Raw genomic sequence first — 60,948 nt, 5'->3', positions numbered from 1 at the left:
GTTTAATTTATGGCTAGTAGGCTAGACTCGTGAAAATCAGGTCTTAAAAACTTTGTTGAGAGTGTCTATAATAAATGGTCATAACTTTTTACTCCGAACTTGGAATGATGCAAAATTATTGACATTCAAAAGAAGATTTATAGACCTTTGATTTGATATTAATGAGCCGCCTAATCTTTGTATTCTGAGAGATATGATCATTTTAAGTTGACGATGGTAGGAACTCATGTGAAAGCCTAGCCAGTAGAGAAGTTATGAACTCGACTTAGTGTTAGAGATCTCTTATAACTCTAAACCACATCTGATACACTTCTTACACTAGATAATGGACCTTAACACACATGTACATGTAGGACATTATCCGATCCAAACTTATATACTTATGGCGAATGCTTTGAATACTTAGAATAGAATTTGCAAGAGGTTACAAATAATACAAATTTTTTTTATAAATTCATATCGCTATTAATTAATAATTCATAAACAAACACCGAATAAATGTAACAGAAATGGATCAAAAATATCTTAATGTATAGGAATTAATTCAAAATATCCTCTTTCCACCTATCTAATTAGATATGTCCCTCATCTCACCTAGTTGATTAAAAATTATTCCTAAGTTAATTAGTCAAGTTGATGAGTGTTTTCAATACTGTCAATAATTTAAAGATGAAATAAATAATTTATGTCAAATTTAGAATAATTTCAATACTTTACTATTTTTTTAATGAATCATGTCAAACAAACCCTTACCTTAAATAAACCAACAAACAATACAATATACCTTCACATAATTAATAATGATAAACTAAAGTATTGTATAGTACCATACATTACAAAATGATACAATATAATATCACCAAACAACATTTCAACTAAAGTTGCAGCATTATAACTGGTTTTTTTTAAAAAAACTTTTCATGACTACTCATTTGGGGGCCTAGATGTTATTGTAGGTTTTATTTTTGTCATTTATAAACATCAAGAGTGTTTTATATTAACTTGAGTTTTTCTTTTTTCTCCATAAGGTACAACACGCAAGGACATGCTCGAGTACTAGTAGTTAGAACTCAACAATTGTTCCCCAATTCATTCCATATTCGCCATCTTCAGTGCTTACCAAACGCATTTTAGAAGAACCCTTTTCTCTCTCGATTTTTCTATTGTTCTCTGAATCTCTGGGAGGGTTACTTCTTTTCTGAGATCTCGTCTCGCAGATCTCCATCATGGCGGCTGCTACTGCACCGATCATTATGAAAGAGACCCTTACAGTATGCTCTTTCTTTCTTACACTTCGAATGAAATATTTGTGTTCATACTATTCCATTGAAATTGCTATTATTACTAGAGTTTTACCCTACTAAACATGTATGAAATGTAGATTAGATCTGTAATATGTGATTAATTGCTGGATCCGATACCTTATTTATTTTATTATGTGGAATTTTCCAAATTTAATTTGGTTACTGGGTTGAATTTTGATATTATATGACTTGGTGTTGCAGTTGCCAAGTGCAGGGGTTAACCAGCAGTTCATCAACTTCACAAATGTAACAATGGAATCAGAAAAGTATATCTGTGTTCGGGAGACATCACCACAAAATAGTGTGGTCATTATTGATATGAATATGCCAATGCAGCCTTTGCGCCGCCCTATTACTGCTGACTCTGCTATTATGAATCCCAATTCCAGAATTTTGGCTCTAAAAGGTATAGCTTTACTAAGGAATTTTTAGGTTACTCACTGAATGTTCTATCATTCGCTCAAGTTTGCAATTGTGATACCTGAAGTGCTGGTACTATCTATGTACTAACTGACTCGGTATTTTGTTGGGTTTTTAATGCTTAAAAGTGGACAAGTCAATTTTGAAGGGGAGCCTTAGAGCAATGCCAATTATCTTTGTGTGAACTATCGGTCACGGGCTTGAGCCTGGAAGCTGGCATTAATGCTTGCATTAGGTTAGGTTGTCTAAATTACAGACCTTAGGGGTGCGGCTCTTCCCGGACCCTGGTAACGTGGGATATTTTGTGCCTGGAGTGCTTTTTTACTATTACATGATTCACTATTGCATATGTGAAAGAAATTTGAAGCTTGAGTAAAATAGTCTAACACACATATATGAAGCTTTGGTCATCAAAGGTAATAAACGGAAGAGACATTAAGGACCCGTTTGGTAGGAAGTATTAATCAAAATAATCCATGGATTAAAATATAGTCCAAACAAAAACATTGTTTGGTTACTTTATTTAACCTAATCCATGGATTACTAATACCTCATACATGGTCTTATTTTATCCCTAGGAAAGGGAGGGATAGCTAATACAAGGTTTAGCAATCCTTGGATAAGACCCCTAATGACTAAATTATCCCCAAATCTTTTTTCCTATTTTTTTTTTTGTAATTCATGTTCTTTTTTTTATTTATATGAGAATATTTATAATTGTTCATTTAATTCTCCAAATTTATTCCATGTAATTTGATGATTTCACAAACTAATATTTTTTTCTCCATGTTTGAGTTGTTATATTGGGTTGATTTTTTGTTTTTAAATGTAGTTCATCAATTGACCACGTAAACTATTTTTTTTAATTTTTAGAATAAGCTAAGCGTATTTGAACAATTTAAGTAGCCTTAAATTCATGTTAAGTTCAAGGTAAATTTGACCAACAAAAAATTAGAAATATACCATGTGAAATATCACACCTCAAAATTAATAATATTTTTATATATTTTTTTTAATATTTAACATGACTAGTTAAATGAAACATAATCTCACAATAACTAAATGGTATAATAGGAAATAAACTTTTTCTAAAGTTTTAAACCAAACATAAGACTAGGTAGGAAATAATGAATTAAACACTTGCTAAAAAATAATCCCTGCATTACTAAACCCCGCATTACTAATCCATGCATTACTAATCCATGCATTAGTAATCCCTGCATTATGCATCTTTGTACCAAACGACTCCTAAGGGAGGTAAGTTTGGACATTGTGGTGTAATTTCTGCTAGTGGTTTCCTTCTTGAGGAAGACTCCAGCGGATATTACTTTATTTTTTATGAGAGTGAGGAAGCTTTATCTTCAGAAATGACTTTTACTCTCAACTCAAAGTGCCAGTGTTGATATGTTAGGTCTATGAGTACTGCATTTGAATTGAGATATTGTCAATGTAATAGTGGTCAGTGCACTTATTAACTTAAGTAGAACCGAGAGATTGTGAATTGAATCTTCATCCAATTATGTGATTTTTATGCTCTTAAAGAATCTGTGAGCCATGTTTATCTCAAAAAATCTGTGACCATGTGATAAATCAGCTGTTACTAGAAGATTCTCTCTGACATACATATTGTACCTAATTGTTCCCTAGATGTTGGCTTACAAATTAGGACCAGCCGACTATAGTTTGGACAAATCACTGTTACCTTGTTTCCTCCATGGCCTAAAGGGTTTAGTGGATTTCTTTTGTTCATTGTTGATATTTTCTTCAAAGAATTTGTTAATTCAATAACGAATTATCGAATTATTGGCGATCTTGTTTCCTGTCATCCATATAAATTCTCTAAGTGGGGAAGAGGAAAATACGACCGCTCTTCCGCTTTGGATTTAGTTGTAATACGTTTTCTGATGAAGCAAAATTCTCTTCTTTCTCCTCTTGAAGCTCAAGTACCAGGAACTACTCAAGATCACTTACAAATTTTCAATATTGAGGCAAAGCAGAAAATAAAGTCATATCAGATGCCTGAGCAGGTAATAAGTAGCCTTATGGATTCTTTCTTTTAATTAGTTTGTTGCATTCTTTGCAGCTTTTGATAGTGTTGATGTAACTTTAAGTGTATGTTATATATAGGTTGTTTTCTGGAAGTGGATTACCCCGCAGATTTTAGGTATCGTCACACAGACGTCAGTCTATCATTGGCCAATTGAAGGTAAGACAGTTCCCCTTTTTTCTTTCTCGTGTTTGAGTGGATAAAGGCACTTTTTTGGTGTTATTACTTTTTCTGGCCATTCTTTTTTATGTGATGATTGGTTGTCTGTCCTTAAGATGATTTTTTGTCTGTATTCAGGTGATACTGAGCCTATAAAGATGTTTGATAGAACAGCCAATCTAGCCAATAATCAAATAATCAATTATCGTTGTGATCCTTCAGAGAAATGGTTGGTTTTGATTGGTATTGCCCCAGGTTCGCCAGAGGTGTGTAATGCTTTTAATATATGCTGTTATTGATAGTTTTAATGTTTTATTGTGATAGCAGATTTTGTTTTTGTCATTAAATCCCTTCCCTTAGTATAATCAGCTAGGGAAAGCCAGGAAAGGTCATATGAGGTTTTGATGCTGTATTACATATTCTCAAATATTTTGTTATGCAATTTTTTCTGTTACCCTATCTACCCTCATTTGTTTTTGTTTTTAGCATGCTGATTGTTGGTGTTTCTCAATTGTTGTATTGTGGTATTGTACGAAAAGGAGTATTGCATGTAGTGACTTGGTCATAGTCCTGTGTGCTGTAGTGTTGCCTGAATATTGGATACTTTCATCTGCAGCAAGCTGGGCCAAAAATGGTCATTTGTTGTATGTACTAGATGATGTTTGACGAAGGGCTGAAACTTTAGGTTATTAGCAAGGTTAGTTCTACATCAGGGGGGAGAGGGGGAAGAGGAATGGAGGGGAAATCTAAAGCTCAAAAGACTGGCTGTTTAAACATTTTTCAGTGAAATGTGTTCTAGGTGGATACATTACTGTTTTTTGATGATTTCACCCAAATTTGAACGTGTAAAGAAATTCTTTTGTCATTTGATTTTACCATTTCTATTCTTGTCAGTAGAGGCCCCAACTGGTCAAAGGAAATATGCAATTATATTCAGTGGATCAGCAACGAAGTCAATCTCTAGAGGCACACGCTGCATCATTTGCATCATTCAGAGTGAGAAAAGCTCCTCTATACATTTTGTTTTTGCTAGCTTTGCTTCGATGTTTACCTGTTGTAACTGTTGTATGCTTTAATCAGGTACCTGGAAGTGATAGAGATTCCATACTCATTTCTTTTGCCACAAAATCCTTGAATGCTGGACAGGTTATATCAAAATTGCATGTCATTGAGCTGGGAGCTCAGCCAGGTTAATACGCTGCGTCCTATTTTCCTTTCACCGTTTTTTATCATTGAAGGTTTTTTACTGACATTGTGGTGAGGATTGCCTGATATAACTATGTCCTATTCCTAACATGGTACATTTTTGCAGGGAAACCTTCGTTTACAAAAAAACAGGCGGACCTTTTCTTCCCTCCAGATTTTGCTGATGATTTCCCAGTTTCCATGCAGGTATCGCTTGCCTTTCCTGGTCTGTCACTTTGTCTTATGTTTGTATATTGTGAATTCCGTTCCTTCTGACACAACTATTCTGTTTCTTTTGCAGATATCTCATAAGTATAGTTTAATTTATGTCATCACAAAGCTTGGGCTTCTTTTCGTCTACGACCTGGAAACAGCTACTGCGGTATACAGAAATAGGATTAGCCCAGACCCTATTTTCCTGACAGCTGAAGCTTCGTCAATTGGTGGTTTCTATGCCATCAACAGGCGAGGCCAAGTGTTGCTAGCCACAGTAAATGAAACAACTATTATACCTTTTGTCAGTGGACAAGTAAGTTTATTTTCGTTGCATCCTGCAACCATGTATTTCGATAATTTTCGTTTCCTGAAGTGTAAATATTGGATGAACCTGTCAAATTCTTACACATGTTGCAGTTGAATAATCTGGAGCTTGCTGTTAATCTTGCCAAAAGAGGAAATCTTCCCGGTGCCGAGACTTTGGTAAGTTGATGTATTATTTTCAGTTTGTCATTGTTTTGAAATGATTTCTCTGTGGGAGAGAATTCTGCCCTTTTCTTTAGTTTACAATATCTCTTTCCTGTGGAACCTTCTAACTCTGGTAACTAGTTCACTGCTTGGTTTTTGCTCTTGAAAATCTTCCTTTTCTAAATTGAATAGTGCTGAAATAGACTGTTTGTTATTGAGATCATCTGCTAGAGCTAGATTCTACATGGCTAGTCCTTCTTACTTTATTATTTGTCAAAAGAAAAATCCCTCTTTACTTTATCGTCAATGTTTAGCAGTGATCTTATCAGAAGCTGTTGACTCTGATGGAATCGACATCTGGAAATTTTGTTGCTCTCTACTCTTTACAACGATCTTACATCTATTAATTTTGTCACAGGTTGTCCAGCGCTTCCAAGAATTGTTTGCCCAAACAAAGTACAAAGAGGCAGCTGAGCTTGCTGCAGAATCACCTCAGGGCATTCTCCGTACGTCTGATACTGTTGCCAAATTTCAGGTATTGATTTTGTTACCAAGACAAATTTTCCCTCACAACATTTATTGCTCACCAAGACCGAGTTTGAACAATAAACTTCTCTGACTTATTTTACATAAGGGTTATGCAAACTGTATTTATGTGTCTCTTTGTCTTATTTGCAGAGCGTTCCTGTTCAAGCAGGGCAAACACCTCCTCTTTTGCAGTACTTTGGGACACTTTTGACAAAAGGGAAGCTCAATGCTTTTGAGTCTTTGGAACTGTCACGCCTCGTTGTCAACCAAAATAAGAAGAACCTTTTGGAGAACTGGTTAGCTGAGGATAAGCTGGAGTGCAGTGAGGAACTTGGCGATCTTGTGAAGGTTAAATTTAGAATTCAACATTATTATTTTTTCTTCTGTTCACCACTCAATTGATTTCTCTCTTTCACATGGCCTAAGGTGCTGACAGAAGCTGTAAACCATTTGTTGTAGACTGTTGATAATGATCTCGCCTTGAAGATATACATCAAAGCAAGAGCAACTCCAAAAGTTGTTGCTGCTTTCGCTGAGCGCAGGGAATTTGACAAGATTCTGATTTATTCCAAGCAGGTTAGTGATGCATTTTTGCTGGTCATCATGTAAATTTCTTTTTGAACTGAGCTGTCATGTATGTTTTACTCAGTTCAAGTGTTTCTATGATAACTCTAATTGAGGTTGGTAATTATAAATGTTTTTTTATTGATATAGGTTGGCTATACACCTGACTATCTGTTCCTCCTGCAAACAATTCTTCGATCTGATCCTCAGGTATGTGGGAAATGGTTTTAGCAAAAGTTACAAGTATTGAATCTTCAACAGTTTTGGCTTTCACATGCCGTATGATTTGGAGAGAACAATTGCTTTGATTATTTTCCTCTGACATCTCTTTGAAATGTTGCTCTTATGTTGGTAATATTACTTCTTTCTTGAAGCAAAAATCAACACAACTTCTCCCATGGGGTTTAGTTGCTGGACTGATGTGAAGTATTGTCTCTGTATATGCAGGGAGCTGTTAACTTTGCACTCATGATGTCCCAAATGGAGGGCGGTTGTCCAGTTGATTATAATACAATCACTGACCTTTTTCTACAGGTTAGTTGGCTTCTTAATGATGTCAAAATGCTTGTTTACCATTATACTGACACTGTTCACTCCAATATTTTCCTGTTAAGGGCTTTAAACTTGGCGCTTTAGAAGGCTTATTTACCATGTCTACTGGGTGCAACATATAGCTGATGAAATTCTCTCTTTTCTTTTTTTTCGTCAGAGGAACATGATCCGTGAGGCAACAGCATTTTTGTTGGATGTTCTGAAGCCTAACCTTCCAGAACATGGTTTCTTGCAGACTAAGGTTTCTTTTCTCCTGTAGAAAGCCATTTTTTCTGTCTATGCATTTTGTTTTTAGATTGTAATGCCTCCATTATACAGGTGTTGGAAATCAATCTTGTGACTTTCCCCAATGTAGCAGATGCTATATTAGCAAACGGAATGTTCAGTCACTATGATCGACCTCGAATTGCTCAACTTTGTGAAAAGGCTGGTCTATACATCCGGGCTCTGCAGGTTGAATGGTTTTCATCACTTGAATATATTTTCATCTGATTGCAAATTAGTTAAATGGCACATATTTCTGCAGCACTATACTGAACTCCCTGATATCAAGCGTGTCATTGTGAACACACATGCAATTGAGCCTCAGGTTATTATGCTCTATGGATTGCATTGATTTTTTTTTTTGAGTGAGCGGACTTGTATTTTAACTATATTGTTTTTCTCAGGCTCTGGTTGAGTTCTTTGGGACTGTTTCACGTGAATGGGCTCTTGAGTGCATGAAGGACCTGCTAGTGATCAACATCAAAGGCAACCTTCAAATAATTGTCCAGGTACTCATTTTGGTTTTTATATTTTTAACAGAAGTATGTTGCTGGAACTGATAGCCTGTTTAGCCGAGCTCCTGAAAAGATTTGAGGTGTGTGGACAGAAAGGTAAAAAGAGCTTTTGAGAAGCAGTTATTTTGTTTTTGGGAAGAAGCTACAAAATTCTAGTTAGTTGCGTGGACTCTTCACTTTTGATGCAGCACCTAGGTCGGATTCTCCAAAAATACACTACTTTTGGTGAATCCTCACGCACTCGTTGACATTTTTAAAGAGTCCGAGCAACATAGATTTAATTCTCCTTCCAATAAATAGAAGCAGAGGCAGAAAGTAGTTTTTTTCTTACTAAAAAATTATATTATTAAATTGCCTTGTTAATTAACTTATCTCTCTCAAATATAAATACAATCCGCTTCTCCTTTCCCTTTTTTGATTTTACTAAATTTGTATTAATTTTTTTAATATATATTTTTATTCTATGTTTTGTATTCTAATTAAATAAAAAAGCTTGACTAAAAGTCTTACATGATAAATATTTAATTTATTTCTCTATGTATATAATACTAACTGTGAATGAACCTTGATTTAAAAAAAATGAACCTTGATAATACTCTTATCGTTATTTGATACCCAAAAGTACTTTTTGGAATGATTGGCCAAACCCAATCTTCTTATTAAATACTGAAAAAACCTCTCAAATAAATTGGCCAAACACACAAACTGCCACACTTGTACAAGTACTTCTATGAAAAGCTATTTTGACAAAAGTTCTGCTCAAAATAAGTTGTATTTTAGAAGCATGGCCAAATAAAAATAAATAAATAAATTAAAGATTCTTGAATCATGTGAAACGTCATCTTTTTTTGTAATGTTCAATTATTGTGTGACATACCAATTACAACATACTGATTATGTTGTGATATTGCAGGTAGCGAAAGAGTATTGTGAGCAGTTGGGTGTTGATGCCTGCATAAAGCTTTTTGAGCAATTCAAGTCCTATGATGGGTTGTACTTCTTCTTGGGATCATATTTGAGTTCCAGGTATGTACACATGGAGATGATATCTTGATATTTGGCTAGCTTTATCAACCACCCTTTCAAAAAATTTTGGCTGGCTTGGTGAATTGTCATTTTTTATTTCCTGCAGTGAGGATCCTGAAATTCACTTCAAGTATGTTGAGGCTGCTGCCAAGACTGGACAAATCAAGGAAGTTGAGCGCGTGACAAGAGAATCAAACTTTTATGACCCTGAAAAGACAAAGAACTTCTTGATGGAAGCCAAACTTCCTGATGCTCGGCCTCTAATTAATGTTTGTGACCGTTTTGGTTTTGTTCCTGATCTCACACACTACCTCTATACCAATAACATGCTACGGTATATTGAAGGTTATGTCCAAAAGGTTGGTACAGTTTCACTGTACTTCTATTAAGTTTCTTGTAATTTTGTGACTTGCGAACTTTTATCTGCCATTGTATAGGTCAACCCAGCAAATGCTCCTTTAGTTGTGGGACAGCTATTGGATGATGAGTGTCCTGAGGATTTTATTAAAGGCTTGATCCTTTCTGTTCGTTCTCTGCTACCTGTTGAGCCCCTTGTGGATGAATGTGAAAAGAGGTTTTTTTTTTTATATATAAATATATCTGGTACAATTGTTTATAGTTGGTCCTTAGAAACTTTCATGTTAAGCTTTAACTTCTTTGTTGTCAGGAACCGCCTCCGACTGCTCACTCAGTTCTTGGAGCATCTTGTGAGTGAAGGAAGCCAAGATGTGCATGTACACAATGCTCTGGGTAAGATCATCATAGATAGCAACAATAACCCAGAGCACTTCCTGACAACCAACCCATACTATGATTCACGTGTTGTGGGTAAATATTGTGAGAAGCGCGATCCTACCCTTGCTGTTGTTGCATATAGGAGAGGCCAATGTGATGATGAACTTATTAATGTAACCAACAAGAACTCTTTGTTCAAACTACAATCCAGGTTTGTTATTCATTTAGTAGTTTCTCTATAACTGCTGATTTTGTCAGATGTCTAGAGGTGAACAGCCAAATTTCCTGATGTCTCTAGGTATGTCGTTGAGAGGATGGATGGTGATCTCTGGGAGAAAGTTCTTAACCCTGAAAATGAGTTCAGAAGGCAGCTTATCGATCAAGTTGTCTCCACTGCTCTGCCTGAGAGCAAAAGCCCAGAACAAGTTTCTGCTACTGTTAAAGCTTTCATGACTGCTGATCTTCCGCATGAACTGATTGAACTTCTTGAAAAGATTGTCCTCCAGAATTCTGCATTCAGTGGGAACTTTAATCTGCAAAACTTGCTTATCTTGACAGCCATTAAAGCTGATCCAGCTAGAGTTATGGATTATATCAACAGGCTTGATAATTTTGATGGACCTGCTGTAGGGGAGGTAGCTGTAGAAGCCCAACTTTATGAAGAAGCTTTTGCTATCTTCAAGAAGTTCAATTTAAATGTCCAGGGTGTCAATGTTCTTCTAGATAATATTCATGATATAAACCGCGCTGTCGAGTTTGCCTTCCGAGTTGAAGAAGATGCTGTTTGGAGCCAAGTCGCTAAAGCTCAACTCAGGGAAGGATTAGTCAGTGATGCTATTGAGTCATTTATCCGTGCAGATGATACAACCCAATTTTTGGATGTCATTCGTGCTGCAGAGGATGCTGATGTTTACCATGACTTGGTGAAGTATCTGCTGATGGTAAGGCAAAAGACAAAGGAGCCCAAGGTTGACAGTGAACTAATCTATGCATATGCTAAAATAGATCGATTGAGTGACATTGAAGAGTTTATTCTCATGCCAAATGTTGCCAATCTACCAAATGTTGGTGACCGGTTGTATGATGAAACCCTGTATGAGGCTGCAAAGATCATATTTGCTTTTACTTCTAACTGGGCCAAATTGGCTATCACACTTGTAAAGCTAAATCAATTTCAAGGTGCTGTTGATGCAGCACGTAAAGCAAATAGTTCAAAAACATGGAAAGAAGTCTGCTTTGCTTGTGTCGATGCTGAAGAGTTCCGCTTAGCTCAAATTTGTGGGCTCAACATTATAGTACAGGTACCTTAGCATTGCTTTTCATAAGTTACTACGGGGAATCCTTGTTTATATTTCTGTGTCAACATGCTTATCTTAATTGCATTGAAAAGATCTGGAATACTGATGATTGGTTGTATCTATTTTACTTTGTCAGGTGGATGATCTGGAGGAAGTGAGTGAATATTACCAAAACAGAGGATGTTTCAACGAATTGATCTCTCTTATGGAGAGTGGGCTGGGTTTGGAGCGCGCCCATATGGGTATCTTCACAGAACTTGGTGTCCTTTATGCCAGATACCGTCATGAGAAGCTCATGGAACACATAAAATTATTTTCCACACGTCTCAACATTCCCAAGCTTATTCGTGCCTGTGATGAGCAGCAACACTGGAAAGAATTAACTTATTTGTATATCCAATATGATGAATTTGATAATGCTGCCACTACCGTCATGAATCATTCTCCAGATGCTTGGGATCATATGCAGTTCAAAGACATTGCTGTCAAAGTTGCTAATGTGGAGCTTTATTACAAGGCCGTCCACTTCTATTTGCAAGAACATCCTGATCTCATCAATGATCTTCTGAATGTTCTTGCACTTAGAGTGGACCACACCCGTGTAGTCGACATAATGAGAAAGGTCTCACTTTTCATAGAAGCCCTACTTACAAGGATTGTTTGGATTAATATTATTGATGTTAAATCCCTCCTTTTCTCCTTTTTCTTCTTCTTTTTGTAACAGGCGGGTCATCTTCGCCTAGTGAAGCCTTACATGATTGCTGTTCAAAGTAACAACGTTTCTTCTGTAAATGAGGCCCTTAATGAGATATATGTTGAAGAAGAAGATTATGATAGATTACGTGAATCAGTAGATTTGCATGATAACTTCGACCAGATTGGTCTTGCGCAGAAGGTAAAGGATAGTTAACCAAATTGTGTTCCCTTGTATCTATCAGAGAATCTTTTGATCAAGTAATAATTTTCATATAAGTGTATCCATCAGATATCTGATAACAATTCTACTTTTTTTTTGTTTGGGTGAACAGATAGAGAAGCACGAGCTTCTTGAGATGAGGCGTGTTGCTGCTTATATCTATAAAAGGGCTGGTCGGTGGAAACAATCCATTGCTCTGTCGAAGAAAGATAACCTTTACAAAGATGCAATGGAGACTGCCTCACAATCTGGGGATCGTGAGCTTGCTGAAGAGTTGCTTGTTTACTTCATTGAACAGGTAACAGTGGTATTTCAAAACTCCCCCCCCCCCCCCCCCCCCGCGACTAACAAACCAACCTAAAGAGAAGGGTAAGTGAGTAAAGTACTAGAGAGAATGTACCGAGTTAATAGTATTGCTAGCGAAGAAGATATTGGGTTGGGGTGTTCAGTCATTAACGAGCTCTTCAAAATGAAAAGACTTAGTACATGAACAAACCAGATGGTAGGGATATGGTAGTAAATATAAATGTGGGAGTGCCAGATACAATGTATTTATTGCTTGGGAAAGACTCAGGAGAAGTGGGTCAGATTAACTTGGAAGTTGATATTTCTGGTCTGGTAAAGTCTACATATAACTTGGAGTGCATTTATATTGCATTGGTTTATACTTGTCTAGCTTGTAATTGATATCTGAAACTGTTAGTTACAGTTATTTTTAAAAATTTGAATATTATATGAAATTGATTGATGGATACAAGGCTTTGAATTCTTGCTATGTACTGTTGCAGGGAAAGAAAGAATGCTTCGCGTCATGCCTATTTGTTTGTTATGATTTGATTCGCCCGGATGTTGCCCTTGAGCTAGCATGGATGAACAATATGATCGACTTCGCATTCCCATACCTGTTACAGGTACACTGACTCTCTGTCCTAACCCTGTGTCTATATTCGCTTGCTTATCTTCTTTGAAGGAAAAAAATCTTTTGCATTCGTCTCCTTGTGGATATCTAGCCCTTTTAAGTTTTAATAGGGCTTGTCTGATGGACGTGCATGCTAGTGCAGCCTTGCCATGGCTGCGAGGATGTCTGATTCGCTCTGGAAAAACCTGTTTGTACTTATCAGAAAAATAAGAATGGTTTTGTGTTCCCCTTGGGTGTGTTTAACATGATATTCGTATTGAATCTCTTCTGGAGCCTATTTTTCATTATTTTCCGTTTATAGTTGTTCACTATGATTGTGGGTAATATAAAAAATATAAAGATGCATTGCATGTCAGATCATCTATCATTTGCAGTAATCGCTTTGCTGTCTCTTTAAGTTTTCTGATTTGCTGCTGCTTATTGATATCTAGTGTAATCTGCAACTTATTTCTGATTCCTCTCTCTCTCTTGTAGTTTATTCGTGAATATACCGGCAAGGTTGATGAGCTGATAAAAGATAAAATAGAGGCTCAAAGTGAAGCAAAAGCCAAAGAGAATGAAGAGAAGGACGTTATGAAGCAGCAGGTATTCTGTAATCTACATTGCAAGTAATTTCGTAGTTTACTGCCAATAGCTTGAAACATAATCAACATTGCAAAAGTTTTTGGTAAGGTTTTGATAAGTGCGACATGAAATGCATGCATTTATGTGGTAAATTGGCGATTCCTGTAATGTTTAATTGTGTAAATAAGCCATTTCTAAACCTCTTCACTTTTGGTTGTAGAATATGTATGCACAGTTGCTGCCTCTGGCTTTGCCTGCTCCACCAATGCCGGGTATGGGAGGAGGTTTTGGTCCATCCCAGCCACCTCCAATGGGCGGAATGGGAATGCCTCCGATGCCTCCATTTGGTATGCCACCCATGGGTCCCTACTAATTTAATGTTACTTCAGATAGTGGTGTAAGCAAGAGAGAAGCACACAAATGGGTCCTCTTTTTTGTTAAGAGTTGGGGCTTTTTTGCAATTGATTGCTGACGGAGGCTAAGATAAAATGACCATTCTGTTGTGTCATAGGGTGCTGACATCTCCTTTGTAATATTCATTTAGAAGAGGCAATTTTTTGCAGCTAGGCAGCACATTGAGAATGTTACAATTATCTAAAACCATGTAGAGATGCATTATTATATAGTATTTTGTGCTACTTTCTAGGTTGTCAAGGATTAATTGTCCTAAGTTCTGTAAGTATCGTCATCTTGTGGATAAAATCTAATTTTAATGCTTTATTTTGGAGATCTTTTTATCTCAAAAAAGGATCAAAATTGAGAAATAAATCAATTATCCATTATATTTCGGGATAAAAAACACCTCCGCCGTTATCGTAGGAGACCACGAATACCCTCAAGAGTTAACATTCTAATTTTTCAGTGACGTGGCATGGGATTAATCCCTTCCACCTAAGCATTGCCAATTAAGATTCACTACAAAAGAACTTGACCGACAAGCTAGTAAAACTTATTTTTCAACAAAGAAAAATATTATAATTAATTTTTGATTGCAATCTAATTTTCTAAAATAAATAATTTGCAATATCAATATAAAAACACCCAATATTATTTCAAAAAATCATGAAAATTACTTCTCGATTCACATCTCCTACTATATAATGCATCGTTGTACATTTTATACATTTCCATATAACATAAAAATAAAACATACAAATATCATTTTTGTTTTTTTAAAAACAATGAAGAAAAAAATACAAAATTAGAATTTTATGTTAAAAATTTTTAGTGACGATTTTTTGGGCTTTTGTGGCGACTATGTCGCTGCTAAAGGTCTAGTTCTTTTGTAGTGAATCCTAGTTGACAATGCTTAGGTGGAAGGATTAGTCTCACGTGGGATGCCAAGTCAATAAAAATATGAAGTAATAACTCTTGAGGGTATATGTGGTCTCTTAGAATAACATCAGGGATATTTTTTATCCCAAAATGTAACGAATAATATAAGTGATCTATTTCACATAATTCAGGAACAATTATGACCCTTTTCCGTTTTATCTATCAACAGCTGCATATATGTCCATTGATGAGTCGTTGTTATTTTGTTCTTTTTCTTGTATTTTTTCATTATTTCATGTCTTGCTGAATAATTTTCCATTTTCTCTCATACTTAAGGAGTTACAAATGTTTTTGCTTCTTATTAGTTTTAGTTTCGAGTACACGTTGTAATTTGGAGTTCGGAATTAAAAGGATAAAAAAATCTATTAAAATTCCAAAAGGGCATATCAAAAAAAAAATTTAACCAAAAGGGCAAATCGCTCCGTTAAGAGCGATTTACTTCCAACATAAAATCGCTGCCCCAGCAGCTATTAGGTCAATTTTTTTCCTGCAATAGCTATTTATTAAAAACATTTAAAAGAAATAAAAATTGTTCAAAAATCACTTGATGGGCAGCGATTTCATTAAACTCCAAAATCAATAGAAAAATATTAAAGAGATTAAGGTGAAACCAAGCATGTACAATCACTATTAACCATTTAAGCAAATGACAGTACAAAATATTTCAAGGCAACAATATATTCAAAAATGCAAAAATGGAATGAAATCGCTACCTTCGAAGCGATTTAAAGAAAAATATTTTTTAAAAAAGAAAATCGCTGCTATAACAGCGATTTCAGTTCTAGAAAGTATTTTTCTTTTTTGAAAAATGCTGCAGGGGCAGCAATAATTTTTTTTTAAAAATAACGACGTCAATTTTGTTAAAGGAAATTGCTCTGTCAGGAGCGATTTTGCTCTTTTAATTAAAAAAAATTGGTGTGCTATTTTGAAATTTTTGACAATTTTTTTTGCCCTTTTGACTTGGGACTGTACAGAATTTTGGTTCCTGCAAAGCAATCAACCCATAAAGTGTGTACTTCTATTTCAATTTCATGCAATGTGTAGTTTCTATAAGAATAACCAAAATAATGCAAATTGCATGTCTGATGCTATTTAAGGAGGTCACAATACAGAGTACGTTAAATGTAAATTGTATTCCGCAAACACGCTATTGGAAATATGCAATTTGTTATCACAATTGAAGAGTGTGTGAATATCAGAATATTCTTGACAAGAGATCACAGAAAAACAAAACACCATTGGAATTTTTGAGCCACATTTTGATCACGCCTACACATTCATTCTTCTGGATTACACAATGGAAATAACGATTTTAAAGTATCTTAGTAGGATTAAATGTCATATTATTATTTTGTTTCGCTTTGCTCATTATTGATTTATCTATTGATTTGTAATACGGTTCTTTAACATTCTTTATACAATATAGTTCAATCAGCTATGATGCTTACTGATCCTAGTTGTCCACGTGGATTCCGCCATTTTAGGTTTAGGTTGTTTGATTCAAAGTTATTATCCGTTCGGACTCCCAACCCAACTTCTTCTATGTCTTATTTCTGCCCAACACATTTTTTTTCACATATTTATATTCTCGATTTTGTGTGTCTAACAGATTATCCACTTTATTTATTTTATTTTCTTTATCTTACTTATATATTTAAAAGGATATTGCAAATCACAACAATTAATAACTTATAATATTTAAAAGATAATAAAAAAAATTAATTGTGTCTTGAAAGTTTTTGGTATCACATAAATTGAGATCGAGGAAGTAACACATATTATATCTTTGTAAAATTATATATATTTGAAAGTTTGTAATGATATATAATACCAAATATTTATTTGTAAAAAAGAATATAAATATATAAAATTTATTAATGTGGTAGTTTCGAATATTCTGATATGAATCATAATTAACTCATTTGATTAGATTATAGTACAAATTGGAGAATTTTTTTTTTTTTTTATACTTTGATAAATTATGAAACTTTCAAAAATTTATAGTACAATTTAAGAAAAGGTCCAAATAAAATTTCTAAAACTTAAACTTTGTGTATTTTCTCTTTTCTTTTGGGGTATATATAAGAGATGAAAAATGAGAAAAAGGGTAATATTGGTGACAAGTAGATCCCTTGAGAAAATATAGTTGCTTGAGGATAATTACAGCTCTCTATCAGCACCATTCATTTGGCAAATCCAGCGGTGCAGTGAAATTTTCTCTTCTCTCCATCATCTCACTCTCTGCAAAAGCAAGATTTCATGGTTGGGCCTTAACTCTTTTGAGCAACCACACACCGTTCCTCTATGGCGACTTCTTTGAATTCTGTTCTGGGCTTTCCGTCAACCGTATGTCACCTCCTCCTCTTTATTTCCTTGTAAATTCATTGCTTCAATGGAACATAAATTGCTTTGCTCATATACTTACTGTTTAAATTAAGCTGGTGATTTGATAGTACAGAGGGAGTAGAAGCAACAATTTTATTAGATTAGATTAAATTCTCGAATGCTGCTTTTTGGCTAAATTCCATAATCTTATTCGATTTCCTACCGTCTTGTACTACTTGCTTGGTTGAATCCTGTTAGCGGAGGGTGCTATTTCCAGTTACTGTAACAAAAGAGAGTGGTATAGGAACTTTTGGAAAGCATAAAAGATATAAGAGTGAAGATAAAAGGATGTTGGAGAAGCCCTAAGTGATTCTCTTTACCCAAAAAATTAGGAATACGAGAAGGGGAAAAATAAAGTTATAAGCTAATTATACAATTGAGAGAATAGAGAGGTAAGGACTTAACGTCAGTTTAAATTGATTAAAGACAATTATCAATAAGTTTTGACATGAGATAGTGTAATTAAAGAGAGATGGAGAGGTTATTTTGATCAATTGCTTAACTCAAATCACGAGGACAACTTTAAAGATGGATACATCTGTTTAAGAGAGCCTTGCTACTCTCTTAGAGTTTAGATTTGCAGATCAGCAAACTTGTGGTCCATATGGTATTCTTATACAGGTAAGGGAATGATTTGAAAAAAAAAAGTATGTCCTATTCATAAACAGTAGAGGACAAAAAGTCACATTCATGAATAGTAAGAGTAAATAGTAAAGGTCAAGTTACTGTGCAAATAGTAGGAGTCAAGTTACTGTGTAAATAGTAAAGGTCAATCGTCTTTTAGTAAGGACGAAAGGTCATTAGGAACTTGTATATAAGTGGAATTTGTCTTTGTAAATAAATCATCAATCACTAACCATCCACACATCTCTATTTTCTTACAATTCTGCAATATAGTCGATCCCCCCTAAAATTGGTATCAGAGCATAAGTTTAACCTGTGTGATGGCTCAGCTATGCATGTGAACTCTCCGATGCGAAAGTCACGGTGTTACATCCTTGCATATGTTTCCCCCGGAGTAAAAAGTACCCTTGGCTACGGCCAGGTAATATAGCTGAGGGGCCAAGATGATGGCGAAAATTGGTATCAGAGCATTGTTATATTAGTAGTTGAAAGATGCCAAATAAGTGGAAATGAAGTACCTGGTTTCGATACATGAGAGCAGATGATCTGCTTAAATTCCTATTAGCTGTCTGGTATTAACTTAATGAGACATAGGACGAATCATTGGGGAAAAGTGAAAGAAATAGGCTTATGGGCATTAATAAAGGTCATAGAAAAATAGTTTGGATTTAAGCCTTTTAAATCCACAGCGAATGCTATATTTTTGTTCAGAAATGAAGAAAGTTCACAATAAAAGAATGAATCATCTCCTTGTGATTTAAAAAAAAGAAGAATTATTTCCTTGTGATATTCATTGAGGTACAACATATGATAAAATGTCAAGAAAAGTTCTTTCGTGGGTGCTTAAGATAAGTGAATTCCCATCATATACATAAGTTTTATAAGGAATATATCAGTGGAGCCATCACACATGTAAGAACAAGGGGAGGAGATATATAGGAGTTCTCCATATCTTTGGTTTTACACCAGGAACTGCTCTAGTCTATACCTTTTCTTTATCCTAGTTATGTATTATCAGGCCCGTTATATACAATATGGTGTCATAGTGTATGCTATTTGTAGTCAATGTTGTGTTGATGACACTAGTGGAGAAAAACTTGGACTGTGGAGAAGCAACGCAGAGAGCAAGAATTTTAATATAAGTAAGATAAATAATAAGCAATACAAGTTTAGCCAACGTCTTAAGAATGAGGTTCAGGTGATATTAGTTTAGATTGCGATGCCTAAATGCAAATATTTCTGATATATACACTCAAGTCTTTGAGGAGATCAATATGATAGATTAAGATATACACTCACAAATAAAATATGCTGGTTAAGTAGAGGATTTGAATAAGAGTTGTGTGCCAAAGTAAAAGGCTAGTTTCATATAATGGTGGAACCAACAATATTGTATCAGAGAGAATGTTGGACCCCTAAGGCCCAATATATCAACTAGTTAGGTATCATAGAAAACACAGATGCTAGGAGATGTGAGATCAAACAAGACTGAAAATGATTAAATCCGATAGTTTGGATTGGCCAAGCATGTTGTAAGATTTGATTGTATTGTTCATGCAGCACAGTCATTCTTTGTGATAATCAACATGATCATGCTGTCTAGAGCCTCTGCTGTAACTCTGAGTCCTTTAATTCACACCCATGGTATGAAAACTTTGAAGAGTAAGTAATCTGCAATGTGCAGATTCTCAGATGAAGTTTAGAAGAAGAAGAAAACTCATCTTTGTATTATACAACTTGTTAAATCTTTTCTACATGTAACTAACATGTTTAGTTAGTATTTATACAAGAAAGAGAAGAATATTTTGTAACTACTTTAACTACCTATTTGCTAACTACTCCTCTAATTTCTACTAATTACATAATGAACCTCAACTTACTAAGTAATACCATCTTTAATACTCCCCCTCAAGTTTGTTGGAGTGAACAGATTCAATACTCCAAACTTGGATAATAAATATTCATGTTGAAACTTGTTAAGACCTTTAGTTAGTATATCAGCCTCTTGCTCTTTGGTATGTAGATATTCAGTCTGAATTAGACCATTCTGAATTTTCTCTCTTATGAAATGACAATCCAATTCTATATGCTTAGCTCTCTCATGTAATACTGGATTGACAGCAATTTGTATAGCTGACTTGCTATCACTATAAATGATGGCTGGGGTTACTACATCAGCTCCTAGGAAGCTGAAAACCTTGAGGTAGATTCATATAAACTTCATCAAATAAGTCCCCTTGAAGGAAGGCATTTGACACATCCATCTGATGAACATGCCAGTTTTCAACAGCAGCCAAAGCTAACACACTTCTGACTGTAACCATCTTAACAACAGGAGAAAAAGTTTCTTTATGATCTAGTCCCTCTCTTTGGTTAAAGCCCTTTGCAACTAGTCAAGCTTTGAATCTTTCAACCTCCCCTGAAGCTTGATATTTTATTTTAAAAATCTACTTACAACCAATGGCCTTTTTGTGTGGAGGTAAAGGTACTACTTTCCAAGTTTGATGAGTTTCCAAGGCTGAGATTTCAGCCTGCATGGCTTCAACCCATCTGGGATCTTTACATGCTTCTTCAAAAGTACTAGGTTCAACCTCATGACCAAAAGAGGAAAGAAATGCCTGATAGGACTTAGACAGATAATCATAGCCAAGATATTTGTCAATAGAATATAGAGGTCTGCTAGGAGTGAGATGAGCAGAAGCAACATAATCTTGCATCCATAGAGGAGCTTTGGTACTCCTTTGTGATCTTCTAACCTCAGAAATTTGAGCATTAGACACTTCTGTAGACTGTTCAGTGGACTCAACCACACCAGATGGGGACCCAGCCTGTGATGCTTCTAATGGAACATTAACAGAAGGAAACAAGTGTCATTCAGTGGTAGAAGAAACTGCAAATGGAAATGTGGTTTCCCTAAATTCCACATCTCTGCTAATGAAGAACTGTTTTTCCTTAATGTTGTAGAGCAGATAACCCTTAGTAGTAGTACTATATCCCATATGAACAGCAACAATACTTCTTGGTTGAAACTTATCATGTATATACATATTCTTTGCAAAACATAGGCAACCTAAAACTCTCAAATGTTGTAGAGTAGGTTTAGTTTTATGGAACACTTCATGAGGAGATTTACCATGTAACACTGGAGTAGGTAACACATTTATTATGTAAGCAGCTGCAAGTATGCAATGACCCCAAAAACCTGATAGGAATATGTCCTTGAAATTTGATTGCTCTAGCCACTTCAAGAATATGTTTGTGTTTTCTCTCTGCAACACCATTTTGCTGAGGTGTATGTATGCAAGTTCTTTGATGAATAATACCTAAGCTTGTAAATAGTTTGTGACACTCAACATTTACAAACTCAGATCCATTGTCAGTTCTAACCATTTTAACTACAGCATTAAATTGTGTTTTAGCTAGGATGAAGAAGTTTTTCAGAACAACACAAACATCACTCTTCATTCTTATTAGAAACAACCATAGTAATCTGGTACAATCATCAACTATAGTAACAAAGAATTTATGTCCATCATAGGTAGGGGTGTTAAAAGGACCCCAGACATCAATATGCAACAACTGGAAGGAAGAAGTAGAAACAGTAGTACTATTTGGAAATGGTAATCTATGTTGTTTTGCCAAGGGGCAAATGATACAATGTAGATCTTTAGAACATTTACTAGGTGAAATATCTAATAGATGAGCCAGAACATTGGAAGAAGTATGTCCTAGCCTTTGATGCCACAATAAAGCTTGTGTATCTGTGAAGTGAATGTCTTCATGAGCTAAATGTGATGAACATTTTTCATTTGTGTTGAGAGGAGATAAGGAGTTATTAGGCAGTATATAAAGACCATCATGTTCTCTACCAATCACCTTCACCTGCCCATTGGAGAGGTCCTGGTGAGTAACAAAATTAGGAAAGAAGCACACAACACATTTAAGATCTTTAGTAATTTGTGAAACTGATAGTAAATTGAATTTAAATTCAGGAATAAGAAGAACATTCCTTAGAGTGTTTTGAGAAGTTATATTGCAGGAACCAGCCATTCTTGATTGATGTTACAATAAGAGCAGCTTCATTACCTGCTGATTCACCTGCTGAGGAGCACTTAGCTTGGACTACATTAGCATTGTAGTGTGATGTAGATGCTCCTTCTGAGTTTTCTTGCTGCATATTAGTTTGTCCAAGCATGTGTAGAATCTGATTATATTGTTCATGCAACATAGTCATGCCTTTTTGATATTCAACATGTTCAATGTTTATTGATCCTCTTCCATAACCCTGACTTCTTGAATTTTCACCTATATCACCATCACTTACTGCATTGTGAGCAGTAATATTTTGCCTCCTGTCATTGTTAAACCTTCCTCTTCCATGATACTCATTACTCGATCTTCCTCTCCCCTGATATGTATTGTTAGGATTCTTCTTCTTTCTTTCAAATCCTGGGGGAAAACCATGAAGCTGATAGCAAACAGCCTGTGTATGACCTGTTCTTTTACAGTAATCACAGAAAGCATTTGGATAATAGCTAGAATTGTTGTAGGGTCTTGATCTAGGCACCATAGCATTAGTATTGTTTCCAGAAGTGAACATGGCATTTAGTTCAGAACAATTAGCACTACTAGAGACTTGTGACATGGTTCTCTGGCTTTCTCTTTCAATTAAGATTGAATATGTTTTGTTCAATGAAGGTAGAGGTATCATCATCAATATATGTCCTCTAGCTTGGTCATATGAGTCATTCAACCCCATAAGAAACTGAAGTAACTTCTGATTGTGTACAAATTTCACAAATTCTCTTGAATTTACACACTCACAACTTGGAACAGGAGTTAGACTATCATATTCTACCCATAGTTCACGTAATCTAGAGAAATATGTTGAAATTGAACTAGTACCTTGACTCACAGTGGCAATTTCTTTGTGTAGTTGGAAGATACGAGATCCATCAACTTTATCATATCGTTCAGCCAGATCTTTCCATACAGATGCAACATTTGTAGAGTAAACAATACCTCCAAGTAACTCTTTTGAAACACAATTCATGATCCAAGATAATACAATCGCATTGCATCTTTCCCACAGGTTTACCAGATTTGGACCATATGCTTCCTTTTTACGTGAACCATCAATAAATCCCAACTTATTTCGACCTATAATTGCAATCTTTAATGCTCGACTCCATAGTGAGTAGTTATCAGCTCCAGTCAATTGAATTGAACTGAGCAATACACCAGAATTGTCAATGGTGTTCAAGAACAGAGGATGATTATGGCTTAGTTTTTCCGGCAGCTCGTTATCAACTGTTGCCATGGATTCGTCTGTTGCTTATGTAGATGATACGCAGTGATTTGAACAATCGTTTACTGCCTCAAAGGCTCTGATACCATGAAAACTTTGAAGAGTGAGTAATCTGCAATGTGCAGATTCTCAGATGAAGTTTAGAAGAAGAAGAAAACTCATCTTTGTATTATACAACTTGTTAAATCTTTTCTACATGTAACTAACATGTTTAGTTAGTATTTATACAAGAAAGAGAAGAATATTTTGTAACTACTTTAACTACCTATTTGCTAACTACTCCTCTAATTTCTACTAATTACATAATGAACCTCAACTTACTAAGTAATACCATCTTTAATATGGTATAATTAGAATGATCAGATTCACTAAACACAAGTGAGCAGCTGGATATGATCTTCTGTCATTGTTAGGTCGTCCTCTTTCCTGGTAGGTGTTAGAAAGACCTTTCTTCTTCCTTTTATACCGTGGTGGATTACCATGGAGTTGGTAACAAATAGCCTGAGTGTGGCCTGTTCTTTTGCAGTAGTCACAGAATGCATTTGGATCATAGCTTGAACTAGAATGAGATCTTGATTTAAGCATTGATGTTGGTCCAGCACTGAACAAGGCATTTAACTCAGAGGAATTAGAACTACTAGATGTTTGAGAAATGGTACATTGACTTTCTCTTTCAATTAACAATGAGTAGGCTTATTCAGTGTAGGTAAGGGTACCGCCATGAGAATTTGACCCCTAGCTTGCTCATATGAGTCATTAAGTCACATGAGAAACTGAAGTAATTTCTGATTGTGCATGAACACTACAAACTCTCTCGAATCCACACATTCACAGCTAGGAACAGGTGCTGTATTCTACCCACAATTCAAGCAGTTTCTGAGATTGAACTAGTACCTTGAGTGATTGTAGCAATTTCTTTGTGCAATTGAAAGATACGCGATCCATCAATCTTGTCATACCGCTCACACAGATCCTTCCATACAGCAGCTGCATTGTTGGAGTAGACGATGCCTCCAAGTAATTCCTTCGAAACACAATTCATAACCCATGAAAGGACTATGACATTGCAGCGTTCCCATAGATTAGTCAAATTAGGACCATAGGATTCCTTTTTGCAGGTACCATCGATGAATCCAAGTTTATTTCGACCTAGAATAGCAATTTTCATATCTCTACTCCATACCGAAAATTATCAGCTCTAGTCAGTTGAATAGAACTGGGTAGAACACCAGAATTGTCGATTTGAATGCAAAAACAGAGGATGATTGTGACTCAGCTTCTCTGGCAACTCATTGTCAACAGTCGCCATGGTTCAGCTTAGATACTCGAAGCACTACAGTAGTCACTGTGGCTCTGATACCATGTTAGCTACCTTGAAGAAGATAAGTTGGTGAGCAATTCCTACCAAACTGGAATGTTCTAGATGCAGAGAAAGAGCTCAGAGAATTAACAAATTATGAACTGTATTCTCATTAACCTTTTTAGAAGTTCTGTACATGTATATATACAATAAGTAAGTATACAGCTGTAACTAACGTAACTAACTTCTTGATAACTAATCCTTTAACTTCTAATATTTACACAGTGGTCCCGTACTCCCTATGTAATGCCTTCTTCAATAGAGATTGTATGACAGCTAGGGGGATGTGTGAGAGTAGTTTAATTTGTCCTATCCTAAGACAAAAGTTACTGAAATAAATATGGATTATTCATATAGCGACCTCAAATAGTTTGTGATTAAGGGTTGTCATTTTTATCTAGATGGGGAGTTATGCTCACAGTTCTTGTTTTATGAATTTGGTGTTATTTGTCTTCCGTGATTTATTTGTTTCTTCTCAATGAAAGCTACAGGCAAACTACTGGAATCTATCTGGGAGTGCCTCTCTGCAGAAGGTTGCACACTTCCCATCTACCTTTCAGATGCGGGGGTTAAGAAGATGTGTACCAGTTACTAGACATAATTTCTATCTTTTAGTTGCTAAAAGTGATCGTCTTGAAACGGAAGTTAGTGATAAGGACTCTGAAAATGCTGAAAGGTCATACTCCGAAGCTATTACACCAACTGTGAATACGTCATCCTTTGAATCTTCTAAAACAGAGGGGGAAGTGCAACCCATTGGTCAAACTGATTCGGCCGTGCAAGAAGCCGAAGCTTCAAATGGGTCTGGAACTTCTGCAAACTTGGAAGAGGAAGCATCTTCCTCCAGTCCAAAACCAACGTTGAAGAGATCTCCATTGACAGCAAGAGAGAAACTTAGGGCAGCCAGGGTTCTCAGCCGGTACAATGAATCAAAGACCTCTAAACCTCAGATGGGAAGCAAACTAATTGAGGCCCTACGAGAAAGTGAGAAGGGGAAAATGAGATCCGGACTTCCAGAGGCACCTACAAATCTGTTTGATGATAGCAAAAGAGGGATGCCAAAACCAGGATGGACTTTTGAGTTTCCAGGAGGAATTGATGTCTTCCTTGTTGTATTTTCATTTGTATTCATCAGCACAGTTATGTTTGCTACAACATACATTGTGTGGAAGGTTGGTGCTATCCATTTCAACGAGTAGTGAGGTAGATGGTTATGTATATCCAGTATCCTTGGGTTTTCAGGACATGGTACTGGTCTAGCCATCCACTAGTACCCGAGATGAACAATATGCTTTCTTTATCATGGCTAAGAAATTATACTTTTTGCGCCAGTTTAAGGTTCTTCTGAATCCGAAGATACCAGGTGGCCGGTAGGTTGGATGGCTTTGTATAGTTGAATACAACAATGTAGCTCTTTAACACTATATTGTGGAACTGTCTAATTGCCTTATATTTTTGTTTAAATAGGAATTTCTTGTGCTTGTACTGTGTTGCAACGAGTGCACGTTCATGATAACTTTAATGTTTTACATAATGATTCTCAATTTCCTTGCATTGTGCATCCAATTTGTGTTTGAGACGCCACTATTGTAGGTGTTGTACTTCAGTAAGTATGTCTATAGATTTTTATATATCTTAAGCCACAATATCCGTCTCACCGACAAGAACACATCAATAGGACCAAGATAACAGAAAAAATGGAAACATGACAACACAATAGCAAATTGTAGCAGCACTTGACATACCTACCAAAAATTTAGAGGAAAAATGTAGCAAGGAAGACCACACCTGAAAAGATAAATATAAGGTTGCAGGTTAGGGGAAATGGTAGATTGCTTGTCTGATCAAATCATTTATAACCTCTTTATGGTTGAAGTTATACAACAGGCAGAGTTATTGTGACCCTATCTATACCATGTATTTATGGTTGATTGTCAGTTAACCTCTTTTGTCATCTTCTGCAAGGACAATTTTATTCACACTGAGTATAGAAAAATATCTAAATTCTTAATTTTGTCTAATACCCTAAATCCATCAAGCAAATGTTGATTTACCATTTAGAGAGATCAAAAACAATTTTAAATAAATTTGGTGCAAATTATATTTAAATTATTGATTGTCTTAAAAATATTTTTTTATTTGACTAACTAAACTTAATTACATTTCTAATTTTACAATATGAGTGAAACACACCCCTAGATTCTTGTAAAGTTTATGAGTGTTTTTAACGCTTTTCTTGATCTTTTATTAAAAGTTCCATGCTCCTACGAGAGATTGTAATAATTGGTTATGTCATCTGACAAATTAAGAGTATATATAAGTTTACTTAATCAATTAGATAATACTTTAGAAAAACAAAAATTATAATTTACTATTTTCAATACTTTTCTCACTACAATTAATTTAGTTAGTTAGTGATCTAGTGGTTGAAAAATCTCTGCCAATTTCCATGAGCAAAACAAAAAAAAAAGGCCCATCTCAAGTGTGAATCTCGCTTTTGCCTATCCAATTTGTCTGACAATTAATCTTTGACATTGTGGTTTATACTTATCCATTAATGTCAAATTAATCATGACAGTTTGTTTGAACCGTATAAATAATGTCAAATTAATCATGATATTTCAATTCATACTGTTATTAAAAAATCATTAATCTAATTCTCGTGGCAGATCTTAAACCCATATGCAACCCAATTCATCAAAAATCATTACGTCCAACTCAAACTTCATTAAAAATAAAACAAATAATGAAGAGTAAAAATAATAATTTTAAATATTAGATTACAGAATCAAATCCAAATCAGCAGTAGGTGAGTCAGCAAATGGCCATGTTCTGTGTCTACCTTATATATATAGTGGCCTAGAAGTGTAAATGGGTTGGACATTTAAGATCCTACTATATCTATCAAAGATTAAAAAAAATTGTCTTGTTGAATTGACATTGTCAATTTTGTCATAATTGATAAAATCCAAATAAGATTTTCAGATGCCCAATTATAAAGATAAATTAGACCAATCAGCATCACTCATTGAACATCACGCGTAAGTACAATAGTGACAGCCAATTACTTGTAATGTTATTTAATAGTATTTAGATAGATTGATGAATAGAAAAAAAAAAGATGGAGAATTCTTTTAGTTCAGAATATTGTGATGTGAATGATTTTTTAGTTCAAAATTACTTACCTCAATGCTCTCACGAGGGAAGAGAAAGTGCTTCTAGGAGTCACAGTGAAGCTGAAAAAAGACGCAGAGACAGAATTAATGCACAGCTTTCTACTCTCAGAAAACTCATTCCTACTTGGGAAAAGGTAAACAACTCGTGTGTTTACTTATTTAACTCTATACAAATTTGAACACTAGTATTTATGTGAAACAGATGGATAAAGCAGCTCTACTAGGAAGTGTAGTTGATCATGTTAAAGATCTGAAAGACAAAACAGCAGAAATCAGCAACGTTTTAAACACTCCAACTGATACCGATGAAGTAAGCATTGAGCATTTAAATGAAGAAGAAGATAACAAAGGATGCCTTATTAAGGCCTCTTTTTGTTGCGATGATCGACCTGAATTATTCTCAGAGTTGCAACGGGGAATTAAGAATCTGCAGTTAAGAATGATGGAGGCTGATATAACTAGTTTGGGTGGCAGAATTAAATGTGTTTTTATGCTCTCTCCAAATGACAATTATGTTTGCATCAATTCTCTCGAAAAATCACTAAAAGCTGTCCTCTCTAGAATTGCTATATCTCCTTCCACATCAAATTACAGAATTAAAAGCAAGAGGCAGAGGTTCTTCTTGCCTCCTCAATTTTCTTAATTCAAATTTTGTTTTCACATGTCATTTGATTTTTCCATTTCATATATAGACATGAAGTCTCCACAATTTGTAAAAATTACCTCAACTTATACACATTTTTTCTCAAAGCTAAACAAATTTTTATGACCTAATAATTTTAACCATTTCTTTTTCTTAAATTTATTTGCATGACCAAACACGTGAGAGGGGAAGGGAGTGACAACGAACAGCCCCAAGTGTTTATTATTGTAGAACTAGAAATGAATTACATTATTGCAGTTTTGCTTCTTCATCAAAAAAAGTTCGATCTTTCACGTTTCTCTTTTTCCTTTACAAGTTAAGAGTTCACTTTTTCCAAAACACCACTTTCCAAGATCCAAATTAGCACAAATACTAGCTTATCCTATCATTACGAAGGATTTGTTTGGTAAAATCTTGATTTGAAATTATAACATGAAATCATTTTGAAAATTTTAAGTAGTATCTTTTGTTTATAAACATAATTTTTCATAAAACTATTAAAATTATCTTTATTCTTTATACAATCTTACCAAATAAGTAAAAATGAAAAACAAAAGGAGAATACATTATCACAAACAAAGATCAGATGGAGGCCGTTAACTTCAGAAAAAATCATGTATATATATATATTTTGAGATACAAACATAAATTAGGATATAATTAAAAGTGGAGCATTATGCTGATGGAGATCCACCTAAAAGACCTGAGTTCGATCCACCCGCAAGACCTGATGAATCACTGGTGGGCCAAACTACAAAGAAACAGAGTCACCTTCATTTGTTGAGAGAAATTAAAAGACATCATCTACTTTCAATTGAAAGATTCCATTTTTCAATTATTAAATCTTCTTCAAGGATCAATTTTATAATTTGATTGTGCAATATACGTGAATTGTTAAAGACTTAAAACATTAAGAAAAACTCATTGAAATTGTTTAGAGGTGATTTGCATTGGTCTGGATTGAAAAAAAAAATCTTGTATAAATAGTTTATGAATGTATATATATCTATGATATATAGTTATACATCATAAAACAATTCTACACTATTTATACAATATCCATAATTTATTAATCTAGGACTTTTACAAAAAAACAATTGTTTTTTCTAGTCAAAATTAGATATCTTTTTCTCCATCATACATAAATTTCGATGAGAAACACTTTCTAGATTGATTAGAGTGAATTTTACAAGTCACTTAAATCGTTTGCTATATTTTATTTGGAGTTGCGCGCATTATTGACGAAAATTTTAGGAAAGGATAGTTAGGAGTCGTTTGATTAGGAACAAGTTATTTCAAGATTAATTATTTTGAGTTTAGCTATGTTGAAATAACTTATTCCATCATGTATATGTGATAAATTATCTCATTACTATGATATGAATTGTGGATAAGTTATCCTAAGCATGACAATTAAATAATACACCAAAACTTTATGCTTGGACTATTTATTTTTGTCCCTCGCACCAAACAATCCCTTAGGAATAACAACACACACAAAATGATACTCCCTCCGTTTAAAAAAGAATAATCTCTTTTCCATTTTAGTTTGTTTTTAAAAGAATGACATCTTTTTTTTTGTAACATTTTAATCAACTTTCCATGTGACATGTTTAGTACCATAAGTTTAAATGACAGTTTTATACATTTTACATAACTTTAATTTAGGACCATAAGATTAAAAGTCTTTTTCATTTTCTTAAACTTTGTGTCAAGTCAAACCAAATCATTATTTTTTAAACGGATGGAGTATATCCAATTTTTGAAAAGATAAAACATATTGCCCTGTCCTAATTTATATAACTCACTTTTTTTGTTAGTTAGTACCATATTTCTATATTAAATAACATTTAATTTTAAAATTCTCATTTTATTCTTAATGAAATGATTCATAACCATACAAATATATATATATATATATATATATATATATATATATATAAAATTTATTTTAGGGAAAATATGCAAATATACACCCAACCTATTATAAAAGGTATACTATGCCCATATCATACTTTTGAGACATAATTGTCCTTGCTGTCAAAAAATTAGAACATATATGTCCATCACTCTAACAAAAGACTAAATAGGAACACGTGATGCAATCTAATCAGTGGATTCGATAGTTAATAAGTGTTGTGTGAATAAGATTATGAGTTTGTTAGTCTAAAAAAGATAGATGCTTCAATGTTTCAAAATTATGACCGAGGATATATGCATAACATTTACAATAGTTTAGAGATATATTTTTCTTTATTTTAAATCATGAATTTTAAAAGTCTACATTTCTTTTTTAAACTCTGTATCAAATCAAACTGATATGTGTAAAACGAGACGAAGAGAGTAGAAAAGGCAAAAGAAATTTGTGGCATAGAACTATGATATCTACACATTGACATAGATGTCAAACAAGTGAGTGGAATCGGTGTTCAGCACAGAAGTTGTGAGCCACATTCGGAGTGAAAACAATGGTGACAAACCGGCAAAATTTTCAGTTCATCCCCATCTTGAAAAATACCTACACATATACAGCACTCTGCTTCACTAATGCTAGTTCCATATAAGGTAACCGGCAATTTACTGATACAACTAGGGTCGAGACCTCGATGACACTGCGGCTCGTGAGAGGGATCAGGGCGTTGACAATAGCATATGCAACGAGCGTAAACGATAAGAATTGTAAGTAACAGAATTATGACGATGAAGAAAAAAGTATAGCCATGGATTTCATAATTTCCGTCTTCGAACTCAGCATAGTGCCATTGAAATGGTTGGGAGGCCGGCCATTAGTGAATTAAAATATGTATAATATCGTGTAAATAAATAAATATTTTGAGTCTTGTGAAGACAGGAGCATGGAATATAATCTCATTCCACGAATATGAGAGAGCTAAAAACATGGACTTCGGTTTGCCTAATTTTTTTGCCTTTTTTTATACCATCTTATTTTACTACACACAAGCTACAAGAAGCACACGCCTCTGTGTTGCTTCTAGATGAGAATATTTATTTTACGGAAAAAGGATTTTGAAGAAGTATTGAAAATTGTATGAAATTACTCTTCATACGTTAGACTCTAAAATATTTTTGTCATCTATTTTTGAAATCAAAATTGACCACTTATTTAATAAGTGATGCTCAACTATTAATTATAATTTAATTAATTAATATAAGTTATAAATTCACTTATTGCTCATCCATTACTAATTAAACTCAACCCAATTAATAAATCTGCCCCAATTTCACCTATTAACAAAATCATGAACCCTGTGTTCCGCCGAACCCCTATGTGATATGGCCATGGATCACCAAAATTAAAAACACAATGTGCTTTGTTTACTATTTTTCTTTGCTAATGTTAATATTGTAGAAGCTGCAGACTCTTATACATTATTTGTGAGCCTCTATTAGTTTCGACTATAAATTGTTTGATTTGCAAAAGCATGCGAAGAAAACCAATCCATGATGTACAATTTTATAGTTGTATTATCAAGATGAAAGGGGGTGAAACGTGTGCATATGAAGTGCCAAAGAATCGTTTGTTTATATCATCTATATGATATTTTGTAAGCTTGAATTATTTTCGTTCTCTATTGTAATATGATCTCACATAAAGAGAAGAGTAAATTTCACATATAGCATTACATATAGTATTATTATCAAGTTATGATATTATAGTTTCAATTTTATTTTGTAGCATTTAATATCTCACTCTATAGCATTTTATTAGTAATTATATTGTTAATTATAATTTATTGAAAAGAATTGTTATTAAAAATTAAGTAGATAAAGTGATAATGAGTAATTAATTTTAATGATTAAGAATTCTGACAACATTTATTAAGTTGCTTTTGACAGTGTATTTATTGAATGTTGCATGCCTGATAATTTAAAGAGTTTACCTTTTTATTGAGTTAAATTAAAGCTAGATAAATTATTAGCATTAAAATTATTCTTCATTCCAAAATTTCTCTACTATTTTGAAATTTCTTTCAACATATAATTCATTTCTTTCCCCAAGAATTCAAGATTATTTTCATAGCTGCATATTTCAGTTCTGATGGATAACTTTGTGTCAATTTTAATTAAACATGGTGGAAAGTGAAATTCTTCGGGTTAGTTTTTAGTTATGATTTGTTTCTTTTAATTATGAATTGTTGGTTTTATTTAGATTTGTCGTTTTTTACATTTAAAACATTGTTAAATTTTTTTGTTAACTGTATTATCAGTTTGTAATTTTTTTTATTTTAAAGAAACAATATGTTATGTACAGCGTACAAAAAATCTGAAGTTTATTTTTTTAGTGAATGAAATGTGTATGAAACATTCATTTGTGTATGAATTTTTTTCAATAGTACAAAATTTTATTTCTATTTAAATTATAATATATGCTATTGTATGAATTTTGTTTTTAAAATGTATTGTGTATCTTTAATTGGAGTATTGTATAAGTTAGTGAATGATATAATTAAATGTGTATGAATTATATGAATTGATTAGTGTATAGGTAATTGAATCATATAGTAAATGTGTATGAAGTGTGTATGAATTATATAGCAATTATACACGTTATTTTACTAAAATATTATTTTAATATTGTGAAACAGGAAAATACGTAGATTTTCAGATGGAGGGTATCATATATGATGCGTCTACTCTCTATATTGGTGTAGTTAATGCAATAATAACTCTTATGCTCTTTTCATCTTTTATTTTTGAAATTTAAATTTACAAAATTTCTTTCTTATTATATATATTTGGTTCCACAATTGACATGACTTCTTTCGCCCTTAAACCTCAACTTTTCAATATTAATTTTTAATTGTACATTAAAAATATTCAATATATGTCGAATTGAAGTCTATTGATTTAAGATTTTTGCTGACAACAGAATTAAAAAAATATATAAAATTTGTTGGCATACAAGGTGAGATTGAAATACAAAGTGATCACAAAAAAACTAAAACTTGTTAGCACACATTTACAATTAGTACAAAATAAAAAAAAATACAAAACTTGTTGGCATACAAACTGAGCACAAAAAATCTAAAAATTGTTGGCATACGTACTTATAATTAATACAAAAATAAAAAAGAAAAACAACACTTGTTGGCATACAAAATAGCACAAACAATACGAAACTTGTTGGCATATAGTTAGAATATATATATATATATATATATATATATAAATGTATGAAGCCTAATTTAGAATAACATACAAAATTCTGTAAAACTATTCACCTAATACAAAATTAAATATATGCATAATTTGAAATGAATCCCACCTACAAAATAAATACAAGTTATACCTAAAAAAACTCAAATTTCAATAAGATACACATGAATTTTGTAATGAATATAAAATGCAACAAAAAATAAAAACAGTAAAGATTACAATTTGATAGTTTAGATACAAAATGCAACATGTCATAAAGTTGTTTTTCGTCACCCTGATCTTCAATAATTTTTTAAATATTGACATTTGAAAATAACACTTTTGCACCTACACATCTTCCAGATCAAATTCAATACTTTTGAATGAATTATCCTAATATTGACACTTCAAAAATGACACCTCTTCACCTTATACTCCTTCCAGATCCAGATCCAACGTACAAAACATATAAAATATTTTTGTATTTTAGTACTTCGACAAAGGTTGAAAATCTTTTAAATGATTTCTAAGATTTCTTAGAAAAATGAAGGATTTTGATTTTTAAGAAAAAGACAAAGTTTAAGTTACTTGAAGATATGGAATATTGAAAGAAATCTTTAAAGACAAAAAGAGAAATGATAGAATTTGGGTAAAAATATTTAGAGAGTGAAAAGTGATAATAGAGTTTATTATTTTTAATCAGAAAAGTGGGCCTAATTTGAGAAATAAAAGAAAGATAAATGAATTGTATTAGGATACACTTTATTTTTTTAAAATATTGTCATTCTGACATTTTGAATAAGTATTTAAAGTGTTGTTATTTTGATTAAATATATTTACTATTATGACTTAATTGCTAATTTTTCTTTTTTTATGGGTTTAGGAAATTGGCAGAAAAATTATAATTAAACAAATGACTAATGAATGTGAATTGTAGCCAGATGGAGTTAGGCCAAATTGAGTTAATTAATAAATTCGATTAATTATTAAATAAGATAAATTAATATTAATTGATTAACGAACGTCTTATTCTTGATGAAATAAAATAATTAACTTAATTATAAGCTAATAACTAGAGAATACATGTCAACTTAAAGTAAACTAATGTACTAAAATACTCAACTAAAAAAAAAAAATCTTTTTGAGACGATTTTTAAATATTCATAAAATATTCTAATTGTATATACATAGACATATATATTATCAACAAATTATGAAAATGTGACAAATATTTTTTAAATAGTTTCCAAACTATATTCATTTTATTTTTTTGAAATTTTTATAAAATTAATTATTTTAAATCGTTTGAAATTCAAAAAGTTCGATGATTAAGTTATATTCTAGAGGGTCAAAATTGGGTGTCAACAGTCGCTTAAATCAACAGCACGATCCTATCCTACGCTAGCAGCATAGTTATGAATTTGAATTATTTAAACTCTTACCCAACTTGGTGCTCAATACTACTATCAATGCATGCATACTTTCTCAATAACTACAAAGATGTCCCACTTTGGGGGGTGGGGGTGGGTGAGGAACTAAAAATCTGATACGTACGAGTCTATGCTCCATAATGCTTCTTTATAGCTGAACTTTACTTTGAAAAAATCTGACTATGCTTTTCTGAAAAGATCTGGAAAAATTGATATACAAAGAATATACATTATATTTGGGCCGTAAACAATAGTATAGAAGTCGTACATTTATACCACGAGTCTGGTCTGAGAAGTGGTTTCCTAGGTTGTTTTGTAACTCTATGAACTTTTCCATGGATCAAATTACGGAATGTACCCTCAAAGTATGTGTCATAGTAATCACCCATTGTACTTGTACAAGAATTTTCATACCAGTACCTGGTGAAACGATCATAACTCTTTACTTCAGACACAAATTTAAAAACGAACGGTGGCATTGCAATTAAGACTTCACGTCCTTTAATTTTGAAATCATAAAGAGGATGGCAAAGCTAAACATTGGATAGCGCTATTGAACGAGGCATACATTACAAGTGGTGGATTGGATAGGAGGTTACGTTCTCTATGGAAATTAATGTTGCAAGCTAGAGATTGTTTTGACCAAGAATCTAGTGGGGCTTTGACCAATAAATCTGGTAGGAATCAAGAAAAGGACACTCTAATATTTGATATGATTTGGTAGAATGTATTAGTAAAAGTTATGCATGCATTAGTTTTATGTATTAACAGTATCTTGTTTGATGCATTTTTTATGCTAGATATTATATATTAATATTTGTATTAATTATACACTCTATTGTGTATTAGAGAGTGTATTATTAATATCATTGATTTCTAAGTAGGGAAAAGGCTCAAATATGCCATCAAACTTTTAGAAAAGGCTCATTAATACCATCAGTTAAAAATTTGACTTATTTATACCATTATCGTTAAAGAAAAAGCTCATTCATGCCGTTATTTTTTAACAATAATTTTACAAAATTATTTTTGACACGTAGCCAATTATAATTCGACCATGTCATCAATATCTCGTGGTGGAAGATGAAACTTGGTATTGAGCTGAGAGCTATGCAGGTGGAATTAGAGTACTGTTTACAGTATAATTTAATCTCTTTACTATTGGAACAGACTCCCTGATTATCAAGAGGATATATATATATATATATATATATATATATATATATATATATATATATTTGATGGAATTTGGGAACATTTCTTTGGACATGGGATAGATTAAAGCCATGACATGCATTTGTAAGCTGAAGAAGTATCTGGTAGATAGATTTTATGACAGACTAATTGGTATACACACTCAAAAGATGGAACTCAACCTCAACAATAGCAATAGATGGTCTTTTCCTTTTTGATATTTCCTAATTGTTTGCTACACAGTTAAAACTGTTATTCCTTTTTATTCAATAAAAAATAAGTTAGCTTTCTTCCTGTAACGACCCGCTAGGTCGTTTTGAGAATTAGAACTAGTTTGACTCCTTTTGAAAATTTAAAGGGGTATTTTTAAACTATTCGAAACTAAAAATACTTAATTGATAAAATTTTTAATGAAGAATTAATATAGTTAATAGTAGTGGGTCTTATCCATAATTCATTTAACACCTTTTTACTTGACCCACTAATTGATTTAGGTTAGTGGGATTAGTTTATTTATTTTACTTAATTAACTTTAGAGAGGCAGAAAATAAAAGGGTTAGAAAACTACCTAGGCAGTGTGAAGACAGAACGAGAGGGAACCAGCGAAATCTTCAGGTAAGAACGATTGAAAATTTTCTTGACCTTTATGTGGATCATAATGATATATATGCTCACCGTATTAGTATTATTTCAATGGGTTATAAAGATTTGAAATAGAATAGTACTGAATAGTTTTGTTTGTTTGTTTTTCTTGTGGTTGGAATTAATTGTTCTCTTGTTATTATTGAAATCATAATGGTCGTAGTTAGTGTAGTTTAGGTTGAAAGATGATCCATTATTGATCTATTTACTATTCGAAAATTCTCATTTTATCGAGTTGATAGAAAAATTTGTTGGAAAATAGTAGCAGGGAACGATGATTCAATATTTTTGGAAGGATTAAATATGTTGGGAAATTGAAATATAGTCAGTAGGATAAAAAAAAATTGTTTTGCTTTCTTTGTGATTTGGAACCTGTAGTTCCTAGTGGTAATTAATAAGAATCTGGGTATAAATTTTGACTTAGGGGGTCACATTTAGGCATGGAAAATTTATGCTATTGATTTCATTTTTTAGAAACTATTTTACATAATTTTGGATAAATTTTGGAATATTTCTCATAGTTATCACATTATGTTATAAGTTTTGAAATAGTAAACTAAGTAATTAATTATAGGTATATTATATTACGTGAACAACATTAATATTATGTATTTAGAGGATTTAAGATTTAACTTTAGATTGAGATCAAGAAATTGGTTATATATATATATATACATATTTGGGTGAGTTTTGAGTATAGGAAAAACACAAAATAAGATTTTGTACATAAATGGGATTCTATGTATTTTCTGTTTGTTTATTTCTATTATTATTGTTATTTTTCTTTTGGTCATGGTTAAGGCTACAGGTTCTGTTAGTAGTGGGTTAAATTTTTTTGAAATTTCTTATAGTCATTACTTATTGTTGTAGTGTTAATATAGCTAATCAATTTGGTTATTTATTTGTATTATATAAATATTATGGTAAATTGAGATTTAATCCTAGGCTTAAAATTTAGGAATATGAGACTTGGTGTAAACTAGAGGACACTAAATTTATGAATTTAATTAGTTATTATGGATGTTAGTTTTTGGTATCATTAGGTTGAATGGGTTTTGGGGTTCGGAATAGAGGTATAACTCTATGGATGTCTATAGATTTATTGCTTACGAATATTGCATAATTAGTAGATTGGGAACGTTTGGAAACTTTGCAAAAAGGGAAGGAAAAATCGTGAGGATTGGTGGCACGTATTCGGCGTTCAAGGTATGTTAAGACTTGTTAGACTTGTTGAAGGACGTTTTCCTAATTAAAGATTAAAAATAAAAATAGACAAAGGGGTAAGGGGAAAATATGGTGGTTTCGTATCAATGGTGTGACGGGCATTGGTACGAGTACCAGTGTTATAAAACGGAAATTTTCTATTATAGAATGTGGATTGAAATTTGAGAATGCCAAAGCATATGAGCATTAGCTGATATATTATTGACTTGAATTCCTTGTGTGATTGTGCTTTATTTATTTCACCCGTATAGTTGAGATAATTGAGGTGGTTATGTATTATATTCATATTGATTGATTGAGATGCATCATCATCCCCTCTATTGAAACAATATTGTGCACATGCATAGAGATGAGACTGAGTATAAGTTGGGCACGTGGAGATCGTCCGTGCTGGGGATGGTGGGATGTTAAGATTGTAATTTGGGCACGTGGAGACTGTCCGTGCGAAAATTATTTGATATTATGATAGTGCATTGAGATCGTCCGCACAGACACGTGGAGATCGTCCGTGTCGGTATATGGACCTCGCGAGTCCCCCATGGGTCATGAACTCTCGATGTATTTCCGAGGAGTATCATGTATATACGGTTGAGTAAGTACTGGGTATTCTGAGCCATATCATTACAGGGCATCATATTGCATTGCATTTCATCCCATCATTCATTTTTGATGACTATATGTTTTGTTTGGTGTTTTGGAAAATATTAAATGTTGATTTCCTTTATTGACGAAACTTAAATAGTGAGTGTAATATATATATATATATATATATATATATATATATATATATATATATACTTGTATAATTTAAGAATTTATTTTCTTATATAAACTCCCGTCACTACTATTTCGTGGTCGGTCAATGAGACATACTGAGTACACGTGGTTTCGTACTCATACTACACTTGTTGCACTCTTTGTGGTGCAGATTCGATTCCAAGTAGGAGCACATCTCGAGGAACAGTTTGAGTCCGAGTTTGGAGTGTCTTGGAGTTGTGGTGAGCTGCTCGGCTGTTCCGTGACCCACACCTCCCTCTATCTTTTACGTATTCTGTTATTCAATATTCAGACAAGATATCCCTTAAGTTAGATTTGTCATTTCAGTTTCAGACTTGCATCGTATTCTAGAAGTTCTTGTACTTACGACACCAATTCTTGGGTGATATTTTTTTTAGTTTTCCGCATTTGTACTTATAAGGAAATCAGTGTTGGAGAATTGACAATTTATTGTTGTTTTTCACTTATTAGTTAGTTAAGTTTGTTAAGATATGTTCGTTGGCTTACCTATTAGTGGAAAACGTAGGTGCCATCACGACTCGTGAATTTTAGGTCGTGACACTTCCAGGTTCCACCACTTCATGTTAAATAAGATAAAATTATCTATTTAAATTTTATATTTCTTATTTTTTTATGGAAGGGAAAATAAACTGTCTTTAACTATTTACTAAAACCTAGATATTAATGTAATATTTTAATGTTTAAAAATATATTTAAATTCAAAGTATGAAGTCTGCAATATATTTAAATTCAATTTATGTAATACATTTGAATTTACTTAAGAAATTTTCACATACATGAAAATTATAAAAAGAAGCAAAGCAATGATATTGGCAATCTAGAATATTTAGAAAAAAAAACATAAAAAGTAAACTTGTTTAGAGAGTAATATACAGATATTCAAATGTGATTCAGGCATCTACTAGAATTGTTGATTGTACCGAACAAAACATAACAAGAAATTGAAATGTTAAAATAAAAGCAAAATTCATAAACTGGAAATGGATATATAAATATTTCATCAGTAAAAGTTTTCTCAACCCATTCACCAAATCAAATACTACCCCTGCCCTAAGCTACCTACTAAAATTGAAAGCTCTATTCTATTTAGCAACAACTATGGAAGAAGTTCGACAACTAACTAATTTAGAGAAGGCGCAAAAGCGATAATTAAAGCTTATTAATAAGCGAACAAAGATATAAAAATGCATCACATAATTAAATCTAAACCTGATGAAAAGCAAGGTTGCTTTTGATGTTCCGATCAGTAGAAAATCATTTTGACCAGAAATAGCAGATTTGAGAAAACAAACCCTAAATACTAGTTATTTGTTGTTGCATGCTAAATCTGTTGATTCAAAAATCGAACAAGAATGGATCATTTCCATAATCCCAAATATCAGCAGGGTGGTAATTATCGCTGTCATCCACAATAGAAGGCCACAAATCCGGAGAAGCCACTGCCGCTACTGGATCGGAAACAACCGGTGCGGTGGCATCCACTGACGTGTACACGTTACTCTCATACGAACAATTATGTTGATGTTGATTCTGATATTGTTCTTCTGTAGGATTAGGGTTTGGATTAGGGTTTGAATCAGACCATAACATCATTCCAGTGTCGAGATAATATCCATTATCACCAAAAGCTTGTTTCTGGTGAGGATTTTGTGACATGCCGTCAACATATTGCACGGCAGGGTAAAATCCGTAATTATTAGCAGGAGGCAATACGTTTGGAGGTAGTAGTGTTGTTGAAGAAGAAGAAGAGAAAGAGAAATCAAATGATGCAGAAGGAGGTCTAGGAAGTAAAGGACGAAGAGTTTGTGTTGTAGATGATGATGAAGTGGAGCCACGTTTAGAAGAATTTGATGATGAGCTAGTAGCGTTTGCACCTGAAGGTTGAAGATTCAGCTGAGCTTTTGAACCGTAGAGTATAATAGCTGCACGGTCATAAGCTCGAGCAGCATCTTCAGCAGTAGCAAAAGTACCGAGCCAACGTCGTGTCCGTTTACGGGGCTCACGGATCTCAGCTACCCACTTGCCCCAGCTGCGTTGTCTAACACCTCGATACCTAAATTTGTTGTTATCAGGTCCTCCTTTGCCTTTACCTCTCTTGTTGCTATTCTCTTCACTAGTGTTTTTACCTTGTTGGTTGGTAGGGTGGGGATATTGATGATTATCACTAGTGCTATTCATAGTTCCAAAGAGATGAAATGCCTCGTTGTTTGTTTACCCAATGAGTTGAGAGAGGAGACAGTGGAAGGCTGGTGTAGAAGAGACAAAGTGGTATTTGTAAATGGTGGATGAGGGCGGTGCATGCCTATTCTTATACACACTTTCAACCCAACTTACTTCCTTTCCTCAATACCAAGTTTCATCTTCCACCACAAGTTTTTTTTTTTTTTTTACACATTCGGTTGTAGGAATAAATTTTAAACTTTTAATTAATGGAAGTGGTGCACATTAAATCTTCTTTTCTAGCATCATCCCATGTACACCTAAAATAAAATTTTAATAATACTTTACTTAATCTATTTATAATACATTAAAATAGTTTATAAGTGAAAAATTTATGCATACAACAAAATACAAACTCATGATTCTATTATTTGAAGATTATTCGATACCACATATTGAGTTTGATTAAGTTTATATTTACATTGAAAATTCTTATATTTGAAAACAAAACCAAAATTTATAAATAATAAAGCAACCAAAATATTACTCTGCTATTCATTCTATAATTAGAATATACAAATTTAATTCAAAAGAAAATTGTTGTCAATTGAAAAGCAAAAAACAATGTGGTATCGGTATGATATTTTCACACTATTCGTCTTGGCTGGCATATAGAGTTTTTTGAGTATTCATAGGACGTAGATACTGCGATTGTTCTTGTCACAAAATTTATTCCGATAAAACGTATGCCTATAATCCAACTTAAAATACTGCAAGTAGGGGCGTGTAAAATGCCAACTAACCAATAAATTGAATTTAAAAAATATTATTAGTTATTATTATTCGGTTATTAAATTTTTAATGAGTTTATAAAAAGTAGTTATTGGGTTATTGATTCGATATCAAATTTTACTATTGAATTATGGGTAAATCGATAACTCAATAGAACGATAATATTTCAGTACTTTACTATTTTACCTATCTAAATATTAGATATTATTCTATCCGTTCCTATTTACTTGTTCATATTTCCTCTTTTAGATGTTCTTTATTTACTTGTTTATTTTGACAAATCAAGAAAGTAAAAAAAGAAATTTGCTATTACCCTCATTTGAACATTTTGAAAATTTTAAATTCCCATAACATTGATTAGTTATCTTGAGTAAATTTATTTTGGATTCAAAATTGTAACTTCACTATGTTAATCATTGTTGCCTTAACATGTGTGTCATTTCTAAAGTGGACAACTAAATAAGGACGTAGTAATTTAAACTATAACTAGACACTATAACTATATCAAATTATTAGTACTCTATCCACTTTACACTAGGTTTGCAACTGTAGCTATTTGATTTTAGTTTTAGTTCTAGTCTTGTTGGACTATTTTGGATTTTAGTTTAGTTTGTAATTGTAGGTGGTAACTTTTGTAAGTTTGTCGAGGTTTGTAATTTGATCAAAATAAGAAATTTCATACTATGTTTTTGCAGTGACATGTAATTATAACTTTCATAATATATTTTTCCTTTTTGATGCATTTCTTAATTTTCTTTCTTGTTTCACTATGTAATTATAACATTCGTACTACATTTAGAGAAGTGAGAGAAGTCATATAATATTTTTACGGACGTATTCTTATTGGGTAAATCGAATCGATAATGACCAAAAATCAATAAAAAAAATCTCTTATTGACTTGTTATTTGGATTAGCATATTTAAAAATAAAAAAACCGATAATAAATAAAATCAAACTGAACCAACTAATTCACACCCCTACGTTCAATAATACTCCCTCCGTCCACAATTGTTTGTCAGGGTAAAATCATGCACTTCCCTTAAGGAAAATTTAATGCAGCGTGTAGTTTGACTAGTATAATCATACTATAGTAAGAATATCAAAAGTCTATATAACTTTTAAATTGAACAAAATAGAGTAATTATTAAGGGCAGAATTGAATATTTTTTTTTTATTTCTTAATTGTTTAAATTGACAGTTAATCTTGGACATTTATTTTTAGCATGCCTATCAAACATTTGTGGATGGAGAAAGTAATATATTTTTTTTAAAAAAAGCATTGTTTAAGTGCGACTATAATAATTAGTCATTTTTTCAATACATTTCTCAAAATTGAATTTATTAAAGAAGTGCTAAATAATCAGAATTTGACTAAAATTATAAAAAAAGACACACTTAACTTTCTTCTCTTTCGAAGTAAAGTCAAGTTTTTATTAACACTATTTCCTAAATATCTAGAAATATGTGTGAACAAAAATATGATGTTTAATAAGTTAGAATTATTATTAATTATGTGAAGAAAATTATGTAATAAACTTTATAATGTGATACCCATTACAATCTAACCTTATCTTTTTTTAATTTCTCCTAATTCACTATTTATTTTTGTTCCTTTTTCTTCATCTTTTTTTGTCATCCTTTCACTTTTCTTTTCCATTACATGTAAAATTGAACTATATAAATTCTATTTTCATTAAATATTTTTGGATACAGTTTATTAATGATTTTCTAGTTTTGAACTTGCAAAGTAGCATTTGTTTATTTCTATATCTTTTCCTAGTTACTCTTATTATAATTTTTCAGTGAAGCACCATCAATATTTTTTCTCCAAAAAATATTTGTATACCTCTCTAATACTAAAATAAGTAAATATTAATTTTAATGAGTCTTTAATTGTGTATGGTGCGATTCATATATGCTTGAGGATATAAAAACAAACATATGTATAATGAAGGAAACATATGGTAATTCAATTTTTTTCATATTTCGCTCAGATACATTCTAAGTATAATCAGATAACCATATTTTTAACAAGTCCTTTAAATAAATAAGAGTAATTGTTTTGTCAACTTGGTGAATTTCAAAATTTTAATTTTGAGTATTATAGATATAAATTTTTTATATTAAATTTAGATATAAGTTATCTTTTCACGTTTAGAAATTATAAACTAAAATAGGTAGTCTATACTTTACTCCCCTTTTGTACTTCTTTTAATCATTAAGAAATGAAAAATAAATAAACAAAAAAAAGAAGTAGAAAGGAGGAAATATATATATATATATATATATATATATATATATATATTATTTTAATATTACTGTCAAATTATAATTATTATTTAAAATCTTGAAATTTCATGGTTAAGACTTATGTTTTTTTTGGTGAATTTCATGGTTCATTTCTTGTGTTTAACTATGAAATCATCAATAATTAATGTAATTAATCATTTTCAATGTATTGGAAACATAATTGAAGAATATATTCAATATTTAAGTCAAAGGATAAAAATATTTAAAAATAAACTAATTTATAGTGTGAACATATTTTTTTTACCATTGTGACCAAATTTTTATGGCCAAAAGGCAGGCAGAAAAGGCAGGCAGTTTACATCTTTTTTCAGTAGATTTTATAAAGATAGTAAGTTTGAAACTATATCAAAAATTATCTTTAGCGATAATTAATTAACAGTAATAGATTAATTTTTACTAAAAGTGTATTTTAGCGATATTTAACATTTTTTGTAAATGTTTCTAAAGTCTATAACGACACTGGATTCAATGACAATTAACTAATTCTGATAAACTTTTTATCACTCTTTATTAATGAATATATTTACGATCGCAAAGTTATTTTTATTATAATGTGATATAAATCATTCGAATGTAAATATTATTATTTATTGGTAATTTCTTTTTTTGATTGCTATTTTTTTAGAATGAAATTTAGTTGTCTACAATAGTACAATAAACAAGATCCAAATAACCGAGAAAATATTAATGGTTTGTATTAACTGCATATGTTGAATGATTCAACAACTAGTTTTAACTCATCCGATCATTTTTTTAATATCAAGACCTTTTTTTCCCTAAATGAGTACCTTCCAATATTGTTTGAAATGTAAATTATGACCTGGTGAGACGAATGAAACTATTCCCCAGGCAATCGAACAGAAAAAAAAAAACTAGCTAGTAATTTAAAAACTTAAGACTTGATCAAAGTAAATATTGTGGGATAATGTATTAGTAGTCCTCAATCTATGTCCAAAATTTTAGAGACACACTTATACTATACTAATGTCTAATTATCCTTGAATTTATTTTATAAATAATTTTCCATCCCTTTTTGGCTTACGGGATACTATCTTGTGGCCCTAACGCTGATTGACTTTTTTTTTCAAGCTAGTACCACGTGGGCCGAAAGGAATAGAAAATTACTTATAAAATAAATTCAGAAATAATAAGACCTTTATATAATATAAGTGTTTCTAAGATTTTGGGCATAGATTGATGCATTTTTTCCCTAAATATTGTAACCATAGTACAAACTTGAAATTGAGATTTGAAAGTTCTTAAAGGTTTCAGATAGTGATTTACGAACTTAAATATATACTTTAACTGTACATGGATGATGCTATGCTTGAAGCATAATAAGGATTAAAATAAAAATTTATTCCTACGTAAAAAAAAAAAGAAAAAAAAAACTTCAAGTCGAAGTTGAAAAAAGAGAAACTTGGTAATGACAAAAGGAAGGAAGTTGGTTTGATAGCAGTGCATAAGAATAGGCATGCTGTGTGTGTATGTGTATATAAGAGCACCGCCCTCATCCACCATTTACAAATACCACTTTGTTTCTTTTCTACTGTCCTCTCTCGAGACTCATTGGGTATCCAAACAACGAGGCATATCTCTCTCTCTCTCTAAATTTTAATCTCTTTGGAACTATGAATAGCACTAGTGATAATCATCAATATCCCCACCCTACCAACCAACAAGGTAAAAACACTAGTGAAGAGAATAGCAACAAGAGAGGTAAAGGCAAAGGAGGACCTGATAACAACAAATTTAGGTATCGAGGTGTTAGACAACGCAGCTGGGGCAAGTGGGTAGCTGAGATCCGTGAGCCCCGTAAACGGACACGACGTTGGCTCGGTACTTTTGCTACTGCTGAAGATGCTGCTCGAGCTTATGACCGTGCAGCTATTATACTCTACGGTTCAAAAGCTCAGCTGAATCTTCAACCTTCAGGTGCAAACGCTACTAGCTCATCATCAAATTCTTCTAAACGTGGCTCCACTTCATCATCATCTACAACACAAACTCTTCGTCCTTTACTTCCTAGACCTCCTTCTGCATCATTTGATTTCTCTTTCTCTTCTTCTTCTTCAACAACACTACTACCTCCAAACGTATTGCCTCCTGCTAATAATTACGGATTTTACCCTGCCGTGCAATATGTTGACGGCATGTCACAAAATCCTCACCAGAAACAAGCTTTTGGTGATAATGGATATTATCTCGACACTGGAATGATGTTATGGTCTGATTCAAACCCTAATCCAAACCCTAATCCTACAGAAGAACAATATCAGAATCAACATCAACATAATTGTTCGTATGAGAGTAACGTGTACACGTCAGTGGATGCCACCGCACCGGTTGTTTCCGATCCAGTAGCGGCAGTGGCTTCTCCGGATTTGTGGCCTTCTATTGTGGATGACAGCGATAATTACCACCCTGCTGATATTTGGGATTATGGAAATGATCCATTCTTGTTTGATTTTTGAAAGAAAATTAAAGATTACATCCAACAACAAACAAGTAGTTGCTAGCTAGTGTTTCATATCCCAAATTTGCAGGTCTCTTTGGCATTAATTCAGCGGAAAATGCTGCGGAAGGATTTTCTACTGCTTTAAATTAGTTCAGATATGACAGAAACGTCATCTGTATACTGCTTTCTTTTTGATCAGGTATATTATCTCATGCCTCTTTCACTTGTAATATAAGCAGATCAGATTAATTTTCTTTATTAGTGGCTTTTGCACCTTATCTAAAATTGTTGGATGTCTCGCAGTTTGCCTAGCTAAATCAATACTCACAAAAAATGATTTTGTTTGATATTGACACCGACTTTAAGAGTATAACAAAGACTTTTGTATATTGTTGCCCTAAATTAAAGTTGATTTAAATGTACAAGATTGTCCTTTGATCTTGTAGTCTTACACTTTGTTTGGATCATTGTTATCCATTGTTTCATAATGTATTGTATTATATTGTACTTTATTGTATGGTAGATACAGTGTTTGGCTAGACTGTATTGTTTGTTGTTATTTAACAATATTTTAATTGTTTGTTTTTATTGTATCGTATTTTATTGTAATTTATAAATTTACTAAAATATCCTAATTATTCTTGGACAGGAGGTTTGACTTGATTTAAATAACTAAGATAAAGGGTAAAATAATATTTTAAAATATTATGTAAATATATAATTGGAAAAAGAAATTAAGAAACAATGGGAACACAACAAATTGGTTGTTCCATAAATTAGGGATTTTCATTGTTACGTAACAATGAAATTTAACAATACAATACACTTCAAGTAACAATCAAAACAAACATTGTAAGTATAGTAACAATACAATACAATGGATAAAAATGATCCAAAAACATAGTGTTAAACATGCCATGTGGAAAACTATATATATATATATATATATATATATATATATATATATATATATATATATATATATATATATATATATATTTATATGTGAAAGAAAGGAGTTGTATAATTAGTTTCAATATACATATACAAAAGATTTGTATTTGTATAAATGTATAGGACGAAAATATATGCATTTATATTTTATATATATTTTTCTCGCTTTATACAATAATAAATGTAAATGTATACGTTTGTGTTTGTATAAAGTGAGAGAGACGAGCGAGATCTAGGAGAGGGGAGAGAGGGGAACGAAAATATATGTATGTATATAATTCTCTCATTTTATACAAATACAAACACATTTTATGCATTTGTGTTTGTATAGAAGTGATAGAGACGAGGGAGACTATCAGCGAGAATGAGAATGTCGAGCGAGATTCACCAGGAGAGAAGCGAAATAACAACAATTTGTTACAATTAAATCAAATTATGAGTACAATATTTAATTTGAAATAATAGTTTGCTATTATATATACAATTTTCTCTTTTTAAAAACTACTATATAAATATATAGTTCCATTATTGTAAATCTACAAGTCCTTAAAAGTGCAAATATATCTAGTAAAATTTAGTGAAATGTGCTTCAATTATTCTTTTTTTTTGCTAAATTTTAAATCTAGTAGAGGTTCATCTCTAACTTTTCTTTTTATATCCAAAAGTTTCGATGTTAATTGCACCATAAAATTGTAAAGAGTTCTAGATCTGATAAATGTTTCCTTACGTGTAGTTGATTACAAAGGTATTGTATCATCTTCAATTTCATCATCAACATTATCTTTTTATGAGATCCGCAATTTCTTCTAAGTTTCAGAGCTCTGAACATGTACTCATTTTCACATGGTAATCCTTATTGATGTCCATTTTATTTCGATAACGAGATCATTTAAACATGACCTTACGTTCATGAATGATGTTTTCACATGTGGGTTCATTCTTATTCTTTGAGATTTCACGCGTTCAAACAAATTTTACTACATTGTCAAAAAAAAATTGTTATTTCTCTTACTGATGAGTAATACATTTGTCGTCCAAGTCGGCATTGCAAAATTGATAACATTCAAAACATTAATTTTTCATGGATCAATTTGTCTTACTTCATAAGCCTTCTAATATCCTATGATAAAAGTTGTTGTGATAATAAACCTCTTATTATCCTAGTATCACAAGGTTTAATCTCAAATCACTCTTTAATTGAATAAATATTAATTTATTGATTAAATAGTATCTCTATGAATAATAATATTACATGGTCTGAGCGATATTAATTTAGTGAGGTTTTAGTATATAATAAGTTTTCATTTTTAGAATCTAGCTTAATATGTATTTTCTTCGTCCCATTTTGTGTGAGTTAATTTGATTTGACATGAAATTTAAGAAATAATTTTTTTTTGAAATTTATGATCTAAAACAAGTGATAGATATTTATTAAGGATAAAATGTGTATTATAAAGTTAAATGCTATTAAATATAGAAGGCGGAATGGTCTGGTGGACCCTCGTAATTGTATCAGTTTGTATTATGGATACTCCTGCTTAGCCTTTTGTCATTTGGACCATTGAACCTTACCAAAATGAGATTTTTAAACCCCCCTGACCATGTGTGTAGTTCACTCTCCTTCACATAAATGACATGGCATATCCACGTCAGATATATTAGTGCCATGTCATAATTATTTCATAACTATTTTTAAAAATTATTAATCAAAATTATTTAATAAAATAAAATAATAAAATCTTAATTTATTTTTTAGAGTATTATTTCACCATTTTCTATTCAACTATTTCTTCAACTTCATTACTCCAATTTTATGTTTTGAATTTTCATATGTTTTTATGTGTTTTGTTTGATCTATTGATATGTTTGTTTAATGATAGAAAAAGTGGTCAAGATCTTGGTGAGCTATAATGGAAAAAGATGAAACCTCCATACATCCAATTTTTCAGTTCACTACCAAAATCCATGGAGAAATTTCATGCCAAACCCAACTTTTTATCCCCTTTTTCATAATCATTTTCAGTCATTTTCATTCCAAATACAACTTTTTTCTTTCCTTCTTCAGAATCTATTAACATCAACTTACCAAATCTTGGGTATAACTTGAGTCAATTGATTCACTGTCGAGAGAAAGCGGCATTGGTGGTATTCATTGGAGCATTAAATCGCAATCGTCGAAGACCATTATTTCATAATGGAGTATGGGAGAGAGAGACTACACCGGTCAATGTAGAAAAGAACGAAGTGATGAGGGTGCGAAGTAATGACGGTGAAGAGGTTTTTCGGTCAGATCTGGTGGTGGGATGACTTAGGTTGTTGATTTTGTGGAGGTTGGAGGAGGAAAGGAAAATGGTGATGGTGTACAATGGAGATGTAGACAGGTGAGGGAGAGAGTTTATCGATTTGCAGGCAAAAATGGTGACGACGGTGGTGATGACTTTTCCATAGATTATGGATGAAAATGGTGAAAGGATGGGATATTTGATGAAGAAGAAGGAATTTTTAATTAATTGTTTTTTAAAATTTATTTATTATATAAATTTAATTTTTTTAACCCAAAAATGTCATTCACTCGCCTTAAGGAGTGTGAAATCACACACTTTCTCCAACTCAGCCATCTTAAAGCCAAATAAGCGTGGTCAATGATCAGAAGGGTCCGATAGATTGTGGTTAATTGAGTCTAAGAGTCCAGATGACAAATAGATATAGAGAGGGGTTTAAAATACAAACTGATACAAGTATAAGGGTCCACCAGACCATTTCGCCAATATAGAAATATATTATTCTTTTTAAGTCTAACTAAAAAAGCAAAATAAGCTATATATATTGAGACAGAGGGATTATTATTTGATTTGGTGATTTGTTGGTGAAATATTAGTTTATTGAGATTTCTAAAAGGCGTGAATATGAAATTGAAGAGTTATGACATTTCTGAATAGTTGTGAACTTTCTGAAAAGTTGTGACTTTTACAAAACTATAAAAAACCTCTAATTACCAACAGATTTTACTCACAACTTGAGTTGGTTAGTATTCTACTAACAAATTACCAACATATTTCTAACCAAATAATATTTTAAAACTTAACAACAAAATTCTAATAGATTACCAACACAAAACTTATGAATTAAGTATTTTAATTTGCAAATACGGCGGGAAAAAATGGCGCCAAATTTAACAACCTTCTATCAATGATTACCAACAGAAATATTACTAACACACACATTTTGTTGGTAATATTATTAATGAAGTATATATCAATTATTAAATATGACAAAAAATTATTTATATACTTTATTAACATATTACCAATGAATTACTAACCAAACATTTACTAACGACAAAATTATGTTGCTAAATTTAACAATCAAACAGAAATGTGTTGGTAAATTAGTAGCGAAATATAATTTGTTGGTAAACTTGCCAACCAATATCAAATTAGTTGAAAATTTTGCTGGCGGATAAAGATTGTTGTTAGTAAATTAGTAATATAATAAAAATAGTTGGTAATATATCAACTGATCACTAATCAATTGGTAAAATGCACCAACATATTAATTATTAGTTTGTAATATTACATATGAATGTTTAGTTGAATAGTAACTATTACCAACTCTGATAAACTTTATTGATAAATTATTAATTACTAACTTATAATTTGATAGTTGGTAAATTGCCAATTGAAGTTATTTTTTTTAGTAAATCAGCGTCTAGTGTTGAGGCTTTTTATATTTAATTTGTGTTTAGGCGTTTTAACTTTTAACCTAAACTTAACTTTATTGAATATTTTTGATAAACGTGCTCAGATTAGAACTCTGTCTGTGTCAATAGCTACGAAAGGTCGTTATTTTATCTAACAGGAATGTTGGTTCATGTTTTGAGGCTTCCATTTGTTTGTGCCGTTATGTGTTCTAAATTTTATGTATAGGCCAAAAATTGACTTTGGTCAATATTTTTATGAAGGTGCTCAGATGAGAATTTCGTTAGCATAATTAACTTCAAATGTCATTTTTTATCTAGTAGGATGGTTGATTTGAGTTTTGAGGCTTTCATTTTTACTGTGTACCGTTTGGTGTTCAACATATAAGTTTTAGCAAACATTTAACTTTGGTCAATATATTTGATAACATACCTAGATAAGACAGCTAGATGCGAAAAATCATTTTTGATATAACAAGATAGAAGGTTCAGATTTTGAATCTTTTGATTTTAGTTTAAGTCGTTAGGCATTTTAGCTTTTACGTTTTGACCAAAATTTCACTTTAGTCAATATTTTTGGTAATAATGCTCGAATAAAAGTTTTGTCACCACAGTTAGCAATATAAGTTTGGTTTTGATCTCATAGGATGGTTGATTCGAAATTTGAGACTTATTTTCAATTTGTGTTGTTAAGCGTTTTATTTTCAATTTTTTAAGAAAACATGCTCAAATTTGAATTTCGTCAACATGGTTAGCTATGAAAGATCATTTTTTGCTTCATAGGATGGTTGGTTTGGATTTTGAGGTTTTAATATTCAGTTTGTACCGTTAGGCGATTTAATTTTAACTTTTGAAAAAATTGATTTTGCTTGGAATTTTTTTATAAATGTGCTCTAATGAAAATTTTATCAGTTCGATTAGCTTCGAAAGTTCATTTTTATATTTATATGATGGTTGTTTCAGGTTTTGAGACTTTCATTTTCAGTTTGTGTTGTTAGGCGTTTTAACTTTTGGCCAAAATTTATACCTGGTCAATATTTTTTTGTAAACATGCTCAAATTAAATTTTTTGAGATAATAATATGCGTCATATTGAGATAATCTAATTCGTTTTCATAGATTTTGCATTGTTTCATTCATATATGATTTATAAAATTGATTAATATTTTTGAATTTATATTCGTGTTATTAGATTTTTAAATGCAATAAATTAATAAATATTTTACTATTGAATAATTATTCAGTTAATAATAATTTGAACGTACTGCTAATCAATTACTAAACTGACATTGAACTTAAATGATATATTACCAATAAACTAACAATCAATTTGTAAATTTATTAGAAAAATAAATAATCATACTAAACTATTTTAAATTTATTACAAACAAGGATTGTGGGGCTCCAATGTGGGTATCAAACACCGTATGAAAAATAAAAAAATATTTAAAATTTATCGGAAAATTACAACACAATTTTTTTGTTACTAAAATTACCAACCAATTACCAATGTATGAATCGAAAAATGAAGAAAAAAATTTACCAACTCCTTTTCAATTCGTTAGTAAAGGTACTAACGATATACTAACCAAAACTTAGTTGGTAAATTTACCAACCGAAATTTCAGGGCCATATTTTAAAATTTTGTAATAACATTTTTGGGTGTTTACCAACTGATTTTTGGTTGGTAAGTTTACCAACAAACTAAAATCACTTGATAATATTTACCGACGATATTTTTAGCAACATATTAGTATAAGTTGATATTTGGTTGGTAACTCAATTTGTCAACCGACTTGATCAATTTACCAACATTTCTTTTGTAGGTAATTGAGGTTCCTTTTGTAGTAAAAGAATTATGATTTTTTAAAAGAATTATGATTTTTCAGAATAATTGTGACTTTTTTTTAAGGGTTATGTGAATTTTTCAAAATTTTATTACTTTTTAAAGGAATTGTGACATTTTCGACATGACACAATAAATAATTAATCATTATGTTATCTATAAATATATGAATTTTCTCTCATTTTTCAACAATAAATTTTCTGAACTTTTTCTTAGTCTACAACAACAAAATTTAAATGCATTTTATGATTTTTGAGTGGTTCATTGTCACTATGATTTTGTACAAATAAACCGATAAATAATATTTCTTTATCCTTAAGGATATAATTAACTTTGAATACATAAGGGAAAAAATTTCTTTTAGATTGTTGGGTTTATTTAAGGTGTGAATTGAAAAATGAGAATTGAGAAATATGGAGGAATCAAGTGAAGGAAAAATTATATATTTTTTTTCTAATTTATAGTATAAAGAAAAAAATATCCATTTATTAGGACACACTTCTTTAGAGGGTGATGTACCGTGGTTTCACAGTATTTTTAATGTTCTTTCCTTAAGTTTAGTTAGTGTCTAAGGTCTTTTTGTAGTAGCTTTAATGTATTTTTCTCTTTGTTTGCAGGAAAACTGTCCAGAATGAAAACGTGGAAAAACTGTGTTGAAAAGAAGTGTGACTTACGGAGCCATAGACGATCCGTAGGTGGCAACCGTCGTCTGAAGAAAAATGCTGCTAAAGGAAGATCGGAGAATTCTGACCAAGTGTGGGGCTACGGAAGCTATCGACGGACCGTCATCTACTCGACGGACTGTCCCGCACACCCGTCATTGCTAACAGAAAGTAGCCCTAGTATCCGTCTTGAAAAAATTCTAAGTGTGGAGAAACGGAAGCCATCGAAGGACCATTGTGCGCTCAACGGACCGTCATCCTGGTCCGTTGATGGTAACAGTAAGTTGGAGAACAAAGCAGCTAAAAAAGATTCTAAGTGTGGAACGACTGGAGGCCCGTCGAGGCCTCGATGGTCCGTCGTGGCCTTGACGGTCCGTCGGTCTGGTCATCGACTCAGACGCATTTTTGGATAGATTTTCCTTAATTAGATTTCCTTTTTATATTAGGACTCCTTTATTATAAATACTTGTAAAAACCTCATTTTTGGGGTTAGACTCTTGGTTATTTTTCTGATTTGTAATATTGGTTGTTGAATATTGAGTTTTGGAAAACACTTCATTTTTTTGTAATCGTTTATTGCTTTATTTTCTCAAATTCAAGTGATTTTCTGGATTTTCTTCAATCTCATCAAAGTAAGTACATGAATTCTTGTTTAATCAATATGAATTGTGTAATTATGAACATGGATAACTAAATCCATAACTAGAGTTGTGGAAACCATGGTTAAATAACAAGATAAAAACTAGCTAAAATAACAATTCTAGAATAGTGTCTTGCATGTATTGATAATTCTTTTGTTTAGAAGTCTTTTTAACGAGTGCACGCGTTAGAACTCGCCTTGTTGCTACTTGCCGGACCAAGGAGGTAGATAATAAGAAAAGAATTATCAACGTAGATTTAGTATACACTATCTAATTGGCTAGTGTCGATTGGTATGAAGAAACAAATAAGTCATACATCAATTATGATGCTTAATATGAGGTAAATGTAAGGTTTAGTAAAGCATACACATGTAGCCGGACCAAGGTGCGGAGTGAAATTCCCTAGTTGTCGGACCAAAGAATTAGGGATAAATAATTTATCACTTTGCATGTAAGATACTAGGAAAGGATTGTTATAGCTAGAATTATCACGTTATGAACTTGTGGGGAATACTTATGCCCTAGTTACTCTCATCACTTGATAAATATCAAATATTCATACTTGGTACTTGTTTACTTAGAAATATTCAATTTCTTTTGTTATTTAAAACCCCCCTTTTATTACCTGTTTTCAGAAAGCACTAGATTAAATATAAGTAATTATAGGTTAAAGTTAAACCTAAATCATTTTTCTCGTGGGATCGACCCCAACCTTATAGTTGGGTTCTTTACTTGATACGATCACTTATACTTCTTTTTGAGAAGTAAATATGAGCATATCAAATTCTGACGCCGCTGCCGGGGGAAGTGGCTTTTAGTTTAACTTTAAGAACACTACCGAAGTCTAGTCAACAGTTTTCTAAATTTACTTTTTCTCTTTGTTTTTGTCTCTCGGAAGTCTAGGTTTAGTGTATGCCAAGTACATGGAGTCGAGGAGAACCAATACTTTCACTTGATCCAGAACTAAACCGCACACTTTGCAGAATGAATATTCAAAGCAATCCTTCTTATATCGATGATGAGATTAACCCTCAATTTCCCCCGCCGATTGATGCTCATAATCGAGTGGTTGTTGATAACCCTAGTGAATATAATCCGAGAAGGCAACCTCCCACGCCACACCCTCAAGAGTACTATAGGGGAAATGTTAACATCAGTGACTCTGATGGGCCACTTGTCCTACCACCTCTACCACAGGGTCATACTTTTGTGGTAACTAGTAGTCTTATGCAAATGCTCACAGCTAGAGGTTTATTTTTGGGACTATCTTTTTAGGATCCACATGCTCACATCACCAAAGTAAGGTCGGTGTGTAAGAGTTGTGTGAGGAGTCCTGATTTGAACATGGACGTCATTGGGTTAAGAGTGTTTCCTCTCTCACTGACGGGAGAGGCTGCTATATGGTTTACCGAGCTACCCTATAACTCAATCTATACTTTGAATCAACTGAGGAGTGTGTTCTTAGCACGTTACTACCCAGTTTCTAAGATGCTAAACTACAAAGATAGGGTGCATAACTTTGTGGCACTATCGGGAGAATTAGTCAGTAATTCTTGGGATAGGTTCACCTCGTTCTTGGGAAGTTTCTCCAATCACCACATCGATGATAAGTCATTAAAAGAGTACTTCTATCAGGGACACGATGATAATAATAAAGCAGTCTGGATACGATAACTGGTGGTTCTTATGGGGAGTGTACTTATGCTGAGATCGCTGAGAAGTTAGAGAAAATATCCCAAAATAATAAATCTTGGAGAATTAGGAAGTGAGATACTGAGAGAAACAATTTTGCAGTGCAATCCGCACACAACCTAGCCACAGATGAGATCCGTGATGATATGGCTCAAATGAGAGATGAGCTTGGGTTGGTGTTGAAGCACGTCACTAGGGGTGCAGGAAAGGTAAATGCAGTGAACTACTTGTTTAAACCACCACCGCCGACTGATGAGTATTACTATGAGGAGGACACTCATGCGGTAAATGAGCAGACGAGTTTTTTTTGACCAAACGCCCAAGGTTCCAATAAAAAGAATTGGCGCCAAGGTCAAGGAAATCAAGGTAAAAACTATGGTAATTACAACTAAGAGGGTCATTATGTCCGAGATGGGAATTACAACCGCAACAACAACTTCAATCGGGGTAACTAAGGTAACAGATATGATAGGAGTAGGCCCTATGTTCCACCTCAAAATTGGGAAGTTGCTCCTAGGGATGGTTGAGGCAGTATGGCATGAGTTGAGGATATGTTGCAGAAAATGACGAGGAGGTTTGATGCTAGTGATGAGCACACTAAAGAGTTGATGAGTGAATTAGCGAGTATTAGGCAAAAATTTGATGCACATGCAATCTCGATCAAGCATCTTGAGTTGCAATGGCCCGATTGTCTTCGACTGTGAACCCACGCCAACCGGTCACTCTTCCTAGCAATACTGTCCAAAATCTGAAAAATAATGGACATTGTATAGCAGTCACAACTCGAGGTGGTAAGCAAACCATTGACCCACCGATGCTGTCTGGTGTAGAAAAATGTGATAAGAGGTGATGATGAGGTAATGGAAGTTAGTGGTGAGTTAGGAGACAAAACAGGGAAAGAAGATGAGGTACCCCAAAAGGTGACCCCCATGCCTAAACCACTACCTCTATTCCCATAGAGGTTAGTGAAAAAGACCAAGGATGGTAAATATCGGCATTTTATCACTATGATCAAACAACTTTCCATCAATGTCCCTTTGATTGAATATCTTGAACAGATGCCCGGTTATGCCAAGTTCATGAAAGATATGGTAACTAAGAAAAGATCGATCAATTTTGAGGATGATGATAGAATACAACATTGTAGTGCTATTGCTACAAGCTCTCTAGTGCAAAAGAAAGAAGATCCGAGTGCCTTCACTATTCAATGTACAATCGGGTTATTACACTTTGTGAAAACATTATGTGATCTTAGGGCAAGCATAAATCTCATGCCTCTCTCTATTTACAAGAAGTTGATTTTGGGTGACCCAAATCCCATTGTGATGCGGTTACGATGGCCAATCGAACGGTGAATAGTCCTATTGGGATACTCCACGATGTGTTTGTAATGGTTGAGTCATTCATATTTCTGGCCGGTTTTGTGATTATGGACTGCGAGGTTGATTTTGAGATGCCTATCATTCTTGGGAGGCCATTCCTTGCTATTGGTAGAACCTTGGTTAATATGGAGAAAGGGCAAATGAAATTTTGGTAGAACAATGAAAAAGTGACTTTAAACATTTGTAGATCCATGAGGCAGAGTGGTGAGATACAATCGGTATCTGCCATATCTTACATGGTTGAAAAGTCATCTGAGGTACAAATAGAAGAGCGTTTGGGTGTAGAAGCACTAGCGGCAGTGATCATGAATTTTGATTGTGATTGCATTGAAGAGTATGGGTCATTGGTCGCGACACTTGATCGAGATGATGTTCAATTTAACCAAAGAAGTTTGAGTTAGATATGAAGCATCGTGAGTCTCCACCCGCGAAACCATCTATAGAAGAGGCTCCAAAAGTTGAACTTAAGGCTATACCACCTTATCTGAGGTATGTATTCTTGTAAAAAGGTGACACTTTGTTGGTAATTATTGCATCAGATTTGAATGTGCATCGAGTTGAGAGTTTGGTGGAGATGTTAAAAGGTTCAAAAGAGCTATTGTGTGGACTATTGTGGATATTATTGGGATCCATCCCGGGATTTGTTCACATAAAATCCAACTCATGCCCGATCATAAGCCAAGTATTGATCAGTTGAGACGTTTAAATCCACATATGCAAGAGGTGGTGAAGAATGAAATTTTTAAGTTATTAAATGCTGGAGTGATATATCCAATCGCCGATAGTAGTTGGGTATGCCATGTTCAGTGTGTACCTAAGAAAGGGGGACTGACTGTTGTCTCCAATGAGAAAAATGATCTTGTCCCGATGATAGCGGTGAATAGATAGAGGGTGTGTATGAATTAGTGAAAATTAAATGCATGGACCGATAAGGACCATTTTCCTATGCCATTTATTGATCAGATGTTGGATAGACTTGTAGGAAAGGGGTGGTACTGTTTTCTTGATAGTTATTTAGGTTATAATCAGATTTCTATTGCACAGGAAGATCAAGAGAAAACCACTTTTACTTGTCCTTATGGAACCTTCACGTTCAAGAGAATTCCATTTGGGTTATGTTATGCACCGGCCACGTTTTAGAGATGTATGATGTCGATATTCTCCGATATGGTGGAGTACACTATTGAGTTGTCTATGGATGATTTTTTTCAGTGGTTGGTGACTCCTTTGAGCGGTGTTTGAGTCATTTGTCTGAGTTTCTTAAGAGGTGTGAAGATTGCAACCTTGTGCTGAATTGGGAAACATGTCACTTCATGGTGAAAGAAGGTATTGTATTGGGTCATCGCATTTCAGAGAAGGGTATAGTAGTTGATCGAGCTAAAGTTTAGGTGATAGAGAGACTTCCTCCACCCATCTTTGTTAAAGGTATGAGAAGTTTCCTTGGGCATGCAGGCTTTTACCGGAGGTTCATCAAGGATTTTTGAAAGATTGCACATCCTTTATGCAAGTTGCTTGAGAAAGAGTTTAAGTTTTATTTTGATTAATCCTGTTTTAGGCTTTTGGTGGGTTGAAGGAAAAGTTGGTGTCTGCACCTATCATTATTTCTCCGTATTGGAGAAAGCCATTTGAGGTGATGTGTGATGTGAGTGGGCTTGCTCTTGGTGTGGTATTGGGACAAAGAAGGGACTAAATCTTTCGTCCCATTAACTATGCTAGTAAATCCCTTAATGAAGCCCAAAAGAACTACACCGTGACTGAACAAGAGATCCTTGTAGTAGCTTTGATTTCGAGAAATTTTGCTCCTATTTGCTTGGCACGAGGGTTATAGTGCATACGGATAATTTCTGCTTTGAAATATTAGATGGAAAAGAAGGATGCGAAACCGAGGTTGGTTCGTTGGATATTACTATTGCAAGAATTTGACTTTGAGGTGAAAGATAGAAAAAGGACCAAAAATCATGTTGCTGATCACTTGTTCCGATTAGAAGATGAAGCAAAAAGGGAGTTAGGTGAAAAGGCTGAAATTGATGATACTGTCCCTGATGAGCATGTACTGACTGCCTCCCAAAACTTGATTCCATGGTTTGCAGATTTTGCGAATTATCTGGCTAGTGATATCGTCTCACAGGACTTGTCTTTTCATCAAAGATAAAAAGTTCATGCATCATATGAAAAAGTTCTTTTGGGATGAGCCATACTTATATAGGATTAGTGCCGATAGGCTTATTAGGCGTTGTGTGCTGGAAGTTAAGATTTTGAGTGTTTTGGAGGCATTCCGTTCTTCGCCTTTAGGTGGGCATCATAGTGGTATCCGAACTGCTCACAATATCTTACAATGTGGCTACTATTGCCCAACCATCCACCAAGATGCTCATGTGTTCGCCAAGGCATATGTTAGATGCCAAAGAGATGGTGGCATTTCGAGAAAGCAAGAGCTCCATTTAAATTATATTCTCGTGATTGAATTATTTGATATGTGGGGCATTGACTTTATGGCCCCTTTTATGAGTTCTAATGGGATGAAGTACATTCTTGTGACAGTCGATTATGTGTCAAAACAGGTAGAAGCCATCGCACTTGCGAATAATGAAGGAAAAAGTGTCACTATGTTCTTGAAAAAGAACATATTTTCTAGATTTAGCACACCAAGGGTATTATAAGTGATGGAGGATCCCACTTTTGAAATAAGCTGTTTAAGGGATTATTGGAAAAATATGGGGTTCGCCATAATGTGGTTATTCCTTACCATCCTCAAACTAGTGGGCAAGTTAAGGTGTCAAACAGGGAGATTAAGCAAATTTTGGCAAAAATGGTGAATGTAGTAGAACGGATTGGTCAAGGAGGCTTAATGATGCTCTTTGGGCCTACCGAACAGCATATAAGACTCCCATAGGTATGTCCCCATACCAACTTGTATATGGGAAGGCTTGTCACTTACCGGTTGAATAAGAGCATAAGGTCATGTAGGCAATGAAGAAGTTGAAACTGAGTTAGAATGAGGATGCGGAACAGAGGTTAAACGGGTTGAATGAGATTGATGAATTTTGCTTGAAGGCATATGAAAGTTCATCCCTCTACAAAGAAAAGATGAAGTACCATGACCAAAAGATTGAGAAGCGCAATTTTTTGGATGGGGATTTGGTGCTTTTGTTCAATTCTAGGTTGCGCTTATTTCCGGACAAACTCAAGTCCAAATTGATTGGTACCTATTTGATCACCCAACTATTTCCTTATGGTGCGGTTGAGTTGGAGAACAAGGAGGGTGTAAGGTTTAAGGTGAAAGGGCAGCATATAAAAATCTATCTAGGGCATGCTGAAATGGCGAATGCAGTGATCGAGGCATACCATCTTGAAGAAATCTGAGTATTCAAAAGTGCTTCATCGTGCCGCGATGTTAA

The 60,948-nt window shown here is 33.0% G+C and overlaps 5 protein-coding genes across 7 annotated transcripts; 4 read left to right on the top strand and 1 right to left on the bottom strand.

The window, feature by feature from the left end:
• Positions 1–882: 882 nt before the first annotated feature.
• Positions 883–14,407, top strand: LOC101259922 (clathrin heavy chain 1). 2 transcript variants are annotated; one of them, XM_069295166.1, is made up of 31 exons: positions 883–952; positions 1,029–1,271; positions 1,506–1,710; positions 3,663–3,751; positions 3,852–3,930; positions 4,069–4,196; positions 4,828–4,926; positions 5,011–5,119; positions 5,243–5,322; positions 5,417–5,644; positions 5,749–5,814; positions 6,218–6,334; positions 6,478–6,675; positions 6,787–6,903; positions 7,042–7,101; positions 7,339–7,425; positions 7,601–7,684; positions 7,762–7,896; positions 7,970–8,032; positions 8,112–8,216; positions 9,136–9,248; positions 9,355–9,607; positions 9,686–9,822; positions 9,916–10,194; positions 10,282–11,284; positions 11,418–11,903; positions 12,006–12,176; positions 12,310–12,495; positions 12,986–13,108; positions 13,591–13,701; positions 13,901–14,407. In XM_069295166.1, exons 2-31 carry the CDS (start codon positions 1,227–1,229, stop codon positions 14,051–14,053), a joined length of 5,109 nt encoding a protein of 1,702 aa, XP_069151267.1. In that variant the 5' UTR covers positions 883–952; positions 1,029–1,226; the 3' UTR covers positions 14,054–14,407. The 2 variants fall into 2 exon arrangements, with proteins under 2 accessions (XP_069151267.1, XP_004235240.2); XM_004235192.5 differs by lacking the exon at positions 883–952 and having other exon boundaries at positions 953–1,271.
• A 2,600-nt stretch (positions 14,408–17,007) lies between these two features.
• On the top strand, positions 17,008–26,244 carry LOC101259619 (uncharacterized). Of its 2 annotated transcripts, none has more exons than XM_010319941.4 (2): positions 17,008–17,361; positions 25,178–26,244. In XM_010319941.4, the coding sequence occupies exons 1-2, from the start codon at positions 17,320–17,322 to the stop codon at positions 25,889–25,891; spliced, it is 756 nt and encodes a 251-aa protein (XP_010318243.1). In that variant the 5' UTR covers positions 17,008–17,319; the 3' UTR covers positions 25,892–26,244. The 2 variants fall into 2 exon arrangements, with proteins under 2 accessions (XP_010318243.1, XP_004235239.1); XM_004235191.5 differs by having other exon boundaries at positions 17,120–17,361; positions 25,184–26,244.
• A 1,330-nt stretch (positions 26,245–27,574) lies between these two features.
• Positions 27,575–28,517, top strand: LOC101256462 (transcription factor bHLH51). Its single transcript, XM_004235406.5, has 2 exons — positions 27,575–28,002; positions 28,071–28,517. The coding sequence occupies exons 1-2, from the start codon at positions 27,814–27,816 to the stop codon at positions 28,509–28,511; spliced, it is 630 nt and encodes a 209-aa protein (XP_004235454.1). The 5' UTR covers positions 27,575–27,813; the 3' UTR covers positions 28,512–28,517.
• Positions 28,518–40,291: 11,774 nt separating this feature from the next.
• LOC138347675 (ethylene-responsive transcription factor ABI4-like) lies at positions 40,292–41,134 on the bottom strand. The gene has a single exon (XM_069295978.1). The coding sequence runs from the start codon at positions 41,132–41,134 to the stop codon at positions 40,292–40,294; it is 843 nt and encodes a 280-aa protein (XP_069152079.1).
• Positions 41,135–45,370: 4,236 nt separating this feature from the next.
• Positions 45,371–47,194, top strand: LOC138347768 (ethylene-responsive transcription factor ABI4-like). The gene has a single exon (XM_069296071.1). The coding sequence runs from the start codon at positions 45,851–45,853 to the stop codon at positions 46,691–46,693; it is 843 nt and encodes a 280-aa protein (XP_069152172.1). The 5' UTR covers positions 45,371–45,850; the 3' UTR covers positions 46,694–47,194.
• Positions 47,195–60,948: the final 13,754 nt, after the last annotated feature.

This window comes from Solanum lycopersicum, chromosome 3 (assembly GCF_036512215.1).
Source record: "Solanum lycopersicum chromosome 3, SLM_r2.1".
Lineage (NCBI taxonomy): Eukaryota > Viridiplantae > Streptophyta > Magnoliopsida > Solanales > Solanaceae > Solanum > Solanum lycopersicum.
Note: the sequence above shows the minus strand (reverse complement) of the source record. Positions and strands in the feature narration are given on the sequence as shown.

Bases quoted from the DNA above. Each gene is read 5' to 3' on its own strand.
- LOC101259922 (XM_069295166.1), top strand. From the start codon at position 1,227: ATGGCGGCTGCTACTGCACCGATCATTATGAAAGAGACCCTTACA. The intron at 5,815-6,217 runs GTAAGTTGATGT...ATTTTGTCACAG, and splicing joins TTCCCGGTGCCGAGACTTTG to GTTGTCCAGCGCTTCCAAGA. The intron at 13,109-13,590 runs GTACACTGACTC...TCTCTCTTGTAG, and splicing joins CATTCCCATACCTGTTACAG to TTTATTCGTGAATATACCGG.
- LOC101256462 (XM_004235406.5), top strand. From the start codon at position 27,814: ATGGAGAATTCTTTTAGTTCAGAATATTGTGATGTGAATGATTTTTTA. The intron at 28,003-28,070 runs GTAAACAACTCG...TATGTGAAACAG, and splicing joins TCATTCCTACTTGGGAAAAG to ATGGATAAAGCAGCTCTACT.
- LOC138347675 (XM_069295978.1), bottom strand. From the start codon at position 41,134: ATGAATAGCACTAGTGATAATCATCAATATCCCCACCCTACCAACCAA.
- LOC138347768 (XM_069296071.1), top strand. From the start codon at position 45,851: ATGAATAGCACTAGTGATAATCATCAATATCCCCACCCTACCAACCAA.
- LOC101259619 (XM_010319941.4), top strand. From the start codon at position 17,320: ATGGCGACTTCTTTGAATTCTGTTCTGGGCTTTCCGTCAACC. The intron at 17,362-25,177 runs GTATGTCACCTC...TCTCAATGAAAG, and splicing joins TTCTGGGCTTTCCGTCAACC to CTACAGGCAAACTACTGGAA.